The sequence below is a fragment of the Cupressus sempervirens genome, chromosome 6 (assembly GCF_028749045.1).
Source record: "Cupressus sempervirens isolate cs-2001-9-10 chromosome 6, ASM2874904v1, whole genome shotgun sequence".
NCBI lineage: Eukaryota > Viridiplantae > Streptophyta > Pinopsida > Cupressales > Cupressaceae > Cupressus > Cupressus sempervirens.
This window is the reverse complement of record NC_143123.1, coordinates 511949078-512021166: the sequence shown is the minus strand read 5'-3', so window position 1 is coordinate 512021166 and position 72089 is coordinate 511949078. Positions and strand designations below refer to the sequence as shown.

The following is a 72089-nucleotide window of genomic DNA, read 5'->3' as shown; positions in this document are numbered from 1 at the left end:
ACTGCACTTGCATATTAGTGCATTGTAATATCATTTGCAAACATTCTAAATTTCTTAGCATTGAAAGTTAGAAATACAAGTGTTTGACAATATGCCTTGAGCTAAAATCAGTCAATTTGGGCAAGGGATATTACAAAATCTTTGCATTGGATGACTTATGTTTCCATACTTACTGGTGCTAATCCAATCATCACAATCAAATTTTTTGGGGTTGTCTCCGCACTTGATGTGGTTATTGGTTTGCTTGGAAAGTGAGGAAGTGAGGTAATGATTGTTGTAGCTATCTTAACTGGATCAGTCTCCTCATCATCTTGCTTTGCTTCCTAGATAGCCTCTTGTCCTGGATCCTCTTCATCTTTTTCATTGTCAAAATGAGTTACTTCTTCAACATTCTCTTCTTCATCTTTCTTCTTATCTTCTTCATCATCATCATTTTTGACATTAACTAGAAAATCACTTGGTTTATGTACTAGATAAATGTTCTTCCAAGTGTTTGTTGTGTTCCTTACAACATGCTCAATGTCCTTAATCAAAACTAGACAAGTATTCAACTTTAGAGTCAATTTTTCTTCATTTTTCTTCAATGACTCTTTTACCTCAGCATTTTATGTGCTCAGTAATAGCTGCCTCAAGGTTTGACCATATATGTCTTTGATAGTTTGCATGGAAAAATCCCATCTTGGCTTTATCTTTTCCAACAACTCATTAGGAATTTGAGAAGCAAGCTGGTCTGGTGAGTATTTCCATTTACCCATCTTATCCATTACCAGATTTTCAATCTACTTTTGTTCCTCTGCTATCCTAATTTCATGTTTTAATGATTTAAAATTTGTTATCCCTACCCTTGATTCCAGATCTTTTAATTTTTCTTGGCAGGTAGGTGGAGGTTTCCGTGATTTAATATCTCCTCCTTCCTTGTCATATTTCTTCCTTGAAGATCTCCTAATGAAAACTACAATGGATGGCTTGGTTGGCTTGGTAACAATTACCTTGTCTTTCTTCTTTAATGTCTCTTCTTCCTTATATTCATCTTCCTCATCTTTACCTTTTCCCTTAGTTAACAAAAGGGTTGAACTAGATTTCAATTTTGCAATTCTCTTCTTCCCTTTGTTTACCACCTGAGGAAGTTTTGTTTCAAGTTCAATCCTAGTCTTTGCTTCATCATATGTTCCAAAGTATGCAGCCTTGGGATCAACTGGTTCATCGACAAGTGCCTCAATGATATCCTTTGTTTCATCAATATTGACCTCATAAGCAAGAGGTTTTACCCACACAATTCTAGGCTTAATTGCCAGAATGTACACTTTGTCACAATCCACCATGAAACATACATCATCCTTATAATATTCTACTAGTTTCTTAGGGATTTATAACCTATTGTTCATTTTCTCTTTGAATGCATCAAAATAATTATCCATAATGCTATTGTAATTTTCACCCATTTCTACAATATACTCATTTATCTGATAAAGCATAGGCAAATCTTTTGTGTAAATTGCACTGCCTTTAGAAGGGAAGAATTTCCAAATGTAGAAGAATAGACAAGTTAACAAGGAACTGAACTTACCTTGGTTATTCTTTGAAGTTCTTATGCTTTCCATATTTTTGTTGAACTGTTTCAACAATAGCTCGGCAAGGTCGAATGGAAAGTTGTTCTTTACCACCTTGTATGTCAAGTCTACAGCTTTACATGACACATTTTTCAACCTACTAGAGCTATAAATTTTATGTGAAATGATGTGAATACCTAACTTCAATTCCATATAAGAAACAATGCTGATTTTCATTCCTTTGTCATCCCATTCTGCTAGGGTTTTCTTTTCCAATTCTGCCTGACTTAGGGTATTTGTTGTTTTGAGCTTGGCTAGCATTAGGAGGCTAGTGATTCGATGAATCATCTTCTTTTTTATTAAAACTAGTTGTTCCAACCACAAGTGACCATTATGCACTTAGCTTAGGATAAACCTAATCCATTTAACTTAAAATTCATAGGGCATGTGAGGGATATAAGTTAACCCTTTGGTTTCTAGGTGTTGGTGCTCGAGTTTCAAAACTCCATTAACACAGAGTTGGCCTAGGGCATCATCCATTTCCAATGTATCAATTTGTTGAATAACACATTTGAAATGAGTGTGAATATTGTTAATCAGAAGTACCTTTGAATGGATTTGAGATTGAGCTCCACTCAGATCTAGGGTTTCGGTGATCGTAGGAGTGAGCTTGAAGTCTGGTGCTTTCCATTCCACTCCATGAACCAACATGTTAGATCCTTGCTTAACCTTGTTGCTAATGGATTCCATCTTCAATTGGTGGGGTTTGAGGGAATTCAAAAAGTTTCATTAGAAATTCACTCAAATCACTTGGAAGCTATAAAGATCGCACTTTTGCAATAGCACTCAAAATTTCACAGTAAGAAATGACTTTGATTTCATTTTTTTTGTAATTTTTTTTTCCATAAATGCTTAGTACAAAGGTAGATTGACTAACATCATATCAGTAGACTATCATCCACTACACTTGTATAGAACACTCGACAAAGTCTTCATGACTCGATAATCGTAAGCATCTTTATCACTCTCGACCTTGCTCGGTAAAGTCTGTGACCCAACCTCACTCAGTAGAGAAGGTAATTAAGTAGAAACTTGTACTCAATGATCCCTTTGTATCCTAAGTACTAATTTGGACCATTCTACTCTGTCAATCTGGAACTATTTTGGATGTCTTCTTTGATAGCATAGTTCTAGTTTCTCCTTTGAGAACTCAAGTAGAAATGATAGAGTCACCCAATTCTTGAGTGACTTGATCATTACTTGGACTTGTATCCTTGATAGATTTAGGAACCCATTGTTGTCTCATCTATTTTTGGATGTTATCAGCTTTTTCCTTTTTCTCATCTTCAATTCTACCCATACTCATGCAGTTCTTAACAAGATGACCAAGTTTTGTACAAATGAAACATCTTTTAGTAGTGTCTCTTTTCCTCAAATTATGTTTTACACAATTTATTCCAATGTGTCCAAATTATCCACAATAATGACATCTACACCAAGCGTTGTAGTCCCAACCAAACATTGCTTTCACAATTTGCACTACTGGATTCAATACCTTGGTTTTGCATTCTGATGACTTGTGTCCATGTTTCTTGCATTTGTGACATTTGCTTTCAAATCTTGGTTTCTCTTTGCATTCATTAGCCTTATGACCATGTTGATTGCAATTGTAGCATTTTCCATTGAATTTTTCTTTTCCATTGCACCAACATTTGTTTGATGTATGACCTATCTTACCACAGTGATTACAAGTAGGTCTTTGATTCTTTTGAGCTCCTTGCTTAGATGATTCTCCTTCTTCTGTATATCCAATTCCTGCTTTTCCTTTTTGCCTATAGAAGGTTTTTCTTATTCAATTGATTCATGTCTACTTGGGATTTCATCATTATTTCATTGATTTGCTTCTCAGAGTTTAGATCATTCTGTAATCTTTCATTGATTTGATTTTCAGAATTTAGATCATTCCCCATTATTTCATTTATTTGCCTTTCAAATTTTAGATCATTTCTCATTCTTTCATTTTCAAATCTTAGGCTCATGATTTCCTTATTTGCATTGGAGAGTTGATCAATAAGGTTTACTTGCTGAAGGGATAGGTGTTGGATTTCATTATTCTTTCCTTCTATCTCTTCTTTTATCTTTTTCTTTTCTTCCATGACTTCACATAGCCTTACTGACTAAATTTCATGCTCTCTTCTTAGTTTTCTTACTTCCTCTTGCAGGGAACCATTCTTTTCCAAAAGTTATTTAATTGCATTATTGGCTTCATCTGAGCTACTCACAGGATGAAGTTCTTCAATTCTTTCTTCAATGTAGAGATGATCATTCATTTGAATTGCAAGTTCTTTTCTTCTTTTTAGGGATTGAGAGAGTTACTCCTTTGCTTTCTTGAGTTGGGCAATGGCCATTTCTAAATCTAGCTTCTCATTATCAATACCTTTGTCAAGTCTAAATATTTCCATAGCTTTGATCTTTTCTCAAGTTGTTAAGCTTTCTCCTAAGAACCCCAAAGCTCTGATACCAATTTTTGGAAATATTCAAGACTATGCTAAGTTACTAAGAGGGGAGGGGTGAATTAGTAACTTCTAAAACTTCAACAATTTCAACTTTTAATTCAACAATCCAATTATCATTTAATCCATCATGTATACTCTAAACTACTTGCATGCATAAGAAACTTAAAACATGAAAGCGTTCATAACATTGTGACACAAAGATTTGGTGACCTAGAAACCTTCCAAATAGAAAGCAAAATTCGGGTGGATATTGTAGACACCTAAATTTGATTACACCACTTTGGTAATCTAATTTAGCCATCTCTAAAGGCATCATTAATTGAATTCCTATTTAATTAATCATTTGCCATCCCCTAGCTAATTAATTTAATTAATCATCTATAGTCCTAATTGATAAATCAAATAACCTATTATTAATCAATTAAATCCTATTCTCCTATCTAATTCCAAAAATCCCCATTTATTAAATAAATCTATTTGATAAATAAAATCCTCAAATCTAAAAACCCCTAACCTATCTCTAATCCTCCATTTAGCCTAATCTACCCCATCCACCCATACTAACCTAGCTTAGCCACTAACTCACCCACCCTCATTAATGCCATCCACTTGCACATCTCTAACATCCCTAATCTAATTCTAAACCCAAGCCTAATCCACCCCCTAATGTTGTCACATTCCCTAAGCAAGTTTAAGACTTTCCTAAACCAAATCAAAGTCTCCCCTCAAAAATCCCAACCACCAAGTCATGAGTGTTCTTACAAACCATAAAAGACTCTTACAAGCCCACTCATGACTCTTACACCCATCTTTCACACTCTTCCCTCTTCCACACGCATTCCTCTTACATCTCTCTTACATACTCAACCCCACTCATCATGCTTTTAACCAACCCCTTACCCTACCCTCTCACACTCATCCTCCTTGTGACAAGTGTCACCTTCCCATTTGTGCTAAACAAGCACAATCCATGTGCTCTCCTTTGAGTGCATCCTAGCCCTCCTTAAGCCTTCATCTCTCCTTGCATCTTAGCCCTCCATCCATCAAGCCCTTAGCCTATAAATTGAATCCCCTCCCAAGCCATTCAACAACAACCATTTGAGTAAAGTTATCATGCCCTTTTGAGAGCCAACAGTCATACCCATACCCTTATAATGCCAAATTGAGAGCTCACAAAGCTACCAATTTTCCATTTACCCATCTCCACCATTGAAGCAACTTTGAGCATCTTGAGCATACATCCACATCAAAAGACACATCTACAAAATCAAGAAAGCAATGAAGTGCTTCATCTTTTGAGGTTTGCATCTCTTGTTTGTTTTCTTTTTCTAAGCATATATGTGAACTTAGTTTTGGTTTGTGAATGCTTTCTTTAATGTTAATGTTCCTTGCACACCAAGATCTTGTTCTACAGGTATGATACCCACAACTTTAGTACTACAGTATAAAGGTAGCCTATAAAAGTTTACATTGATCACTTCTAATGATCTGTCCTATTAAGAGCAATAAGGACTACTAGGTCTACCTTGTGAAAGGATTTACAAACATACAATGAAGTATGCACTCGATAAAGAGATTTACAAAAGACTGTTAGGTCTACCTTGTGAAAGGAATTGATTGATCCACCTATTAGAATGAAACAATAGATGATCTCTAATCTACAACTTGGTTTGTTGAATGAGATTCCTTTAAGTATTAATCACCTTGTTGCGATAGATATGTCTTTTCTGCTCCTTATACTATTGTAGCCTTTTCAATTTTCTCTTTCTACTCTTCTCTAATAATTACATTGATTTCTTGCTCATACTCATCCTTTTGATATGATACAATACATTACATATATATCAATCTAAATATACAATGTATAAAGTTGGCCACAATACAAGTTAATACAAATATTACAAAGTCGGCCCACATGAAGACACTCAGATTCTGGAGACTGATTTGGTGAGGTTCTAATACTTGGTATCCATTAGAAGCTCAGTCCATAGTGATCACTTCCAAGTAGTCCTGAACTCAGTCTGCACTGGTGACTCAGTAGATACTGTGAAACTTGTAATATAAACTAAATCACTTATTTACCATGACATGACCCAGTAAACATTCTCATCTTGAGCTCAGTAAAAATTGAGATACTTGGTTAACATTGAATAGCTCGGTTAACTCTGGACTCACGTGACATACACTGTGAACTTGATGAATACTACATAGCTTGGCTTGCATTGGTAAACTCAGCATACACTAAGATGTATGGTATACACTATTGATCTTCATTGTAACTGTGACTACTCAATAACCATTGAGATATGTCCAAAGGACTCGGTAGCAACTAAAGAACTCGATGACAATTGAAATACTTGGCAAACACTAATAGTTGTACAATAAGCTCAGTAGCTATATACAATCTAAATAAGTGTGTTTCACTGATAACAAAATTTACTGATATGTCAATAGCTTTATCATATAAGCCCATTTGAGCTTATTGACAGATATATTAGAGGATTGGAGACACTTGATCCTTACAGAGTATGCAAAGGATGCATGGATAGTTGGATTCATAGATGGAACTATTTAGGATAGTAGATACACCCTTGTGAATGAGCTCATCATTTACAAAGGGTGAATATTTTTGGTTCTAGGCTCAACAATGAGGAGGATGGTTCTGAAATCTTTTCATGATTCACCTATGGCAGGACATCCTGGTTTCTACAAGACATACCAATAGATTAGAGAGTGTTTCACATCGAAAGGGCTCAAAGTAGAGGTACTTTTGTATTTTAGGGAGTGTCCCACCTACCAGCAGAATAAGCAAGAACACTCCTATCTAGCTGGTTTACTTTAACCACTTCTAATTCCTAATAGGAAGTGGGAGTATTTATCTATGGACTTCATCATAGGATTGCTTAGAGCTCGAGGCAAGGACTGCATATATGTGATTATGGATTGCATCACAAAGTTTTCACACTTATTTATGATCAAAGCTACATACACTGTGACACAGGTGGCAGAGTTTTTCTTCAAGGAGATATTCAGATTACATGGCTTACCTTGAAGCATTGTGAGTGACAGAGACAATAGGTTTTTGAGTCACTTTTGGCAGGAGCTATTCAGGTTGTGTGCAACAAAGATCACTCTGATTACTAGCTACTACCCTTAGACAAATGGTCAGAGGTAGATAGTGAATAAATGGGTAGAGGGATATCTTAGAAATTATATAGCTGGGCAATAGAAGGCATGGGTAAAGTGGATTTATCTCTGTGAGTATTACTACAATACCACTTTCACATGTCTATTCAGATGTCACCCTTTATGGCCCTATATGGGTATAAGGCACCTAATTTTATGGATCTACTTTAGAGTGATAGTAGAGTGCCCAATGTAGGTGATTTGTTATAGAAGAGTTAAGACATTGTTAAGACTCTCAAGGATAATATAACCAAGGCAAAAAATTAGCAGAAGTAGTATGCAAACCAGAAGAGGACTGAGTGAACTTTTGAGGTAGGAGATATGGTGTATCTTATGTTGCAGCCTTACTGTCAATCCACTCTCAAGAAGAGTGGTGCTGGGAAACTTAAGCCACGATACTATGGTCCATTCAGGATTATCAAGAAAGTGGGAGAGGTGGCTTATGAGTTAGATTTGTCGGTGGAGTGCAAGGTGTACAATGTTTTTCATGTGTCATGCCTCAAGAAGGTGCTAGGACATCATATTGTTCCTTCTACAATGCTTCCACCCTTGGATGATGAGGGAAAATTGGTATTGGTGCTAGAGGCTATCATTGATTTTAGGGAAAGAAACTTGAGGCGACCTATTATAAGGGAGCATTTAGTGAAATGGAAATACTTGCCAGTAGAGGATGAGACATGGGAGAATGAGGAGATTTTGCAGTATCTGGACTTGAACTTGCTTGAGGACAAGCAATTTTAGGGAGGGCAAACTGTAATGTCCCCATCTTTTTAGCAACTCAATGGAGTTCTTAGCCTTTACATTCTCCAAAGGCTAAGTGAAGAAATAAGGAGAAATTGATTAAATTAATTTCTTATAAAGTCATTTAAAAAAAATTAAAATTAAAAAGTGACTTTATATTTAATTAATTTAATTTTCTAGAAGCACAATTAATTATTGTATTGCAAGGGAGAAGCTTCTAGAGAGTGCATTATATAGAAATACAATTAATTATTGGAAGTGGGGAAGCTTCTAGAGAATGTAATTAAATAATATTTTATTTCCTCCTAGAAGGGTGAAGGAAAAGACTAAATAGAGGTGAGAGCTTCATTGCTAATCATCTAATTATTGTGAATTGCATTTGATATAAAATTGGGAGAAGAAATTAAGGTTTTTGATTTCAATCAGCCATTGGAGAATGCCAACTCTTCAGTGATGCAACCATTTGAGGTGGTGAAATATCCACTGAATTTGGTATTCAGGAGAGCTTCAATTCAGGAGTTATATTTGTGCTTAAATTGGAGCATACATTTAATGTTGGTTGCTATAGTACAGAAGAACGATGTCACACTACAATACTTATGCTTGATTCATCTCCATCCTTGGGCATCACTATTATCAGGTTCCTCTTGCAACTATTAGTAGTTAACATTGTAATTTTTGGGGGGGCATATGATTTTGTTGTGATAATTCAGAATTGGATTTTGGCATTACTATAGTCATTATTGTAAGCCATTTGTCTTGGCAAACTCATAGCAACATTATACACAAGAATGAATTCAATAAAGGAGATACATGTTGCATACCATTTGTTTGACGAAATGTCCATCTAATAGCATATATGATCAACATAATAGTTGTATGTCAATTATCTGTCAAAATGTCAGTTGGTTGTAGGTATGCATTTCATATCTAGTTTCCATGTTTATGCATTGAAAATATCAAAAGAACTGCACTTGCATACTAGTTCATTGTAAGAGGCATTGTAATATCATTTGTGAACATTCTAAATTTGTTAGCATTGAAAGGAAGCAATACAAGTGTTTGAAAATATTCCTTGAACTAAAATCAATCAGTTTGGGCAAGGGATATAACAAAATCTCTGCATTGGATGACTTATGTCTCCATACTTACTGGTCCTTCCTTCTCCATTTTGCCTTCTCCCCTCACCCTGAAGCTCCACTTTTTTCCAAACATTCTTTTGATTATATCTTCCCTCCACCTACCATCTTCCATTTCTATTACCCCAATAGTTCAAACTTGCATGCCTTTAGAAAGGTTCAAACCATTAGGGTTGCTGAAAATTTTTGCCTTACTTGTTGAAACTACCTTCCCTCCTACTCGAAAACCCTACTCTCCACCACTCTGCCATTCTTAGTTTTGTCAACAACCTTTTTTCTCTTAGACTAGTATCTAGGTGTTCTCTTTCTTTGATCCTTTTGTTGGCATGAATCTTGATGATATTTCTATGGAGAATTATTCTAGCATCATTGGTGACATGATTCAATGGTTATGTGTTACATTCATGACAATGTTTTTCATTGATGTCAACATAGTGGTTATTCTCTGGAGATTGGCAAAGTTACAGAGGAAGAAGTATTTGACACATTTTAATGATTAAATATCAGCTTATGTGCACTTGAGGTTATGGTCCACATTATGTCTACATTCTATAGATAAGAATGTATGGAAAAATATGAAGATTGGACTAAGTTGTGAGGATTTTAGTGAAGACAACTTTTAGAGAGAGTTTCTAGAAAGTGGGTACTGTTGTTTTGATTCTATCTCCTCACAAGGATGGACTTGGATTAAGAAGACTAAGCTAGAGGTTGAACTCATGTTAGAGATGTCTTGGTTAAGAGGGCATAATATGAAGATCATCATGTGGAAAGTTATGAAGATTGCAAGTTGACAATTTGTTTGTAATCTTGGGAATATGTAACATTATAATATAACATGTATTATCTTAAGATTGTCCTATATTATCATTGTAAATTAGGAAAGCCTCAAGGTCATCTCAATATTTATTCTTTAGGACTTTGTATATGTTAATTATTTAACATGATAATCTACAGATCTTGAAGTGTAGGACGCACTTAAATCTTCTTAGTCTAGATATCTATGATGGCTTTATACGTCTACTCTCCTTCCTATGTTAGGCGATGACTTTTCAAGAAAAATTTGCATTTAATCCTAAACTAATATAATGTGTTAGTGTTAATTCTAACTTGTCTTGAAGACACTGATCTATGAGAAAGGGTATCAAAGCCGACCAAGGATAAGGACATGCCCTTTGATGGTGATGTCCCTTGGTTTACATATTTAGAGGGATGATGATGCAGACTTATAGGACACACAACACAAAAAGTTGAGTCTCTTCCTCCAAGCATCATTGTTCAGTATTTAACAACATTAAGATATTCTCCAATATCATATCAAACAATTGATTCTTCCTTCTTGTGTCTGAAATAAAAGAAATTAAGTGTTCTTAAAGTCTTCAAATCTAAGGCTATTTTTCTTAAGAAGATTATCATATTGTTCTACCTATAGTTACATACAAAGATCGGATTTACAAGTATAGACTTCATCAATATTCAGATCTTAGTAATAATAATCAATATTCAAGGAAGTAGGAATTAGAAGTTTGATGTAAAGTTGTAGAATCTTTACATGGTATTAGAGCCAAGTTATCAAATCTAGGGCTCTGCAAAATTTAGTTATCAGAATTCACATATATTTAGTAAAATTTCTCCTATCTTCAATGGCATACACAATTAGACCTGAGGATAGGTTTGATGGGAAAGGACACTTTGAAGCCTGAAAATTTAGAATCATGATGATTCTTGAAGAGAACAATGTGAAATAATTCATTGATGGAGCATCCAAACAACCCTTAGTTGAACATCAAAAATCTATATGGAGCAAAGGAAATAGAAAAGCTATTCAAATCATCTTGGATGGAGTTTAAAATGATATTGTACCTACGCTTACAAAACACCAAACTGCCTTTGATATGATGAATGCATTACGAAATGCATATGAAGTAAACAATGCAAGTAGGGTTCTTGCACTAAAAAGGCAACTGAATCACATTCAGATAAAGAAAGGAGAATCAATAAATTCTTATTTCCTAAGAGTTGTCAGTAATAGAGATGAACTATCAAGCATAGGAACCATCATTAATGACACAAAATTAACACTTATGTCTATAGATTGATTTCCAAATTCATGGGAAACATTCACACAAGGAATAAGTGTCAGAGATCAGCTTTCAAACTTTAACAGACTCAAGAATGATTTTCTTCAAGAGGAATCTAGAAAACTAAAGAAAGGAGGAAAACCAAAAGTAGAAGATGAATAACATCACATTCTTAATACCAACTCCTATAGGCAAGAAGAAGCATTTCAAGAAGAAAAAGGGAAATCAAAAGAATGGAAAACCCAAGAAAGACCTATCTAAATAAAGTGTTTTAAATGTGAAAAATTTAGACACTACAAATCTAATTGTCTTGAAAATTCCAAACATCAAGCAAACTATACCAATGTTATTGGAGAAGAAGATACTTATGATCTTGAAAACCATGTTTTGTATTCCTCTCTATCAAATGAAATTTCAAATAAAGCATGGGTAATTGATAGTGGATCTTCTAGACATATAACGAGATACAAAGAAACCCTAGACTCTTTATCAGAGAAGGTTAATGGTGAAGTTACAATCAGTGATAATTCAACACACTCCGTTGAAGGAATTGGAAATTGTACTTTGAAACTAAAATCAGGAAATACTCTTCTGCTTAAGGGTGTACTCTATGTACCAAGAATTAAAAGAAACCTAATCTCTATCACAACACTTGAAGATGATGGGAACAATGTTGCATTTGTGGATGACAAAGTTTTAACTTGGGCCAAGAACTCCTCCATCAAGAAAGCAAAGTTTATTGGTCAAAGAAAAAGATATTTATATGAATTGAATACAGATTCTAGTCAATCTAGTCAGGCCCTAGTTCATGAAGCTATAGATATAAATGAAATTTGACATAGAAGATTAGGGCATCTAAATTTCAAAACTTTATCAACTATGGAGAAGATGGTTATTGGATTACCCAAACTAAATAAAGATCACCCAAAGATTTGCAAAGGGTGTGATCTGGGTAAGAACACCAGAAGTCCCTTTCATGATAGTACTGGGAAAAATAATAATGTACTTGAACCAATTCATTCAGATTTATGTGGACCTATGTCTATTCCTTTGCTTGGAGGATTCTAGTATTATATCTTGTTCATAGATGACTTCTCTAGGAAAACATGGATTTATTTCTTAAAATGCAAAGAATTAGAAGAAATCCTACAAAGATTTTAAGAATTCAAAACATTAATTGAAAATTTTTCAAGGCAAAAAATTAAAACCCTTAGAACTAATAATAGAGGAGAATATACCTCAAATTTGTTTAAAAAGTTTTGTAAAAAATCAGAGAATTAAGAGGGAGTACACTATTCCTTATAATCTAGAACAAAATGGGGTGGTAGAAAGAAAGAATAGGACAATTATAGAAGCTACTAGAGCTATGATTTTTGACCAAAATCTAGAATATTATCTTTGGGCAAAAGCCTCTTGTACTACTATATATATTCAAAATAGAAGCCCTTACTCCTATCTTAAAGATAAAACCCTTAAAGAAGTATTCACTAAAGTTAAACCCAATATAAGTCATCTTAGAATTTTTGGATGTCCTGTATATATCCATGTTCCAAAAGAAAAAAGAACCAAGTTAGAACCCTCTGGGAGGAAAGATATTTTTTTAGGGTATAGTGAAACTTCTAAAGCATATAGGATTTTCATACCTGGACAGAAAACTATTGAACTTAGTAGAGATGTAATCTTTGAAGAAGATCTTGCATTCAAAAGAGCCATAAGTTCTAATGAACCTTCTCCCTTATCTAATTCTGAAAGAAATAGTGAATCTGGGTCCAAAGGGAGAACATAGAAGAAATCAAAGATGAAATTTAAAATATGAATCTTGAAGAAAATTCAAAGAAAAGACCACTTGGGCCATTAAAATAGTTGAAGCAGCCCAAGACTTTGTTGCACCTTCTGAAATAGTTAGAGAAAGCAAAAGACCTAAAAGATTCTCTGGTTATATAGCCAACATGAGTGATTTATCCAAAATAGAGCCAACCAATCCTTCTAATGCTATTAAACATACAACTTGGAAAGAAACTATGACAGAAGAATACCAATCTATCATGAAAAATGATGTTTGGGAAATTGTTCCAAGACCTAAATAAAAATCTGTTGTTTCTTCCAAGTGGATATTTAAAATAAAACATGCTACTGATGGTAGTATTGAGAATTATAAAGCCAGATTTGTAGCCAAAGGATTTTCTCAGAAAGAAGGGATTGATTATGAAGAAACCTTTGCTTCTGTTGCCAGATATACCTCTATAAGAGCAGTCTTAGCAATTGTCTCATTAAAGGGATGGAAGGTACATTAGATGGAAGTGAAAACAACATTCCTAAGTGGAAAGATTTCAAAAGAAGTATATCTAGATCAACTTGAAGAATTTGAAACTCATGATCCTAACGCTTTTGTTTGCAAGCTCAAGAAAGCTCTCTATGGGCTTAAACAGGCTCCCAAGGCCTAGTATGAAATAGTTGATAAGTATCTCACCAGTTTAGGATTCTCCAAGAATGAAGCTAATCTAAGTTTATATTATAAAAGAGATAAAGATGATATGGTAATTCTAATACTGTATGTTGATGATCTACTAATAATAGGTGTTGATCATCTCATAGATTAGTGCAAGAAAGATCTAACTAGAGAATTTGAGATGAAAGATTTGGGACTCCTTCATTACTTCCTAGAACTGGAAGTACGATAGAATTCTAACAATATCATACTAAATCAAGGGAAGTATACATCAGATATTTTAAAGAGATTTGGAATGTGGAATCACAAACCTATGCCTTCTCCAATGGAGACTAATCTACATAAACTTAAGGAAGCAGCTACAGAATCACCATTCATAGATTCTACTCTCTATAGACAGATGATTGGATCTCTTATGTACTTAGTAAATACAAAACTGGATATTTTCTATGCAGTTAATGCCTTAAGTCAGTTTATGTGTGAACTAAAGGAGATTCACCTAGTCGCAATTAAACACATTATGAGATACTTACAAGGCACTCTTAATCTCAGACTCAAATATGAGAAAGTTGCTTTAGACTTAAATGGATTCACTAATTCAGATTGGGGTGGAAGTGTTAAAGATAGAAAAAGTACTTTAAGATGATGTTTCAGTTTGGGATCAGTAATGATATCTTGGATATGTAGAAAGCAGTCTTCAGTAGCACAAAGTTTCACAGGAGTCAAATACATTGTAGCAACAATGGCCTCCTGAGAAGTAGTATGGCTGAGGAAGTTACTTGTGGGATTATTTGGGCAAGCTATGAATCCCACAATTATTCATTGTGATAATCAGAGTTCCATCAAGCTCTCAGTGCATCTACTTTTTCATGACAAGTCCAAGCATATTGAAATTCCTTACCATTATGTAAGAGCTATGGTAGATAGGAATTCTGTAAAATTGGAATACATTTCCACTGCAGATCAGATAGTAGACATACTCACCAAACCTCTATTTAGAGTGAAGATAGAACACTTTAGGAGGAGACTTGGTATGATTGAGTTGTAATCCATTTGTACTCTCTTGATTATTAATAAAATAATTTTATTTGTTAGGTTATTGACTGTTATGGGCTCCACCATCTATATTCATTATTTTAAGAGGTGACAATCTCTGAAAAATAATGAACACTTGTATAAAACATTATGAGAGGTGACGATCTCTTAGATAATGTGCTAAATAGTAGAGTTCTACTATAAGATCTAGATGAGCTCAAGATCATACTGTGATGTAGACATTGCTATGTTTATGAGTCACAAGTTGGATAAAGGGAGAATTTTAGTATTCTTCAGGGTTATCCTATTTTCTGGTAGATCTTAAACTCAGAATCTCATTGTGATATAGAAATACCAGTTTCTATGAGTCACAACTTGTGTTTTTATCACTAGTATCAGTGATTTGTCATATCATAGGTTTAGTAATATGACAGTGTATTATGTGTTCTATAATACCACATACTAAGAAGATTTAGACAGATATAAAGTATTAATTCTTGCTTATTCATTTGTATTGATGTTGCTAGATATAATATCTCTCTGTATGATTATCAAGTTAAGAGGGAGTATTAAATATTTAACATGATAATCTATAGATTTTGAAGTGTAGGACACACTTCAATCTTCTTAGTCTAGATATCTACAATGGATTCATATGTCTACTATCCTTCCTATGTTAGGTGGTGACTTTTCAAGAATAAATTGCATTTAGTCCTAAACTAATATAATGTGTTAGTTAGTGTTAATTCTAACTTGTCTTGAAGACACTAATCCATGAGAAAGGGTATCAAAGATGACCAAGGATAGGGACATGCCCTTTGATGGTGATGTCCCTTAGTTTAGATATTGAGAGGGATAATGATGTAGACTTGTAGGAAACACAACATAAAAAGTTCAGTTTGTTCCTCCAAGCATCATTGTTCAGTATTTAACAGCATTAAGATATTCTCCAATATCAGATCAAACAATTGATTCTTCCTTCTTGTGTCTAAAATAAAAGAAATTAAGTGTTCTTCAAGTCTTCAAATCTAAGGCTATTTTTCTTAAGAAGATTATCATATTGTTCTACCTATAGTTACATACAAAGATCAAATTTACAAGTACAAACTTCATGAATATTTAGATCTTAGTAATAATAATCAACATTCAAGGAAATAGGAATTAGAAGTCTAATATAAAGTTGCAGAATCTTTACAGTATAAAGGAAAGGTTATTTCCTTGTGGTAGAATGTGGTTTTGTGATCAATGAGACCATTTTTTGGTTATGCAAACTTGAAAGTGAGATCTACAATGTATGGTTATTGTGTGAGTGAACTTGAATCTGAATATCTTTTGATTAGAGAAGATTTTTTTGTGGTTGATACATAGTGAGCTTAAAAGGAGCTGATTTGGCAAGATAAGTTGTTGGTTGGACTATTGTTACTTCAAATTTGTATTATTCAATGAGAATAATATCGAGGCTATTTGGACAATGAGTTTAGTTGTCCTCTATTAAACTCTTAATAGGGTTGGAACAACTCCTAATAGGGTAGGAATCTCCTAACAAGGTTTCAAAGTATTCTAACATGGATTCATGTGTACTAATTGTATTTCATTGCTCCTAAGAAGGTCTATCCTTTTACGAGGATCTTTTATATCAGTACACCATCTTGTGGGAATCATTTCCACCAGGGTTTTTCCTCTGATCAAGAGTGTCCCTGGTTAACATATCTAGTGTTATTGTGCATGGTTATCTTTCTATGGTTGTTGCATCTACTATTTACATGTTTCAAGATTAACAATGATATTGAGAGTTGTTTTAAATGCATAATTGATTCACCCCTTCCTCCCCCAGTTAGCTTGATGGACTTGAATTTCTAATGATTGGTAATAGAGCTTCAGGTTCTTGAAGGAAAAGATTAGCAACTTAAGGAGATCTATGATGCATTTCAAAAAAGAAAGTTTGAAGTTTGATGGAGTTAACTATGATAGTTGGGAAGAAAAGATGAGGACACATATACTATGCATGGGTCTAGAATTTTGGTTGGATAAAATAGATAAGAAAATTATAATTTAAGAAGATAAGCTCGTTGGTTGTGAAGAAACCAAAAAAGATCTATTCACACTGAATATGCTTGCTAGAAAAGTACTATTGACAACCCTTCTTGAGGTAGAATATGGTTAGGTAAAATCTTTAAGACTTGCTAATGAGATTCAACTTGTTTTACAAAAAATATTTGAAGGTGATGGCCATGCAAGAAAGGCTAGATTACAAAGTTGGATATGTTTATTTCAAGATGCCAAGATGTTGGAAGATGAACTTGTAAGAGGTTATTTTTCTAGAATATTAGAGAGCATTACATGAATTAGGGGTTGTGGGGGTTCAAAGACAAAAGATGAAGTTGTATGGAAAATATTGAAGACTTTGACACCTGCTTACAAAATAACATCACAAATGATTGAACACGTTATTCCTTGCACACCTAACTTTACAACCAAGAGTCTTCTTATGAGATTACCAACATTTGAGATGTGGATGAAATAGATTGGAGAATTTCCTAGAGTTGAGACTACTTTTAACATACAAAGAGACATACCTACAATCACAAGGAGTGCAAGTACAAGTGGATATTATGCTAATAACAACTAAGAAAAAGAAGAAGAAGACAAGAAGATTGAAGAAGGTCTTGTCTTTCTTGTAAAGAGAGAACCTAAAGGTAGCAAAATTCTTGTTTGTTTGATATGAAAAGAACTTGGTCATTATTCTCTTAAGTGTCTTAAGAAAATAAATAAGTTTAAGCCTAAAAAGCCTTACAATTCAAAAGTATCTAAAGATTATTTCTACATTGACAAGGATGGTGAAGTTTATTTGAAGATGATAAATTTCTTAGAAGATAGTAATGACGAGGATGATGAGATTGGATTTGTTACTATTGAGGAAGAAAGCCCTAAAAAAGAAGAAGTACGAGAAGAAAAATCACTACTATCACAAATTGAAAATAAAAAGTCTGATTGGATTATAGATAGTGGTTGTTCCCATCATATGACTAGAGATCTGAATAATTTTTTTGAATTCAATAGTTATGATGGTGAAGTAGTTAGAGTTGAAAATAATGCAACATGTCACATAAAAGGAAAAGGATCTATTACACTTGATGGAAGGACTAACACAAAAGATGTTTACTTGGTAGATGGTTTGAAACATAATCTTTTGAGTGTTGGAAAACTTGTTGACAAGAGATATCAGTTCCAATTTGCAAAGAAGACTTGCATTATCAAGGATAAAGATGGTAAGTTAATTGGTACTAGTACAAGAACAAGAGGTAATGTATTTCAGTTGGATCCTTCTAAAATGACATGTTTAGGTGCTAAAGTGCATGACAGTTGGTCATGGCATAAGAGATTTTGTCATATGAAATTTGATAACATTGTGAAGGTCAATATTATATTTGTAGTAAATTTGCTTAAGATTGTGAAACCTACTAACATTTTGTGCAAAGAATGTATATTGGAAAAACAAAACAAAAGTTCATTTCCAAGAAAGACATTTACCACTTTAGTGAAATTGGAGATTGTGCATACAGATTTGAGTGGTCTTACAATAGAAGATCATTCTATGGTGAAAGGTATTCCATGCTTCTTATTGACAATTTCACTAGAATGACATGGGTTGCAACTCTAAGAGATAAATCTGAAGCTTTTGAGAAGTTTAAGAGATTCAAGAGTATAGTTGGGAATGGATTTGGTTTGAAAATTAAATGCTTGAGATCTAATAGAGGAGAGTTTATTTCAAATGAGTATAACAACCTTTTGTGAAGATAATGGTATAAAGAGACAACTTTAAGCTCCTAAGACACCACAATAGAATGAAGTAGAAGAAATAAGGAACACATCAATAATAGAGGCATCAAGAGAAATGATGTTTGAGAAGAATGTATCAAATGTATTTCAAAGAGAAGTAATGAACACAATAGTATACACTATAAATAGAGTGCAGATTAGACAAGGTATTGGTAAGATATCTTATGAACTTTGGTTTGGATATGCATCTTATGTGAAGTACTTTAGAATCTTTAGAAGTAAATCTTATTTTAAAAGAGATGATGATATTAGAAAGTTTGATTCAAGAAGTGATGAAGGAATGCTTCTTGGGTATTCATTAAATATCAAAGCATACATATGTTTTAATCAAAGATCAAAGACTATTGTTGAAAGTGCTAATGTAAGAGTTGATGAAAAAGTTTAGAATTTAGGATAGGATACTTGATTATGATTCTAATGGAAAGAATAATTAGAGAACTAACATTCGAAAAACCAAGAAGGAACTATTTTATGAAACTGACATTGACTTGTAGACTAAACTACAAAGATAGACAGAGAGAGGAACCTATATATGAGCCTAGAGCATAAATAAGAATTGAACATGTCACACCTAACAAAAATATGGTGAAGAATCACCCTGTTGAACATATAATTGGAAGTAAGGACAAAGGAGTTATGGCAAGGAATGAGGTAAGTGAACAATTGTGTTTGATTTCTCAAGTTGAGCCTAAGAATGTCGATGAATCTTGCAAAGATGATTATTGGATTAAAGCTATGAAAGAATAACTAGAGCATATTGAGAATAACAAAACTTGGGAATTGGTTCCTAGACCTAAAGATAAGATTGTTGTTGGAACTAAATAGGTGTTTAGAAACAAAATGAATGAACAAGGTGAGGTTGTGAGAAACAGAGCAAGATTGGTATGTAAAGGTTATTCACAACAAGAAGAAATTGATTTTGAAGAAAATTTTGAACCTTTTGCTAGATTAGAAGTAATGGGAATGTTTTTGGCATATGCAGTTAACAAGAACTTTAAAGTTTATCAAATGGATGTCAAATCAAATTTTTTAAATGGAGAACTTGAAGAAGAGGTATACATTGAATAATCTGATGGCTTTCCTTTAATAGATAAAAATGATATGGTTTGCGGATTGAAAAAGGCACTGTATGGATTGAAAAAAGCACCTAGAGCTCAATATGAAAAAATTGAACAAATATTTGACAAGTTTGGGATTTTTGAAAGGTGATGCTGACATTAACTTATATCTGAGAAAGAATGATAATGGCTTACTGATTGTTGACGTATTTGTGAATGACATTATTTTTGGAGGTAATGATGAAGCAAGTAGGATATTTTTAGAAGAAATGAAGAAGGAATTTGAGACGAGTATGATTGGAGAGATGAAATATTTCTTAGGATTATAGATTGTATAGAACATATCACAAACTATCTTAAAGATTTGTTGATAAGATTTGGATTGGAAAATTATAAACTTGTTGGAACACCTATGGTAACTGGTTGTAAATTATCTAACAAAGATGAATTCCCTAGTGTTGAACAAAAAAAGTATAGATCTATGATTGGTGTATTATAGTATTTAACACATACTAAACCTGATATAACTAATGCACTTGGAATTGTGGTTAGATTTCAGACAAATCCTAAAGAGACACACTATATAACAGTTAAAAGAATTTTTATATATTTGAAAGGCACACCTAATTATGGTTTATGGTATGATAATTCACATGATTTTACATTATGTGCATACACTGATGTTGATTTGGCAAGAAGTGTAGATGGTAGAAAGAGCACTAGTGGTGGAGCATTCTTCTTGGGAGGAAGATTGGTTTCTTGGCTGAGCAAGAATCAAGATTGCATTTTACATAGCATAGTAGAAGTAGGGTATGTAGCAACAACAAATAATTATAATTAGATTATTTGGATGAACTAGATGTTGAAGGATATTGGAATTGAGTTTATTGAACTCATTATCATACATTGTAATAATACAAGTACAATGAGTCTATCAAAGAATCCAATTTACATTCAAAGACAAAGCATATATGTATTAAGTATCACTTTTTGAGAGAGAAAGTTGCAGAGAAAGAAATCATATTGGAAGACGTTAGCACAAAAGCGAGTAGCAGAGAAACATTCTTATCTAGAATGGATGCTTGATGCTGCTCATATGAGGGAGTATCTGTGTTTTGAGTTGAGTCATCAAGGATTCTTGGTATTGGTATTTAATACTGTCTTTAGACATTGGATACTTGAACATATTATTTTGGAAATGATTGAACTTCATGAATTGACATAATGATACCTTTGTTATTGATGTCAATTGGGGAGAGATATATACATGAAAAACATCCTTCGAGGAAGAGTGACATTTTTTGGGGGAGAGTGTTGATTGAAGACATGTTGGAGATGTTGATGTATGTGGAAGATTAACACCTTCCTTATGCATGTTGATTACTATACGGTTGTGATATGAACATTAAAAACTCTTTACAACCTATCTAAGATTGGGATGTATGTTTACATTCATGAGCAACATGAGTGGGTGAGCAAAGGCAAACAAGGAAGGAGTATATTTGGTATTCTTGGAACTTAGATGTTTTTCATCTATGTTGCTATCAATGCCAAAGGGGGAGACTATTAGCATGAATGATGATGATATTCCTATGGGAGAGTATACTAGCATTTTTAGTGACATGATTAAATGGTCATGTGTTGCATTCATGACAGTGTTTGTCATTGATGTCAACGTACTAGTTATTTTGTGAAAACTAATAAAGTTACAATACACTAATCATTTGTCATGGTTCAAGGATTAAAGATTACCTTATGCACACTTGACGTTATGTTCTACAATATGTCTAGATGCTGCAATTACATGTGTGTGCAGAAATATGACAATTGGACAAAGTTATAAAGATTTTAGTGAAGACAACTTTCAAATAGCATTCTGGAAAGTGGTAACTATTATTTTGATTCTATTTCCACACATAGATGAAATTGGCTTAAGTAGTCTAAGGCAGAGGTTGAACACATGTTAGAGATTCCTTGGTTAAGAGGACACAATCAGAAGATCATCATGTGGAAAGTAATGAAGACTATGAGCCAATAATTTGTTCATAATCTTGAAAAGATGTAAATTATAATGTAACGTGTATGATCTTAAGATTGTCCTATAGTATTATTGTAAATTGGGAAAGCCTCAAGACTGACTCAATACTTGTTCTTTAAAACTTGCTATAAACGAAAGATTATTTCCTTGAGGTAGAGTTGTTGGAAGCATGAATGCTAATGATACTTCTATGGGGGAGTATTGTAGAAACATGATTAGATCATTATCATGATGATATGTTACATTCATGATTGTATTTGTCATTGATGTCAACATAGTGATTTTATGTGGTATTTGACATAAGAACAATGAAAAGATCAAGTTGGTATAGACACATTGTTGAGTACTTTCACTAAGCAAGGTTAAAAGGGAGATACTAATAAGTGTCTAGTATATGAAGCTAACCTCATAAGCATAAGATATTAAGTCTAGAAGAAGTTATGCAAGGTCCATAGAAGATTGTTCTGAAATAGAGTTTACAGAGGCATGTTCTGGTAAACTTGTTATATCTCTTAGCAGATTTGTTATTCTGAGAAGCTGAAGTTAAAGATGTGAAGAAGACATTCTGGAGATGATGTAGCTAAGCTCGCTCGTCATAGTATTACATGTATGAAAAGTTGTTCAAGTTACAAGGAAAAAGACTAATGTTATCGCTAAGTGTAATGTGTTCTTGATGAGATCCTATAATAATTAATTGAGAAAGTGTAATAGCCAACTCAAGGAATTGTTTTATGGATTCGATATAAAGGATGGACATTTTCCTTTATAATGTATGGATGCAAGTGAATGATTGTAAGTAACATGAAGAGTAGAATGCGAAGATAAGAAGAGCAAAGCAAAGGTGAAGGAAACTTTGTTGCTAAGGCTTTATTGTGTGATCCAAAGTTTGATACATGGATCCAAGGTTCGTGACTTGGTCTACAAGGTCTAACAATGATTGGTCTAGTTGGTAGGAGAGAGGAAAGAAGTTAAAGAATAGTACAAAAAATTATTTTGCAAGGAATAGTTGAGAGATTAGTTGTACAATGAGTTTAATGGTCTTGACTTAGAAGCTATTTGGACAGTGGGTCCTTCTGTCTTCTACAACTCCTAATAGGATTGGCACAACTCTTAACAGGGTTGGAATCTTCTAAAAAGGAGTCAAAGTCTCTTAACAGGGACTCATATGTACTAAATGTTTTAATTAACTCATAACATGGTCCATCCTCTAAAAAGGAATATTTATATTAGTACATCATCTTGTGGGTATCATTTCCATCGGGGTTTTCCCACTGATAATGGGTTTCCCTAGTTAACATATATGGTATAATTGTGTATGTACATCTTGCTATGGTTGTTGTTTACTTTGGTTGAATGGTTAAAATTATTTAAGGTGGATAAATGTTTTAATTATTGGATAACTGATTGACCCCCCCTCAGTTATCTTGGTGGACTATTGTTTCTAACAATTGGTATCAAAGCATTAGGTCCTTGAAGATAAACTTTAACAATTTTGGGAGATCCATGGTGAAAATATTCAGAAAGGATAGTCTTAAGTCAGATAGAGGAAATTTTGATACCTAGATGATGGAAATTCTTGGTGAGTTATTAGGTCAGTGCAAAGAATAAAGCATTGAGTGTCTAGATCTAGAGTCCTTCTGTTATATACAAAAGAATAAAAGCACAAGCAAAGATACGTCCAGATTCGAAGAAGACATAAAGATAAAGGAAGGTATTGATCTACTTACGAAAAGGGAGCCAAAAGGTATGAAAATTTTTGTTTGTTGGACATGTAAAGAATTTGGTCATTTTTTAACTAGATGTCCTAAGAGAATAAGAAAAACTAGAGAGAGTTTACTTTTTGATAAAGTTGAAGAATTTAAAGCAAGTATGGAAAAATTCTTGAATAACTGTGATAATGAACCTAGATTGATTAAAAAAGAGGAAGTAATAGAAGAGAAAACTTTGGTAACCATTTTTGAAAGTGAAAATGTAAGAGTTGATGAGAAATTATGTAGTGCCTGCCCCTAGTTTACATTTTCGAGCTATATTTCTGATATCATTGCCAAACTCTTTTAGGCCAATTTATGTTTGATGATTAGTATTATTATTTTAGAGATTATCAGATGATGTTTACACTCAGTTTATTAAATGATGAGATTACTTGGTACTCTATATTTCATGCATGTATGATGATTATTCAATGGTTTCAGATATCGATGATGATTAGTTAGATGGTTTATTATTCCATGTGCTTCTTATGGATACTTACCCCATACTGCATGTGTATGGTGTGCGTGTTGTTTTATTTATGTATGGTGTTTCTGATATGGTTAAGGAAGGGAGTCGTAGTCACCTACTAGTCGGGATCTACACGATGCACCACTTCCTACCATTGTCTGTTTAGCTTAGAATATTGTGTTTGTACATGCGTGGATTTTATGCAGGTTGCAGGTACCGGGTATCGACTTCCCTAAATTGTCAGGATGAGCGTACCCTATCGTACTGTCTAAATGGTAAGAGAGGGGAGATAAACTCTTAAGTCCAAATCATAAACCCTTTAGCCAATTGTCCTAATTGATAATTAGGACAAGTATCTGAGTTAAGTACCCTCTGAATGCATCAAATGATGTAATTTCGTGATTATAACCCTTTTTGTTTGATACGGTATGTATTTTTCTATGATGGGTTTTCGTATGTTGCTTTATGAGTCCTTGGTGTATTTTCTATTAATTAAGTCTAATTAAAAAGATTAATTAATAATTTAATTTAATAGAGAATTATTATGATATCTTTATATTTAATTAATTAATTAATTAATTAAAGAATTAAATTTGGAGATTAAAGTTCAAAGATAAATTTAGAACAGGATAATATTTATTTAATTTAATAATAATATATATATTTGGAGTTCATTTTTAAATAAATGCTAAATATTATTGTTATTTAAATTAATTAAATATGTTATCAATTAAGTTCTAAAATAAATTAAAAGTTGAAAGATATTAAATTATTAAGAATTTTAGATCGCATGATCTAAACATGAGTTTAAATATGAGAATTAAATTAAAAGATTAAATTATAGAAATTAATAATGTTATTTTAATTTCTTAAAAGTGCACATAAGATTTAAAGTAATAAATTAATTAAGAATAGAAGTCAAGTGGAATTTTAAATAAAGTTATTTAATAAATCAACTTAATGTGCATGAAAGTTGAATGCAAAAAGATAAGAAAAGATAATAAAGGTTAATTTGGAGTTAACTGAGTTGTGCAAAGAGTCTTCTCGGGTAAACGCACAATTAGTGCCCCAATTGGAGGAGAAATTGCTTATCACAACTTTGGGGGTTCATTTTTGGGGAATAGACGAATTTGGATGGGAATTTTTGGGAGACAATTTTTGGTAGCAAATTTCAGAAGGCTGATACCAAGAAAGTTTTCCAGAGAAGGTTATTGAGAGAAGCGAATTCGCATACAGTTCCTGGAGATTGCATAATAGCATCAGGATCAGGTAGGGTCTTGTGTTTTTGATTATCCATTAAATATGCAATTATCCCTTCCTATCTTCTTCGTGTCTGGGGTTTGTAGATCTGAATTCTCTGTGATGAAAGTTTTAACTGTTCAATATTGTGAATTTTATTAATTGCTGTATCCATGGAGACTGGATGAATTATTAGAACCCTTGTTTTCTTGATTTAGAAATTAAGATTTAATTTAGTAAGGGTTTTGTTTTTTTTGAAATTGAAAGTTCTAGATAAAAAAAAATTTATATATATATATATCATATATATATCCTTTAAAAAAAAATTGTTTTATTGAAAATTAAACAAAACTAATTTTTAAAATAAAACTGGATTTATTTTATTTATATTAAAATAAAATAAAATATATATAAAAAAAATATAATAATAGTTATAAGGTACTTAGTGGGGGGGGGAGGGAATCACCCCGTACCCGCCCCCCACTATCGGCGGGCCGACAGTACCTGCGTCGTAGGTACTGCGACGGCAGGTACAAAGTACCTGCCGCCACAGGCCCTGTGACTGCAGGCCTGTGGCCAAGCCGACGGGCTATAAACGTTTATTTATTTTAAAAAAAACAATTTGTTTATTTTGCTTTTTTTTTATATAATTTTAATTTTGTTTTTAAAACAAATTTTATTATTTAAAATTTTTTATTAATAAAATTATAATATATTTTAAATTAATAATAGTTTTAACTTTATTAATATTTAATAAATAAATATTAAATGCACAAACATAGTTTGTAAATATTAATTTATTAATAATTTTGGTATAAAATTAATAAATTAACAATTAGTGAATAGATTAAGATAAGTAGGTAGAACAGGCAATTATTGATTAATTTAATTAAAATTAGTTTAATTAAGTTAATTAATAATGAATATTATTTGACTAAATAGTAGATTTGGAAGATTGACTTAATGGAAGTTATTATAGAAATGAGTTAATCGTAAAGGGGTTGATATGAAAACTTTGTTACTTGAAATTCGACATTAAACTGAAACATAAACCTTACCTTAACTCAAATAATATACTTTCAGATCCTATCTCTGAGACTTTGATGTTTTCTTTGTGCTTTGAGTGTTATGGGGTGGTTTAGCGTTGACCAGTTTAGGTTGTTACCAGAGGCTCGGGGTTGTGAATGTGATGTCATGATGATTTGGTCTCGATCTTTCTTAACCCGACCATGGTAATGTGATGAAGTGCTCTATGACATGATTGTGTTTACTGTTTGTTATTGCTTTCCAGTTTCCTTGTGTGAAGCTGAGATGTATGTATTTGAGATACCTAACTTAACCATTTTTGAGTCTCGATCAGTTATATTTGATAACCATTTTTGAGTCTCGATCAGTTATACTTGTATTACTTTCTGGTTGCTCATTGGAGAACCATTGGATTTTGTGACTTATCATTGATGCCTTCAGTTGCTGATAGAGAACTGTCGTGATTACATGATTACTATTTGATATTATCTGTTGCTCATGAAGAACTGATGTAATTTTGTGGATTATCTTTTATGATGTTTTTCAGTTGCTTGTATAGGACTGAGGTGGTTTTATTATGATTCTTTGATTTATGAGTTCATGAGCTAGGGTAGGTTATCTATGTGTAAGAGTCGGGAAGTGGCTTGCAATGGGGGTCGGAGCCCTAAGAGGCTGCCTTGAGAAACCCATTGTAAGTCATTTTTAATAAGTGAAAACATTTACACTAAATGAGAGAAAATGAACCTAACAAGATAATTGTATGTTCTCTCCCATGCCTTGAGTGCTAGTACAGACTAGGATGGGGTAGAGAGAACGCTTGGTTATGACCTTGCATTCCATGGTAGGCCTCGTCAGTACGAGAGGATACTAGTGGCCGCAGGATCAGTAGGGACCCGAGATTCCTAAGGGATTGCTCGGGTAACTTCTACGCGACTTTTGCGATGACACTTTCTCGCTTGCATATTAGGTTTCCTACGTGTCTTGTGGTACCTCTGGGCTTTAGATGTCGATCTTTTTAGGAACCCTTGAGTTAGCATACTTATAGGATTTCCTGGACTTAGAGAGTACTTATGATTATAGGTTTTGTTATCCTATTTGGGACTTGAGACTATCTCCTCAGCGTGGTGGGAGTGGACCATTTAGGTTCCACGCGGTCGGGTGGTAGTGCTTTTACTCTTACCATTGAGATCCGTTCTGTGGTCACCGTGGCTGGAGTTTTCGTGATTGGCATTTACCTTCACTATGTTCTTGGATTATTATGATGGATGGTTAGATTTTATGATAGATGTTTTATCATTATGGATTTATCATGTATGGTGAATAGTTTCATATATTTTACTTTACTTTGTAACATGGATTGGAGGACGTTGTATCTTGATCTTTACATATGTATATTCTTTTAAGCCTTTCAGACCCTGTGACTTGTACAGTGGATGATTGAGCATTCCGAGTTAATTTGCCGAGAGGCATTCGGAACAAATGTATATTATGGACATGGGACTTTCTGATTATTCTTTCATATGTATGTGATAGTTGTTAGACTTAGATTTAATTAAATTTAAACGTGACTCAACGTCTTGGGATCTTTAAGAAATGTAACTTGCAATGTATGTTTGTCGATGATTACATGTTATTTCTTCCGCTACTATGTGTTTGATGTGTATGTTATACTTTCTTACTTTAAAGAAAAAAAATGTTTAGCAAACTTAGTGAAACTTTAGGTTAATTCTTTTGGATCCCTTGGCGGGGTGTTACAAATTCAGGATACAAGAAAGAATAGCTAACTATAATTTAGATGATGAGAATGTTGTTATTAAACCAAGGAATGATGAAGTATTCTTTGAGACTAACAATGATTTGTAGAATGAAGGAGAGCTTACGCAAGAACAAAGCTCAGAACCTTCAATAGAGCTAAGAGTTGAGATAACAACTCCTACTTCTGGTAAAAATATGACAAAAAATCATCCACCCGAGTAGATCATCAGAAGCAGACATAAGGGTGGGATGACAAGAAGCAAAATCAATGAAGAACTATGTTTGATATCTCAAGCTGAACCAAAGAATGTAGATGAAGCATGTAAAGATGACTATTGGAAGAAAGTATGAAGGAATAATTGAATTAGATAGTGACGAATGAGACATGGGAATTGGTCCCCAGATCAATAGACAAGAATGCGATAGGAACAAAATGGGTATTCAAGAACAAGATGAATGAACAAGGTGAAGTTGTAAGGAACAAAACAAGATTGGTATGTAAAGTTTACGCACAACAAGAAGGAATGGACTATGATGAAACCTATGCTCTTGTGGAAAGAATAGAAGCTATAGGGTTATTCTTAGCATATACAACATATAAGAAATTCAAAGTGTATCAGATGGATGTCAAGTTAGCATTTCTGAATGGAGAAGTTGAAGAAGAGGAATGCATAGAACATCTTGAAGGTTGTCCTTTAACAAGTGACAAGGACATAGTATGCAGATTGAAGAAGGCATTGTATTGCTTGAAGTAAGCACCTAGAACTTGGTATGCAAGGTTGGACAAGCATTTGACAAAGCTTGGACATAGCAAAGGTATGACAGATAGTAATCTATATTGGAAAGAAATTGATGATGGATTGATGTTTTGGTAATATTTGTTGATTATATCATATTTGGAGGAAATGATGATGAAAGTGACAAGTTTGCAGAAGAAATGAAGAAGGAATTTGAAATGAGCATGATAGGAGAAATGAAATATTTTATAGGATTAAAGATTGTGCAAGACAAAGAAGGAATCTTTATTTCTTAGACTAAGTATTTAAAAGATCTACTAAAAAGGTTTGGTTTGGAAACATGTAAACCCATTGGAATACCTATGGTAACTAGACACAAGTTATCTAGAAAGGATGAGACACACATTCTTGAGTAGAAGAAGTATAGATCTATGATTGGAGGATTGCAATATCTAACTCATACAAGGCAGGATATAGTAAATGCAGTTGGAATTGTCGCAAGATTTCAAGCTGACCCTAGAGAAGCACATTATACAGTAGTCAAAAGGATATTTAGATACCTGAAAGGAACACTAGAGTATAGATTGTGGTATGACAAATCTAATGATTTCACTTTATATGCTTATATTGATGTTGATTAGGCAAGCAATATGGAGGACAGAAAGATCACTAGTGGTGGAGCCTTCTTTCTTGGAGGAAAATTGGTTTCTTAGCTAAGAAAGAAGTAGGACTGTGCCTCACAAAGTACAACAAAAGCATAATTTGTTGTAGTAGCAAACAATTGTAATCACATTATTTGGATAAAGTAGATGCTGAAGGATATAAGGATATAATTCAATGAACCTGTTGTCATACATTGTGACAACACAAGCACAATGAATATGTCAAAGAATCCAATGTTGTATTCTAAGACTAAGCACATTTCTATCAAGTATCACATGTTGAGAAAGAAAGTTGCACAAAAGGAAATTAGATTGGAGTTTGTAAGCACCAAAAAGTAGATTGTGAATATTTTCACTAAGCCTCTTTCGAAAGAGACTTTTGAGTATTTGCGAGGTATGCTAGGGGTTATGCCCCTTCCTACATCAGAGCAGATGATGCAAGAGTGCATCAGTCTAGTGTAACAAAGCACTATTGTTTGTATGGACTGAATGTTGATGCTTCTTGTATGGGGGAGTATCTGTGATGGACAAAGTCATCTAGGACTCTTGTTGGATGTTATTTTTTAACAGTGTCTTTGGACACTTGAGCAGGTGAGAGACAATTGTTACAAAGATTGATGGTTGTTGAAACCTTTGATATTGATGTCAATGAGGGGGAAGTACAACATGAAAAATAGTTTGAGAGAAGTACAACATGAAAAAAAATTTGGGAGAAGTATAGCATGAAAAATAGTTTGGGAGAAGAATAATAGTTTGGGAAAGTACAACATGGAAAAATAGTTTGAGCACATTGAGGTATATCAATGGGGAAGAATGATTGATGAAGAGGATCTAAAAAGAAAGGTTAAAAATCTTTTATAGCTGGTATTTTTGAAACTAGATGTTTTTCATCTATGTTGCCATCAATGTCAAAGGGGGAGATTATTGGAAGCATGAATGTTGATGATACTTCTATGGGGGAGTATTGCAGAAACATGATTAGATCATTATCATGATGATATGTTACATTCATGACTGTGTTTGTCATTAATGTCAACACAGCAATTTTTTGTGGTATTTGACAGAAGAAGAGCGAAAAGATCAAGTTGGTATAGACAGATCATTGAGTACTTTCACTAAGCGAGGTTAAAGGGAGATACTACTAAGTGTCTAGCATATGCAGTTAACCTCAAAAGCATAAGATATTAAGTATGGAAAAAGTTATGCAAGGTTCAACGAAGACTATTCTGAGATAGAGTTTACAGAGGCATGTTCTGGTAAACTCATTATATCTCTTAATAAAGTTGTTATTCTGAGAAGCCGAAGTTAAAGATGTGAAGAAGACATTTTGGAGATGACGTAGCTAAGCTCGCTCATCATAATATTACATGTCTAGAAAGTTATTCAAGTTACGAGGTGAAAGATTAATGTTATCACTAAGTGTAATATGTTCTTAATGAGGTCCTATAATAATTAATTCAGAAAGTGTAATAGCTGACTCAGGAAATTGTTTTATGGATTCGCTATAAAGGAAGGACATTTTCCTTTATCATGTATGGATGCAAGTGAATAATTGTAAGCATCATGAAGAGTAAAATGCGAAGATAAGTAGAGCAAAGAAAAGGTGAAGGAAACTTCGTTGTCAAGGTTTTATTGAGTGATCTGAAGTTTGATACTTGGATTTGAGGCTCGTGACCTGGTCTATAAGGTTTGACAGTGATTGGTTTGGTTGACAAGATAGAGGATAGAAGTTAAAGAATAGTATAAGCAATTATTCTGCAAGGAATAGTTGAGAGATTAGTTGGACAGTGAGCTCAGTGGTCTTGCCCCAGAAGTTGTTTGGACAATGGGTCCTTCTATCTTCTACAACTCCTAACAGGGTTGGAATATTCTAACAAGGATTCAAAGTCTCCTAACAGGGACTCATATGTACTAAATGTTGTAATTGACTCCTAACAAGGTCCATCCTCTAACAATAAATATTTATATTAGTACATCATCTTGTGGGCATCATTCCCACTAGGGTTTTCCTTCTAATCAAGGGTTTCCCTAGTTAACATATCCGGTGTAATTGTGTATGTGCATCTTGTTATGGTTGTTGTTTACTTTTGTTGAATGGTGAAGATTATTTAAGGTGGACAAATGTTTTAATTATTGGGTAACTAATTCACCCCCCAGTTATCTTCGTGGACTATTGTTTCTAACAAGAGTTTGGTCTTGTGATAAGTGAGATTATTTGTTGGTTATGCGAACTTGAAAGTGAGATCTAGTGCAGATGGTTATTGTGTGAGTGAACTTGAATCTGAATATCCTTTGATCAAAGAAGAGTTTGGCACGATTGATAAATAATGAAATTAAAAGGAACTGATTTGGCAAGATAAGTTGTTGGTTGGACAATTGTTTCTTCACATCTATATTATTAAGTGCAAATAATACTGAGGCTATTTGGACAGTGGGTTTAATTGTCCTCCTTTAAACTCCTAACAAGTTTGGCATAACTCCTAACAAGGTTGGAATCTCCTAACAGGGATCCAAAGTCTCCTAACAGAGACTCATATGTATTGATTGCATTTCATTGACTCCTAACAAGGTATATCCTTTCATGATGAACGTTTATATTAGTAAATCATCTTGTGGGCATCATTCACACCAAGATTTTCCCTCTAATCAAGGGTTTCCTTAGTTAACATATCTGGTGTATTGTGCATGGTTATCTTTCTATGGTTGTTGCATCTACTATTTACATGCTTAACAAAGATATTGCTTCAAGAGTTGTTTTAAATGCATAACTGATTCACCCCCCCACCCCCCGCCCCCTCTCAATTATCTCAGAAAACTTTACTTTCTAACACCTTTATTGTCTCAACATGTGTACCCTTATTATATATCATCTAGTTGGTCTGCAACAACTCATTTTTCTCCTCCAGCTATTCTCATCCCGATGATGGATCACCGAGTGTGATTTAAAGTGTTGATGCAAAATATTAACACACAATCTAATCTAGAAATGCATCTCAATAATATGATAGATTGTGGAAACTTCTTCATGTTAACTTGAAACTAGTGAATTTTGACCCTCAAATTGATGATACCCTCTTTTTGAATGCTAATGGAATAAGTTAGAGGCCATTAAAATGACTAATGGTAACACACTCTATAATAATTTCAATTTGAAAGAGCTATGTATTCATTAGGAACCTCTACTAGGGATATACAATTGATTCTGAACACAAAAGTGTTTGAGGTCACCATTATTTGCTAATCATAGGAGCCTGAAGATGACTTGTTAAATGAGAGGGAGTGTTTTCCAAAGATCTTTAGTTCCCAACATAAAGTTGATGTGTGAGAAGAAAAAAAGGGGAGGTAGGTGACAAGGATGATGCCCTACTCAACACTTCACACAAGAGTAACCTATGTGTAATTCTTGCCCTATTAGAGATTTACCAATATTTTAGTTCAAAGGTTGACAAAAAAGCTAGCAACTCATGAAGAAGAATTCTCTAAAGTGCAACCAATCTTATCAACAAAAAACTAGACATAAGTTAGATTAGAGGCAAAAGATGATCATTAACCCCAAATGAAGACTTGCAATAGTTGGTTGAGATGATTGAAAAGCAAAACAAAACACATTAGATCACTACTTCTAAAACCATAATACCATCTTAATGTCATTGCTCTCTTGATAATTCTAATTGATAAAAAACTATATTATATTTTGTAGGTTCTAAGAATGCACTTCGATTTGCCTCATGAACAAGATGAAATTTTTAAACAAATATTTCTCAAAACATTTGCTTCATGCAATAATAATAAATAATAAATTAAACTTTTAAACTCTACTGAAACATATTTTTAACAAACTTAAGATTATTCTACCTTACAAGTCCTTGTCGACATGTTCATTATATTTTATAATGATAAATATTTTAATATTTTATTATGGAATTGTTAGTTTAAATTTCTTTTTTATCTTCTTTAGTATTTTTTTTAAAAATTAAAATTTTCCCCTATGGTGATGGACCCTTTTAACATTTCTAATGCATGCTTGCGTAGAAGTTTTATAAAATCTATTTCGGTGGGCTTGGCATGACATCTTTAAGCCTGGAACCACATTAAAAATGAAAATGAAAAAGTAAAAGATTATATTTTACAAGGTCATAGTCAAAGTATGTTTAGGTTTGGATAATTCTGCAACCTTTATTAATGGGGAAAGGCCGGTCACAGTGCTTTATTGATCGGACAAGGACCCACAAGCCCGTTGGGCTGCATACCGTGAGTGTTGATGAAGCCTCCCATCCACCAAGAGGCCAAGGAAAGGGATATAAAATTTAGAGGAGAAGCAGAAAGCAGAAGCAAACACAGTAGCTGACCTACAATATTTAAAACGTTGGAAAAAGATTGAGACTAAGATTACATGACTTTTTCATCCATACATTAGAAAGCAATACTGAAGAAGGGATTAAAAAATAATAAAAAAACATTAGAGGTGGGTAGTCAGGAATAGGAGCCACGATATATCCAGTTCCGCAACAACATTGATAAACTCAGTTTCAACAGAAGGTTAGATTTAGAGAAGATTCTAGAGGGGACCGAAATTAACAGGAGAGAGTGGAAGTGATAGAAAGGAAATATCGCAATATTGCCTTTCTGAGATTGGGTAATTTCCATTATTTCTTGTAGTGGGTCACTGTTCCGTCATTGAAAAGTTGATTGGGTTTCTTTGTTTTTTTGCACATTTTGGGGACCTGAGATTTCCCTTTATTGCTGAATGTTATGTTAGAGGTTGTGAACCTTCACTTCCAACTACCCATTTGATTACAAACCTCCATTTTCAATTGCCCATTTGCTTAAAAACCTCCATTTTTAAGTGCCCAATAACTGTCACTGAGCTAGGAGACGGAAAGGCCTGCCGGAGGGAATAGAAAGAGCAGGATAGGAGCTGTCTTGCTTTTGTATAGCCTTATTTATTCTTATAAGATTTTTGCCCTTTTCTTTCTCTTGGTTTGGCAATGCGGACTTTGTATGTATTCAGCAGGCCTGCCAGGGCATGGGCTTGTGCTGTTTCTCTATGATTGATTGCAAAAGAAGAGATCCAAACTTGTTTATGAGTGGGAGAAGCAAAACGGACAGTGGGTTTGTGATTAGGGGCAGGTGCAGGTGGGGAAAATGTGGTTGAGGCCCAGACCTTGCTGAAATAGTGCTTCTTATTAAGTTTGTCTATCTTGTTTCAAGGCTGCCCTTGTTAAAAAGACCGGCCATTGTTGACACCGAGGGGCTGAAAATAGGTAGAGAAAGTTGAATTCCTTGTGAGGCACAAACGTTGAAGGAGATAGTGTGGATCTGGAAGAGGACACACGAAAAGGAACTATGCAGCAAGAACAGAGAAGAAAGGTATGACTGATCTGGATTTGGCTTGGCTTCTTGATATTTTTGTTCTATGTTGCATAAAAATGTTGTTTTTGTTATATGCCACGTACGGTCACCTCCATGTGTGCTGTAAACTGTGACCTACATGATAATGATTTATTATGATCAGTTCCGGGTAAGCTTAATGTAATGGGTTAGCTATACCTTTTCTAGATGAGTTCTGTTCTCGTTTGCATATCTTATCTAGTCTGGTTCAGCATGCTTTAGTTATGTCTGGTAAGCTTGAGTTGCATTTGGTCTAGAGTCATCACGCTTCTTCTTGGTCAGTTAAGGGACTTGATCATAGTATTCTGAACTGCACTTTAGCAATTGCCAATTTCTAAAATGGATCCACTGGGTTTCTTCAATTGACCAACATGTTTCCCGTTCAATTTGTTCTAGACAGACAATAAGAAGATAACGTTTGACAGTTAATTGCCCTTGTTCGGCAAACAAAACTCTGCTGGTGTTCATTTGAGGCCTTTTTAGTTTCATGTCCACTTCAGTCTTTGAATAGCCATCTTGTCTAAACCTTTCAAGGTTTTCGGTGATAGTAGTATTATGAAAACGAATTTTCTGCTCATGATTTTTTGTTTTACCAAACATTAAAGCATTTCCATGTAGGATTTCTCTTCTTTGCCTATAATGAGAATATTTATACATTCAACGAGGATGGTCAAAACTCCAATCAACTTCAATTACATTTTTCCAAGCTTGACACCTCTGATGATTTCCTGAGACCATACTGCCTCGTCACTGTATGTACTACATTCCTCAACTCACGGTTCTTCTTTGTATATTTTTAATTATATTCTATTCTAATGTTCGTTATAAATGTCTGATTCTTTTCTTTATCACTCATGGATAATAGCAGGAAATCCTCTATTTTATAGTGAGGGAAACAATATTTTTTAATAATATAACATTTTGCATTTTTATTTTTATCCATGTTTGGATAATGGCAATGGACATCTAAGATTTTGTATGGGGCTTCCATTTTTTCCATCATTACAAAGTATATGTTCCCTGTCAAGTCAGTTTTTTAGTAAAAAGTGTTTGGAAGCCGAATATGAACAACAATTAGTAGAGCAGACCAAGGATTATAGCTTGCACAGTTCAAATATTAAAATGCTTCACATAAATAAAAAACATTGTTGCAAGTTTTTGCAAGCTAGTAAGTTGAACAGACACTGTTTTTGTTTGCTATGAAATTTATACTTGCAATTCTCAAGTATACCCATTTGCTGGGTAATTTCCTGCATCACTTTTAATCCAATTCTGTCTCTATCTTATTCTTGGTTTGATCTGTTGACAAGACTGATATGTAAAGTTTGGACCTACACTGGTAACACACTTCATTTCTCTACATTGTCTCTTAATTATTTTCATGCCATTAATGCTAGCATCTTATGTAAATATTATATGGTTACTGAGTTCAGAAAGCCACGATTGAATGAGAGGGTTAGGAGAAGTTTGGTCCTTGGGGACATCCTTCAACACTTGTTTTGGTTTGGAAGGAAAAAGCCAAGAGTACATTTTAAGCTATATTTATAGATTTGCAGATTATATTTGTGAAAATAAGTTCAGACTCTAAGTTTAATGTGATTTGTGAGAATACAGAACCCTACCGAGGCAGAATTTTTCACTGAGTATGGTGAAGCTAGCCGCTACAAGATCCAGGAGGTTATAGGTAAAGGGAGCTATGGAGTTGTTTGTTCTGCGATTGATACTCATACTGGAGAAAAAGTTGCAATCAAGAAGATAAATGACATATTTGAACATATATCTGATGCTACTCGAATCTTACGTGAAATTAAGCTTCTGAGACTTCTGCGGCATCCTGATATTGTTGAAATCAAGCATATTATGTTGCCACCTTCACGGCGAGAATTCAAAGATATTTATGTTGTTTTTGAACTTATGGAGTCAGATCTACACCAGGTTATTAAGGCAAATGATGACTTGACCCCTGAACATTATCAGTTTTTTCTGTACCAGCTTCTTCGAGCTTTAAAGTACATACATACAGGTAAATTTTTTGTAGCACAGTTATTGCCAAGTAATCTCAGTTAAAGATTGAAACACTGCAATCGCAATGTGGACTTGCAGACTGTATTCACTAGATCATAGATAAAGGTTTTTTATTCTAATTATGAGTGTATAGCCACTCTTTTGCTCTGGAAATTGTAGTTAATGCAATTTATTGCATGTATGGTTGTGTGATTAGGGCTTTTGTATTCTTTGATAGTTAAATGAATTTCAGTGTTGACAAAAACTTAAATGTTTTTTTATCAATTTATACATTTGTATGATGTAAATGAGTTTGTAATTAAAGGGCTAAAAATAGGCTAAATAAAGCTTCTTTCCGTAGTTTTTTATATACTTTATTTAACTAGATTGCCCAGTGTAACAAAAAGGGAAAAAGGAATGAGAAGGACAGCTAACTCACTCTATTAGATAGCCACACTTTGTTTTGTTAGGAAACTAACTATAATGCAAACGGATCACTGGGGGTGCTAATGAGTCTGTCCAAATGGCCATTCTGAAAAATGCTTGACAGATTTTAATCTACCAACCCTAAATGATTTTATTCATTGACCCATGAAATTTTCCTAACAAAGTGTTTCAAAGAAAATTGTTGGAATTATTACAATAGTCTACAAATAATGGTTCCACGTGCAGGATTATCAAAGTTTAATCTTCACCGTTATCCCAAAACCTGTGTTTATGAAATATTGATAATGCCTGCAGGTCGGAATTATGTTTGATTTACATGTACTAGCGAAACACTTGAGTTGTTCTACTGAAAATGGCTTCTTGTGTGCCTAGGCATCGTTAATTAAAGAAATATATTTCTGTTTTTAGTACCACTTGCAATTTCATGTTCAGTGATCAGTATGAATCTGATGAATATATACATTGTTTGTCAATTGATTTGAAGATCTGCCTTAGATCATGTTCTGAAGTATCATCTTATTGTTTATGTAGCAAATGTTTACCATCGGGATTTAAAACCAAAGAATGTTTTGGCCAATGCTGATTGTAAGCTAAAAATATGCGACTTTGGTTTAGCAAGAGTTGCCTTCAATGACATGCCTACGACAATCTTCTGGACGGTATTACTTTCTCTTCTAGACTTATCTATATTGTGAGCATTTTTTATTCTCATTCACATTTGTTTTAGTTAGCATAATAGTGCAGTCACAGGTTTTTTAGCTTTGTTTCTCAAAGAGACATAATTTTTTCTTCACAGGATTATGTTGCTACACGATGGTATAGGGCTCCAGAGCTATGTGGATCTTTTTTCTCTAAGGTATTTGCTACTTTGTCTGGTCATATTCATTAATTAATATTTTCACAGTAAAGCTATTAGAATATTTTCATTGCAAGTAAATGATTACTTGGTGTGCAAAAGATTTTACGTATAATAATTTAGGCTCACTTGATGCTCTCTCGTTGCCTCCCTGGATGTTTTTCAATCTCCATGACTGGTAATTGCCAGGATTAATTGGCATTATTCAGAATTCTTTTGTGGCATGCGTTACTCATTTAATGTGATCATGATATATATATGGGCTATATGATCTGATGGAATACTAGTCCTAATGAAGATTGCCTAAAGACACTTGTTGCAAAATGTAAACATAGAGATGGTGTCTTTGATAGACTGATATTGCTGTTGGACATATGAAAGACAGTATAATCTGAGACATATGTAAGACTGTATGATCTGATTTGAGAAATAAATGTAAGAGATCCTAGGCATGTCTTTTTAGTTGCAATGTGTAAAATTAGATATTGAATTTTGATGGCAATTTCAATATTTGTTGTTCAGTGAACTTGTGACACAAAATGATTTCAAGTTTGTTGTAGAATTCTTAGTGTTCTTTTAAGTCAAGTATTGGAAGGGTTAAAATCTACACTATGAATGTTCTTTTCTGAACGGTTTGTTGGCCTAGGTTGGATTGAATCATAAATGAATGGATGCTCTAGTTAGGATGTGACAATTGTTGAAATATGAACACCCCTACTTGATGCAGGGGTATCTGTGGCACACATCCTCTCACATTTGACAGGTGATGAGGAGGTAAGATCAACATGGATTATTGGCAGTGAAGAATTTATAGAAAATAGGTGTTGTGTGCATTCTGATGTAAGGGATTATATATAATCTTTCTTGATGTCATTCAGTTATAAATGAATTATCAATGTGATTTATGCTTGCTCAGTATGACTCGTCTGGAGAAGGCTGCATGAATGGTTCCAAAAGTAGGTATTGGCCAGCACGGTTGCGGTTTCTATTTTCAGATAAGTCTGTTTTATGCATTTAACTTTTGAATCATGGCATGAATTTCTTATTTGAAAGCTTTAGGCATAATTTTGTCTTTGAATGGTCTGTTCATTGTGAGGGAATGCTAAAGCTTTTAAGAGCTGCCATGATTCAATCTAACATCAAGAAGATGTGTCATGTATGTGCCATTGGTGCACTATACTGTTGACTTTTACAGCTGTCATAATTATGTTCATCTCATTTTGCTCGTTTTCCTATTGAGTACCTTGTTTTCTTTAGTTTTATCTTGGAATCTTGTTGGGTGCAAGGACAAAAGCCAAACGTAAGTATTTTACTGGTGTCAACAAGAGTAGAAGTTTTTTCTATTTTTTACTGTATGGCATCTATCTGCACAAACTAATGTGTATGGGTTTCATCTCCTTTTCCTATCTTTCCTTTTACATGCAAGCACATTCATGTAGCCTACCGTAAACTTGTAAATTTTTTTTATGTGAGGTTTTGCCAGGAAGTTTATTATTTTTTGGTTATCTGGTACACCCTGTAACACGCGTACCTGTACTCTGTTTGTGCCTTGGCTCTGTAAATCCTGGGTATAGTTCCGAGTTTTGGGTCTAGCCCAGGTATATATCTGAAAAAAATTAAAAGATTAAAAACCAGAAAAAAGGAAGTTAAAGCTAAAAGCCAAAACTTACGCTAGAAATATTCTAGCTAACCAGTCATCAAGTATTCATGTCTTATGAATATTTATAAACCATTTTGATTAATCTTTAAATATGATATTGTTTTATCAGTTAGTAGTTGCGTTCTGGCTGTAGTTTTGCAATTTTTTTTGCAAATTGTGGCTGTTTTTGATATTTAATATTGTTTGTGTGAGTGGACACATGCGCATGTACCTAGCCTTACTGATGTGAACTAAGTTAAATACCCTGTCTATTTCAGTTATTTTCATTATGAACTTGGGAAGTTGAATTTTGCGTGCTTGATCAGTAGTTTTGGTGGTTGTGCTCATTTTCACTTTTTGATGATTACTATATAGTTGGCATTCTTTAATACTCATTTTCAACCTCTGAAAACATGATGATACTAGAAAACTAATTATTTGGCTGCATGACAAGCAAGGTTGCATGGGTACTTGTACCCACATACCCAATTACCGGCTATGTGTATCCAAAGTACCGGGTACTCATGGAGAGCATCATAGCTAATGACCTTGATTAAGATTTCTGTTTTTTTTTTCTTTTTTTTTCGGTTTTTTGTTTGCGTATCAGCTTGTTTATCAAACTTAATTCAATACCTAATTAGTTTGAAACTTTGATACACTATTGATTAACAATAAACTTTATCACCATTCAAGTCAGAAGTTTATCATTTGCAATATGTTATTGTCATATGATTTATGACCACCTTGTCATGTTTAAAGTCTGCCTTCTCTGTTATGTATCTAATCATTTATCATATATTATTATTACAAACATATAGCAAATCTGAAACTGAAAACAATACATTATATTTGCAAACTTTATCACAGTTCTTGTTTTGAAAAACCATTGTTATGACTCACAATTTCAGATATCTATAAATATAAAAGTATAATTAAAAGTTAAGTTCAACATACCCGAGTACCCCTGGTTCCCTATTATGAAAAATAGTCGTACCCGTAACTGTACTGGTACCGGTACCCTAAGTACCCCCGTCCCCGTGCAACCTTGATGACAAGGGACTGAGAAAACTATTCATGGTCCTAGATGCAATGATTGTGAAAGCTACTGAATCTTGGATAAAGAAACATAGTATTTGATGTTTTCAATATTGAAGTTTAAGCTTTTAAGTGATAAAACGCTGAGAGCCTCTTTTTTTTATATTATAATTTATATTTGGCAAAATACATTTCTCGGTACTATGTTTAATGATCATGTGTGCTTTACAATTACAGACTTCCATCCTGAATTATGTATTCTACACGGTTCTTTTAGAGGCCAGTGATTTTGGACTAGCACTCATGCCTCAGTAGAGAAACTTGTATATTATAATCTCTAAGCACTGTAACATTTTCATCTGGTTCATTTATTTCTGATAAAATGTTTAATTGCATCCTTTGTCATTGAAGTCTTTTTTAACTTACATCCTTTAGCTGTCTGTTCGGGGGCATTCTATTGAAGTTCCTTTCCATGCCCCTTGGGTCTGATTGTCTTGTGGCCTATTCATTAGCTTTCTTATTATTGGGACAGCAAAGGTACCAGAAGTGTTCTTGGCTGGTATCAAATGCCTGGAACTTCCTTTTATGATAATATTGTACTAGTGTGCGAGTGGGCTTCAGACTATTTTATTATTGTATGCGTATTACTCTAGTTTACAGTCTGTGTATAAATCCACTATGAGTTAAATGTGACTCTATCCTTTTGCTCTTCTCGCCTGAAATGGCCAAAGTTCCCGCTTCATTACCAGTCATCTTGTTACAGGTCAAACTTCAAACTTTCTCAATATCTAATTAAAAGTAGGTTGGATAGAGTGCTGCCGTACAGTAATTGCAGTCTGGCACAGATATGAGAGTCTTGTGTAGGGTGAAACAGCTCCTAGGTGATAAAGCTGGTGTGTATTGAACTGGACAAAACATGGTGCGAAACAACAAATTTTCTATCATTTCATTCTTTTTGTCTGCTTTTAACATCAACACTTATCAACTTTACACAATTGTCTATGTATTGTGTTGTGTGAATTTGGATTTCATAATGGTTCAGGTAAACTTGCATCTATCAACTTATGGTATGTTTCTGCCATGGCAGGATTTCATTTTCTCAGAATTTTCCTTTTTGATATGCTGTGCAGTACACCCCCGCCATTGATATCTGGAGCATTGGTTGTATCTTTGCTGAAGTTTTGACTGGGAAACCTTTGTTCCCTGGTAAAAATGTAGTTCATCAGCTCGATTTGATGACTGACCTGTTTGGAACTCCATCAATGGAAGCCATCTCGAGGGTGAATATTCTTTCTTTAGATTTTTCTTTTTAATGAAACAAGCTATTTTAATTTTTGTGAAACAATGATCATGGTTACAAACTAGTTGTGGAAGTACAATTTTATTTGTGCACACTTTGACATGTCTTTCTGGTTAAGCTTTCCAAGAAAGTCAAAATATTAAGTGATCTATGCAGGTTCGCAATGATAAGGCTAGAAGATACCTGAGTAGCATGCGCAAAAAGCAACCTATACCGTTCTCACAGAAATTTCAAAATGCAGATCCCCTTGCACTCAAACTTCTGGAGAAATTGTTAGCTTTTGACCCAAAAGATCGTCCAACAGCAGAAGAGGTATTGACTCAATGAAATACTAGCTGTTCTACTATAATATATTTCTGACTTATGTTGTTTAAGTATGCATATAGACTTTGTCTGACTAGTGAGTACTGGTCTGAATCACAATATACCAGGCTTTGGCTGATCCTTATTTTAAAGGGTTAGCAAAAGTGGAGCGTGAACCTTCTGCTCAACCAATAAGTAAGATGGAGTTTGAGTTTGAGAGGCGTAGGGTAACAAAAGAAGATGTGAGGGAACTTATTTTCCGAGAAATTCTTGAGTATCATCCACAGATGCTGAAAGAGTACCTGAATGGAACAGATAGGACTAATTTTATGTACCCTAGGTATTTTTCAATTGTAAACCACCTTTTGAGTGATGATTTTATTGTTGTTGGCATATGGTATATTTTGAGATTCATGGATGAAATATATAGTTCTATCATTCTAACTACTTTCTGTTGGTGTTGCAGTGCTGTTGATCAATTCAAGAGACAGTTTGCTCACCTTGAAGAACATTATGGAAAAGGTGGACCTGTGGTTCCTTTAGATAGGCAGCATGCATCTCTCCCAAGGTATATCCTCATCATTTGTACCACTTGTAGCTTGACACAATTGAATTCTAGAATTGTCCGGCAGTTTTTGCGTAATATGAATGAAAAAAACACAATGTGCAGATCATCTGTTGTCTTCTCAAGTACCACGCCTCCCTTGCCAGAGAAAACAGGTTCCTCTAGGGAGCGGCCTATAGAAGCTTGTGATGAAGGTTCTAGGTGTATTAGGGAAACAGAGAAACAGCACCAAGGTTCTGGAAATGCACCAAAGCCTCCATTGCAACCATCTCAGAGGATCTTGCAAGGTAAGAGTTTTCCTCCGTTAATAGCATTTAGGATCTTGCAAGGTAAGAGTTTTTCTTCCATTAATAGCAAATTTGGAATTTCATGCCAAGTTAATATAAATTTCTTGTCCATTTTCTTCTTTAGTTATTACTGTCTATGTTTTTTGGTGAGTTACATTTCAAAGTTGGTCCTTCCATTTATCAATGGCAGGGGGGTCTGCAAAACCAGGGAAAGTAATTGGCCCTGTATTACCGTATGAAAATGGTAAAGAAACATATGATTCTAGAAGGCTGATTAGAAATGCAGTTCTTCCCACTTCTCAGTATGCTGCTCCTATATACTCGTATCCAAGGAGAACCTCGACAACAAAAGTTGAGCAAGATAACATCAGTGATTCAACTCTGATGCAACCCAAGGCTCAATATGTTGGAATGACTGCGACAAGGAAAGTAGCTGCAGTTCAGAGTGGTTCGTCTCGTTTATACTGAGTGAAGTTTGCTTCCTAGTACCACAAATTGTAACTCATTATGCAGTGTTGACTGACTTCATTCTTTAGTGATTGGTGGGCTTCTAAAACTGAAGCATCTGAAGAACATACCAAATGCTGCATGTGAAGCAGATGTTCATGTACAGTGTTACCTTTTGGTGATTACTGAAAATGGTTCACTTTCAAGCCCCCAAAGCCCTCAAAGGGATGCCAAATTTATCAATTTATTCCCCTTGTGCCATGGTATCTGATGAACTCATGAAACCAAGAATTTAATCGAACTTGTAAATGATTTGACTGTATTCTCTAAATAAAAATTATTCAATTGTTCATGAACACACAGTTATGCAAAGAAAGCAGATTTCGCTCACATAATGCCAAATTTCTTAAGATGCATTCGTTCTCTTTGTACAAATAGCAGTAGGAATCAACTATCATGCTAATAACTGGTGATATGAAGCATAATTTGAAGATATGCAGGATACGAGAAAAAATGCATCTCGCATCCTAATAGACCATTTAATTCTTATGCTGTTTCATGAGGACATCCTGTACACTACTGTTCACCAGATTTCTGTGATAAAATAAAAACTGGTTTTTTCTTAAGGGGAGTTTGATTGGGTTTACACTTCAATTTTAAGTCACCATGTATTTGTTCACCGAACTGCATAAAAATGTGCCTACGGGCTGCAGGGCATCTGACATATAAATACAGTTTGACCATATTGAATCATTTCAGTACTTTTTGCTGTAAATATACGTTGTTTTTGTGAAGCACAATAAGTAAGTTGGCAAACTTGATTTAAAGCTGAAATGTATTTTGCGTACACTCGTATATGTTGTCTGCAAAAAAACTAATGAAAACTACAAAAACTATCATTTTTCATTTCTCTTCTCCTTACGCACTCTTTGTGCGGAGTGTGATCCAACACAAAGCATTATATATCACACTATCAAATTTAGAACCAATTACAGTCAGCAATTTCGTAGTTCATTACACTACACCAAAAATGAAAGCGTTTGCATGGAAGAACTATGTTTCATCGTTTCTGAAAGACTCATCTGATCAACTAAGGTTTTTTTCTAATGAGAATTTTGAGTGAAAAATTGTGATGCCTACAATTTGTTAATGTGCATGATATATGAAGCGTTCTCGAGGAGGAACTGGTCTGGAGGAGTAAATTGTGATTTGCTGCTTACCTCCTTCAAATTGTGATTTGCTGCTTACCTCCTTCCTAACTGTTTCAAAATCACTTTCATTTCCAAAGAAAAAGAATTCATTAACAAATGAATTATCATATATTGAAGTTATGACTGGTTTTTATATATTGTCGGTGCTAGACTGTGTTTATCATCTTTAATCCATGAAGCAGCAAGTTAGAAATGCAACTCATATTGGCGCGCAATGACCAGAGGAGATTACATTCATGTTCCTAAGTGCCAGTGCAGTAATTTGTTTGAGTCAATGACAATCTTTGTAATGCCAATTTGGCCTAATTAAATATTATGTTCGAAATAAATGCCAATCACGATGCCTACTAGATGTAATGTTTAATGGACAAACGATATAAATGTGCGCGCTTCTTCTGAATTTGTTGAACTCTACCTATCAAAATTGTGTATGGTTACAATAAATGTTAAACATGTGAGGACATTCCAACCACTGTTATTTAGACTTTCAATATTTTAAAAGACATTATTAGAAGAGATTTAGTATGGTATTTAAAGACATTAGTAGAAGATATTTAGTATGGTATTTAAAGACATTATTAGAAGAGATTTAGCATGGTATTCACATCTAAGGGAAATGATCCAATATTTGCACACCTTAACTTCATACATCTGTAGAGCCTAAATGGTTTGTTGGATTTAGACAATTTTTTTTTGGCATATCTTGAATGCGAGTTAACCACTTAAAACTAAGGTTTCAGCTTCTGGATGTTCTTGTATCTCTCTGCAGAGACCATCATGTATAGAGATGGAAAAAAATGATGAAATCATAGTGTTGTTTGATGTTTGCTATGTTCTTGCACCAATAGTTATTCACTAAAAAATGTCAGCACTAGTGGCCAAATGTTCCGAGAGTTGTTACGAAATGTCCCAATAGTGGTGCACAAATGGGCCAATTATTATTAAAAAAGATGAAAAACGGTCAGCTCTTAAATGGGCCAATTACTAATAAAAAAGATAAAAAATGATCAACTCTTAGTACATGTGTGACTGACTATTGATACATGCTTTTTTGTTTTTGGGACCACTTTCATATTAGTAATTGAGGGGTCAACATGACAAAAAACTCATGGTTATTGGACCCCCTAATGATTATTGGGTCCTTTCCCCTATATATACAAGATGCCTTATGATTGGAGGGTGGTTATTTTTGTTATAACACATTGAGATGACAAATATGAAAGATCAATATGTTCTCTATCTAGCTTGCTTATGATGATGGATCATGAAGAATGACCCAACATGTCAAGGAAATAAACTTACATAACTATTACTAGAAGAAAAATACTCCACAGGATGGATGATGAAGATTGGAGCTCATTGTTTGAACTTTGAGCATCATTTGACGATTTTTCATTTAGAGTTAATATGGATATTTTTTTAATGTTTAAATTTGATTTTCATTACTGGAAATCATGCATATTAAAAAGGAAACACAGAAGGATGCACACATGCACACACCCACACACACACCCACACACACACACACAATGAAACATTGCAAATAATTTAATTATTAATTTAAAAATCATTATCATAGATAATTGAAGTTTACTTGATATTTTAAATACATTTTTCTTTAAATACTAATAAACAATATAATTTTATAGATTATGGCAAGTTTCTAAAATCATTCTAAACATATTTAAGTCAACCTCTCAAACAGTTATAAGAATTAAATTAACCAAGCTTTCTCAATTCAAATTGGAAATTATTTTAAAGATCCATATTAAAAGTTTAACAAATTATATTCTAGGTTTAAAATATTCTAAATAAATTTCTAATTTTTCAATAAAAATTATAACATAATAGATATTAATACTACAAATTAGAATATTACACAAATTATACTCTAGGTTTAAAATATTCTAAATAAATTTCTAATTTTACAATAAAAATTATAACATAATATATATTAATACTATAAATTAGAATATTACATTAGATTTATCTATAATAAGTTTTTATAGACACCTATTCATATACACAATTTTACAAAAATATAGCATGTCAATCTATTAAGGTCTATTTAAAAATAAATAAATAATGGATATAGACCATCAAATTCTTGACTTCCCTAAGATTGTCTTGGACTTGTATCCCTTTAGTTGTTGACATGACCACCAAGATAGCCTAGAATGTAGAGTACATAATTATTACATCCTAAGGGGATGTACTAGTTCCCTCTTCAAGAATGAGGTAGTTGTCACAACACACATCATTTCACTTAAATATATCAAGCTAAGTGTGTCTAGAGTTGTGAGCGATGAGGCTATTTTTAGTATTTAGGGGTTTTTGTTTGAAGCATTGTTTTGTATCTCTCGATTAGGCTTCCTTAGGAGCTATCAGTTGCGACTTTTGACTATTAAATTCTAAATGACTCCACAACTTATATGCTACCACTTCTACCGGCTCACTAAACTTAGCTCTAAAACTACCCCCTAATTGCTTAGCTCACACTAAAAATATCTTCCTAAGAATAGTTAATGGAACCATCTATTGTACCACATATTGTAAAAATGAATTCTAATCTAATTTACACATGTTGAAAATAAACTTCTAATTCTATTTTGCAATAAATCAAACTAAATTATGCTTGCACTAATGAAAAGAACATTCAACTTAAAAACACACATTGCATAAAAGAAAATTGATTTGATGGATGAATTTAATAAAGCTTTTGCCTAATCTATTTACTTGAAATATTGTTGGAAACTAACTTTGAAACTTACGGTTAATCTTCTTATATTGAAATTGTTTAGAAATCTTGTGCTTGTTCAAGCAACAACATGAGAACGACAAACTTATTCAAGCTCCTTTCAAGCAACCACACTAGAAACAACATTTGGAAGACCAAGAGCCACAACTTAGAATCCACCTTTTACAATGAGACAAATACAACCAATAGAAGACCAAGAGTCACAACTTAGAATTCCACAAAGATGTCCCTCTTGGGACTTGAACCAGGGCCTCCATAATAAGAACTCTATGAGTATCTTATATGTCTTTCCAATGCAGAGTGAAATAAGTTGTTGCAACTACCATTCCTTCGAACAAAAGCTTTGAAACGAAATAGTAAAAGCTACAATGAAATGAGCACGAAAGAAATAACAAACTAAAATGTGATCACCTCCATTCACAAGAAAATACCTTGCTCTACTTCTAGAGGGATCTTATAACTCTAGAACAAAATCAAATTCTTCAAATTTGCATTGAAATGCCCCCTAGAGGGGAGTGCAGTAATGTTTTGATTAATAACTTGTTAAAAAATGAAAAACTAAGGATAAAAGACTAGCTTGACCAACCTCTAACTTGTTACAACTATCAAGTAGATATACCTTATTTAAAATTCAAATTCAAAGAGCACCAACTCATATAACTAACTGATGGATAGTGAGTAGAAAAATTAGAACTAGATGTTCTAATTAAAATCTTTCATTGAACAATAGGGGAATAAGAAGTTCCAACACAACCAACAAAGTTGACTGCAAAATGGATTGGGTAGTAAATGCGATGGACAACTTGGAGAATTAGGAGCTACATGTTGGCACAAACAAAGATAATGAATCACCAAATCATGAAACAACTATCTTACTTGAGCTAAAACATAATCCATTTGAATAGGCATACAAATATCATATCAAATGTCATGATTTCATTGCATTAATCATTATTTCAAATCATATAGAGTAAACATTCATGTTGAAATATCATTTCTAAACTAACTCCTCATTATCTATATATAATTATTACCAAAATGTTTTAAGCTTTTTATACAAAGTATAGTAAATATGATACCGAAACTGAGAAATCATCTTCCTCTTCATTTAACCATGTCCTAATGGTTATGGGTCTAGAAAGTCTTTGTTCATTTTCTCTCTCCATATCACTAAATCAAACTTCTGCCTCTTATACTCTACGCATCTCCTTGATGTTGTATATCAATTGAACTCCACAACCTTTCTTTGCCAAAGGGTCTACATATTTCCTGCCAATTGAATTGGCTCATCTGTTGATCTTAGATTGGTTTTGACAAGTGAGTGTCAACACACTTAAGCTATTTACTTAGTTCATGCTGAACTAGTAATACATGCCAAGCACAACATATAAATGTTAGAACATGCTGAGTTGCAATGAATGTCGAGTCACTCATATGCCGAGTCACTTGAGTGTTGAGTAGGTAGACCATGTCAAGTGATTCAAGTGCTAAGTAAATAGTGAATGCCGAGTAATTCAGGTGCCAAGTCAGAAGTAGAAATACAATGTATGTCGAGCATCAGAGACTTCATATGCCAAGTGACATAGTTTAGACATATTTGTTTGTAGTGGCACAAAAAAACTATGTGAACCATTTTCAAGCCGACTTAAGGATAGATCTCGATCTTTTAGAGATAAGGACGAATCTATATGCAGATTCTCTATGCAATTACATGTAGCCAATCAGAAAATGGAAAGGTTTAAGTCATGAAATGGATGAATCTCAGTCATAGATTCATACCTAACCCTAAGCCACTAGAGTCTTCTTAAGGAGGACGAAGCCCTAAACTCTTAACAATGATGAGAACAATGTACAAGGGGTGAATGATCGAATATAGGTTGCAGAGCATTCAAGGTGACTTAGTAGTGAGAGTGAATTGCAGAATCAATTAAGTGAAGAACAAAGGATAGAGAGGATACAAAATTGATACATCAGATTGTGAAGGATCAATAAGAGAATGTGCAGAGGTGATATGTTATTAGGCAAGCAAGTGCCAACCGTAGGATCTATGCTGAGACATTTTAATAGGTGATTTTAGTTAAATCTCTTAACAAAGTAGTCCTAATAGGTTGTATGAAATCCTTTAACATGGTGCTTACTTAATTGTAAGTTGAAGTCCTCTAACCAGACACACTTCTAACAGGGTGTTGAAATCCTCTAACAAGGTGGGACTTAATAGTCTTTGTAAGCCTTTAATAGGGCAGGCCTTTCATAGGGCAGATCATGATTCATAGTCAAACCATTGTAACCTTAATTGGATACACTTTATTGTTGCAGTAGTGAAGATTTGTGGGTGTCATCCCCACCCCAGTTTTACCTTCTCACTTGGAGGGTTTCTGAGTAATCATATCTGGTGTTATGTGTGTGTTTGATTACATGTTTACATGATTGATGCATATGCTTTATATGTTATTTCAGTATATTAATGCATGTGATGTATGAATCGTGAAAGTTTTATAGGTCCAAGTTTAAACTCCTGATTCATGCCCTCCCCCCCCCTCAGAAGTTTACTTTCTTCCCACTTGTAATTCCAACAATTGGTATCAGAGCCTAGTTCTCTGAAAGTGAAGCTTTGCAGCTTAGAGGAAAGATTTTGAAATGGAAGTCTACAAGCTAGGAAAGACTATTGAGAACCGGGAGGTTGAAGTACATCTCGTATTACATCAATGAATGAGGCAAGAGAGGAACTAAATAAATCCTTAAAGAGAAGGAAAGAGATTGCGATTGTAGAGAATGACACACCATACAAAGAGATAGACACCACCAAACTATTTGCAGCTAGTAACTCCAGCGAATTTGATGCAATAGTTGCAGATCTAATGGAAAAGAACATAATCCAAGCTGAGGAAATCAAAATTCTCAAGATAAAGCAAGAATCATAAGCTATACTACTATGTGAGGTGATTGAACAAAAGAAGAAAGCCATGGAAGACAAAGCCATGATTGAAGAAGACAAAAGAATTCTGGCAAACATATTGGAAAAAAAGTCAACATAACTAACCAAGATCTCCAACATGCAATTGGATACTCTAAGTTAAATGATGAATGCCAACTATGAATTGAATGCCAAGGACATTGAAATAACCACATTGAAGTTGTAGCATGAACAATTGTAGAATGGCCTGAAAAGAGAAAAATAATTTGCTGAAAGTCTCAACAAGCCAAATGAAGCCATCAAATACTTTGAGCAATTACTTAGATCCCCTAGATCCAACAAAGACACATTAGGATTGGGCTACACAAGCACTAAAGAAGGAAAACCATCCAGAGTCCCTGAAGAAAGGAATATCAAAGGTAAGAACTCCAAACCTACTTGTCATAATTGTGGTAAGAATTGACATACTACTAATGTGTGCAGGAGCAACAATACAAATTAGAATGTCAAGCCTAAGAACATGACTCATTGTCATAAGTGCAACAAGAAAGATCATCATACACATGAATGTAGAACCAAGACCATGCCAAAAAAAAAGATTTGAAGGATATTGCTACAACTGTCAGAATTATGGACATAGAGCCTTTGAATGTAGATCCAAATCCATGTGGCCATCAAACAAGCTTGCAAAGGTAAGAAGCTATGGGAAACCTTTATAATTGGGACTACAATACAAGATATAGCTATCACTACTGTCAAGAATATGGATATGTTCCTGAGAATTGTATTAGAACACACTTTAGTGGTAACTACGAAAGACGGTTGAGTCAAATTACATGTTTTAGCTGTTTGAAGATTGGTCACATTAGTAAGCATTGTCCAACTAGGTCAAAGGCACCAAGTTGTGGATTTGATAAAGGCAAAGGAAAGATAGATGTTGAACACATAAGAGATGAGATAAACAAGACATAGAAAAAGAAAGATGCTTGCAACACATCAAATCTAGAAGGGATCACTTCACCCAATGGGTCAAGTGATCACACCTCATCAAATTAAACAAACAAGAGGTATGTGGGACTGATAATCAAGTGTAATATCATACATCAGTTCCAAAGGGAGATAGTACTAAAAAGATTACATTAGCATGAATAAAGATGCAAGATGTTGTTGTAAATTCAAGTTAAATCTTTAAAGTTTTCATGTTGTTGCCGAGCATGAAATGTTTTCTATGTATGCCAAGTAGAATGGTAGTTGATGCCAAATTGCCAGCCTAGCTAGTTGATGCCGAGTCTATAGTAGCTACCGAGTGATGGTAATATCAATGGATGTCAAATAATTTTGAAATTGAGTTGATACCAAGTTTACAGCTGTACAAGCACCTAGCATTAAATGAAAGGGTTTTTGAAGGGTATATGATCATTTTTTACTCATTATTCATAATTTTGAATTCGAGAAAAGAGCAAGCAGAGTGAAAGGCGATTCAAAAACTTGTTCATGACATTTGTAGAGAATTTGACAGTGATCTCCCACCAGTTCTTTGGATTTCACAAGGTATTTATCACAAGCTGAGCTACACAGTTTTACTTTGCATAAACCCTAGTTTGACAAACGGTGTCCAGCTCAAAGAATGTAGAAGGGAAAGAGGTTTTAAATGTTTAGCTTATCAGTAATGAAGTCAAATAGCCTATATTTAAGGCCATTCCTATCATTGCCTACAAACAAGATCCTTTTGGCACTTTATCCATGATCCCACCGAATGTCATAATGGTACAAGATGTAAGATGTTATAATTGCAAAATTGATAGCACTAGGGACTTAGAAATAAGAGAAACATATGATAGGTTATGTGAAAATGGTGTTCTGAAAGAAGAGTATAAAATGGTTGAGAAGGGTTTGACGCATGCACTAGATTTTCCTAGTGTATTTAAAATTGAATGGATTAGAATTGTTTTGAGTCGAATACATGATGGATCTTTATGGCTAGAGGGTGGACCAATTAAAATTACCAAGAGAATAATTCACAGGGTTACCGGCCACCCAACTCTAGATCGGCCCAAGACTCTAAGGAGTGATTGTAAGGAAGTAATAGAGAAAAACACTGGAGCAAAATGGAATAAAAGAGGCATGACAATAGATCCATTATTATTGATCCATTGTTGAACTTTGCTATTAGGGTAATTTCTCATAAATTCTATCAATCTAGTAGATTGAATAGTGTACCCCATGTTGCTGTGGATGTTGGCTACAAGATTGTGAAGAAAGATCATGCTTATGATCTAACCGAGCTTCAAATACAACAATTGGTGGAGAATCTTGGAGCAATTAGAAAGACTAAGAGTGCTCATTGTAAATTTGGTTCAATACTTTGTCTGTATATTCTTTTATGTGCAAAATACATTTCCTTCCTTTGGTACTATAAGTTGAAAAAAAAACAAGTCAATAGCAATGCAGATCAGTGAGTTTATTGAACAGATGGGAGAAAATTTTGAATCATTAATGACAAGTTATTTTGAAGATTTTAAGAAATTAATGAAGGAAAGAATGAGGATACCTGTTTCATTGGTTGAGCAACATTACAATGATATATGCTTTCTAGTTGATGCTAATTACACCTTTATATAGGCTGCCACACCAAGGGTCAGATGGTTAAGGCCACTTGGGTATGAAATCAATGTTGATGAAGCTTCAACAACCATCACTGCACTCCTAGCAGAGGAAATTAACAAGACTACTAAAATCTTTGAGAATTATGATGTGATGAAATCAAAGATTGAAATGGAGTTGAAAACTACCTCTACACTTAAATATAAAGATAAGCTAGTAAAGAAACTAAAGGCTAAATTTGGTGAGGGTGTAGATGAGGAAGAAGAGGATGATGAGGAAGAACAAGAACAAACTCAAGAACCTCTTGCATTAACTGAAGGCATGGGAGAGGATAAGGGAGAGGAAGAAACAAAAGGTGTTGAGGGAGAAGAAGTTGAGGTAGCACCTGCACATCCAGAGCCAAAGAAGAGAAAGGCTAAGACACAGCTAGTGGCTAAGGAAAAGAAAACTATTAAACCAAGCCTAGCCAAGCCAACAACACTTACCACTAGAGAAAGCACACGAACCACAACACAGAAGGCCAAGGACAAATCCAAGCAAATAGAGCAAGGTGGCCAAGTGCAAAAGAAACAAAGAAGAAAATATGTTGCACAACATGATTTAGATAAAGAAAGGACTGAATCAAATGATATAAGCCAATTCAAAATGGTAAGTCACAAACCACACTCTGATATTGAAAACTTATGTGAAAATGTCAAGAGTAATGCAGATTTATCTAGTTTTAGACATGCAAATTTTGATGATTTGGGCAAAGAGGAGAAATAGCTAGTGGAAGAAGCCCTATATGCAATGATGTCTAAATTTAAAACAACGTCTTGAGAATTTGTAAACTCAGTATCCAAGAAACTATATGAATTAGTTGAGAAAAAATGACATTATTGTTTAAATTTGGAAAAACAAATAAGGGAAACTACTTTAGCCCAAGTAATACCAAAACTGACAAAAGGGAAAATTGCTAAGGCTACTAAGAAATATGGAGTTAGGTTTACACCTAAATATAGAGCCTTCAACATACTTCAAAATAATATTGAAGATGTGGTCAAGAAATCTACCCAAATATGAAAACTTATCTATGGGCTGACCACTGTAAATAAGGAGAAGCTGATCCTTTTGAGGATAAAGATGATGATAAGAATGAAGATGACAAGGAGGATGATGACAAACAAGAAGATGATACAGTGGGGGAGGAAACTGAAAAATAAACTGATGACATGGCAACAGTTGAACAACAACAAGATGAACAGAGTGTGCAAGACACACAAGTGCCGAGTGTCAGTCCCCCACATGGCATAGTCAAGTCTATTGAAACCATTATTGTAAAGGATACCTCTGATCTTTCAACTGAAAACATCAATCCCTTGACTGCAAAAGAATTGAAGAAGATACTAGACCAATCTACACTACAAGCCAAGCTATGTAAAAATCCAATTTTGGTCAGTATACATGAGCTCCAAAAGGTAGTAACTGATGTCACAAAGGACAAGGTGAATCCATGAGAACCACCTTCTTTCATCCCTTTAGTTACTCAAGTAAAACCTTTGACTCAAGCAACAGTAGATACATCCACTAAGGTTGATACATTTGTTAAAGTTGACATAGTTGAGAAGAGGTAGATTGGAGAAGAAGAAAAAGACATTACTATTGAATAGCAGGAAGTAGGATAGATAGATTCTTCTGTACCTGAAGCACAACGACTAGATGCTAGTCATGTCATTATATTAGACAAGAGAGAATCTGAAGAGAATGAGAAAACATATAAGGTAAAGGAGTAGGAAACCATCCAAGCATTGGTAACTCTACCAACATCTGGCACTTCTCCTACAAAAGTTCTTCAAAAGCCAAGCACATAAGCTATACCATTGCAAATCTCAATGCTAGGCTCTAGCTCTTCAAAAGTTGAAAGGTAATTCACTATGGAGATATCACTCTAGATGAAGAGATTGTTATTCTAAAATTTGATTATGATATAATGACATTAGATCAAATAGGCATTTTGCAACAAGCCTTAGAGAAGAAAAAGCATCAAGAAATGCTTAGGAGAGAACAAACAGGTAGAAGCAAGCACTTCAAGACATTAAAGACATCTTTCTGGATGCATTTAATTTTCCAACTCCTGAAGAGATCAAGCCATTACTAGAAAAACTATTAGATATAGTGGAAAAGGTCAATAATGAAGAAATTGATACTAATGCTAAACTCTTAGAACGGTCTAAAAAGAAATTCCAGAGCAAGGTAAATGAAAAGATATTTGGTGATATAACACTCAATCAAGTTGTATTGGCAACAAAGGTTGAGGATGTGAAGAAGGTACTTGAGAATATATTCTCATTGTACACCAAATTGTGTGATCCTACACTCTTCACCCAAAAGACTAGACATCATATTCTGAGCTTGGAGAGAAATCTTAACATATCAAGTAAAGGTTACCTCAAAACCCTACTCAGAGTAAAGCATTTTCATACATTGCTTCAGTCACAATGTCAATTAGCTGTGTTAATAATAGAAGAGGCTAGCATAAGAGCCAAATTGACATGTATACAGGCATTCCTCACCCCACACATGGAAATACTGCACAAGGAACTATGTTATGCAGAAACTGTACTGAAGAAAGAACCCAACCTTTCTACCTTAGATGGCCTAGTACACCTTGCTTCTAAGCTTGCAATCCAGATCAAATCATTGGATGTTGCATGTAACAACTGGGATGCAACTCTCAAAATCATAATAGAGGTCCATAAATCCTTTTTGGACAAACACACTATACATGTATATCCCATTTGACATAAGTGACAAAAAAGGGGGAGAGATAAACCATGTGGAGAGATAAAGCAAGAAGGAGAAATGTAACATAGGGAAGAATAAAGAAAAGGGGGAGCCAGATTCATAGAAATAAAGAAAGGGAGTATGAACAAAGGGGGAGCAATGAATAAAAGAAAGGAAGACAATAAAATAAGGTTATATCATTGAGGTGATATACATATACATTTTTGGAGAAACATTTTTTTGAGAAAAGTAGTAAACAGATACAAAATCAACATATTAGATGAAAGAATATCAGATACATCACATTGAAGTCAGAGAGAAGCACAAATTTTGGATACAAAATAGACACCTTAACTCAGGGGGAGTTATCAATTTTGAGGTATATAGGTTATTGCAAAATTTTGAAGTTTTGTATATAAGCCGAGTCATGGATATGTTATGCTCAAGAAGTTAATTAGAATATTGTATATTTAAGTATTTTTGACACTCATGTCAAAGGGGGAGATTGTTGATCTCAGATTGGTTTTGACAAGTGAGTGTTAACACACCTAAGCCATTTACTTAGTTCATGCCAAACTAGTAATGCACAACATATAAATGTTAGACCATGCCAAGTTGCAATGAGTGTTGAGTCACTCAAGTGCCAAGCATATAGACCATGCCGAGTGATTCAAGTGCCGAGTAAATAGTGGACGCCGAGCAGTTTAGGTGCCGAGTCAGAAGCATAAATATAATGTATGTCGAGCATCAGAGACTTCATATGCCAAGTGACACAGTTTGGACGTATTTATTTGTAATGGCACAAACAACTATATAAACCGTTTTCAAGCTGACTTAAGGATAGATCTTGATCTTTTGGAGATAAGGATGAATCCATATGTGTATTCCCTATGGAATTACATGTAGCCTATCAAAAAATGGGAAGGTTTAAGTGACAAAATGGATGAATCTCAGTCATAGATTCATACCTAACCCTAAGCCACCAAAGTCTTCTTAAGGAGGACAAAGCCCTAAACTCTTAACAATGATGAAAATAGTGTACAAGGGGTGAATGATCAAATATAGTTTGTAGAGCATTCAAGGTGACTTGACAGTAAGAGTGAATTGCAGAATTAGTAAGTGAGGAATAGAGGATAGAGAAGGATACAATAGTGATACATCAGATCATGAAGGATCAATGAGAGATTGTGCATAGGTGATATGTTATTAGGCAAATAAGTGCCAACCACAAGATCTATGCTGAGACATTTTAACAAGTGATTTTAGTTAAATCTCTTAACAGAGTAGTCCTAACAAGCTGTATGAAATCCTTTAATAGGGTGCTTACTTAATTGTAAGTTGAAGTCCTCTAACCAGGCACACTTCTAACAAGGTGTTAAAATCCTCTAACAAGGTGGGACTTAACAGTCTTTGTAAGCCTTTAATAGGGCAGACCTTTCATAGGGTAGATCATGATTCATGGTCAAACCATTGTAACCATAAGTGGATACACTTTATTGTTGCAATAGTGAAGATTTGTGGGTGTCATCCCCACCCCAGTTTTACCTTCTCACTTGAAGAGTTTCTGAGTAATCATATTTGGTGTTATTTGTGTGTTTGATTACATGTTTACATGATTGATGCATATGCTTTATATGTTATTTCAGTATATTAATGCATGTGATATATGAATGGTGAAATTTTTATGGGTCCAAGTTTAAACTCCTGATTCACCCCCCATCTCATAAGTTTACTCTCTTCACACTTGTAATTGCAACTTCATCCAATTGAGGTGAAGGCATAGTGATAAAGGGATGTATAAATTTATTTTGATCCAATTTTATTTATATTTCTCTTTTTGCGTAATAAAAGATATGATACTTGTCACACTTTGGACAATGCTAGTAGGTAATATAGGTTCCCTACTCCTTATTGGTATAAACATGCAACTCTATCTTTCTCTAGATTCTTGTAGGGATTTATATGAGAGTTGAATTTGAATATCCCTAAAACATCTAATGTCATATTCTATGATTTTGATAGACATGGGTCCTATAGCCTTTAGTGTAACAACTAAAAAGGATAGACCTATGAAGGTCATTGCATTTGGGATTTCATCTCTAATGGGCATGCCTATCCTAGATTAGGCTTCCACATAAATTTTAATCATACCTTCTCACTCCATTTGATTTTGTAGTACTGACATAAAGGACTTAATTTTTATTTCCTTACATAGAAAGTTAAGAATTGTGGGTAGTAACCCATGTGATAAATTTCCACATGGCTAGCATGGAAAATGCCAATTCCACAACTTGCTCTAGTCTCTAATTAGATTCTCCCTATTCTCTATTTGCCTCTCATGTTCCTTTTTAGCTAGTCATTTTTGTATTTTTACTTCATGCAAAATAATGACATGTATCTTGGGGGTGTTGGAAATAACAATGGGAAAGTAAGTTTTGAGAGGGGCAAGAGGAGGCGGGGGGGGGGGGTGCGTGAATCAACACTTAAAACTTTTGCCTCTAAAACATATCACCAACATCCATTTCATAACTTAACATGTAAACTGAAATAACATAACATGCATCACATCCATAGCATAAAGTAATTAACACATAACACAGTAAATTGGTTACCTAGAAACCCTCCAATGAGAAGGTCAAACTGGGGTGGGGATGACACCCACAAATCTTCACTATGATAGTTGTAAAGTGTGGCCTATTATGGTTACAATGTGTTTGATGATAATATATGATCTACCTTGTGAAAGGTCTGCCTTGTTAAAGGATTACAAAGACTGTTAGGTCTCACCTTGTTAGAGGATTTAAACTTACAATAAAGCAAGCACTCGATTAAGAAATTTACAAAAGTCTGTTAGGACTACTCGGTTAAGAGATTTTATCTGTATCACTTGTTAGAATGATTCAACAACGTGACCCTTTAGTTAGCACCTTTCTGCTTGATGTCAGATCATATCCTTATTGATTAAACCTTGATCCTCCTAATCAGATATGTTTCCTCTGTCCTTTCACTTCTATACTCTATTCTTCTCAAACTGATTCTACAATGCATAGCTCTGTCATAGCCATCTCAGCCACCATGAATTCTCTCGCAACTCTTACCATTCATCTCCTTGTACACATACAAACTCGCTAGGGTTTTCCTTGTTAAATAAGCATTGGTGGGGATGGATTAGGTTAGAATCAATGAATGTGGAACTGATCTATATTGTTGCCTTAAGCTTCCCATTTTATGATTGGTTGCATGTACTACATAGGGATTCACAATCTACCTCCATACTTATCTTTTAGAATCATAAAATATGATTGTTTCAGCCCAAAAATAATTTACATAGAAGTTTGTACCATTACAAACAACTATGCCAAAAAATATTCACTCGACATATAAAGGCTTTGGTGCTCAGCCTTCATTGTGCTCCTAATGCTACAAATTGACTTCTGAATAGCTTGACACTCTATGTTTACTTGACACATGAATAACTAGGCATGTATAGATTGCTCAACACTTGAGTGACTTGACACTAACTATCTATATTGCTCGGCATGTATTGGCTGGTAACTTATGCTCAACATGCTTTGATCACTCAACTCATACTAATTGCTCAACTCGGCCTCAATCACTCGGCATACACTATGTACTCGACATGCACTATAATTCTACTAGATTATGACTAAGTATTTTGTCATTGCGTTGTCAAAACTAATTTGAGATTAACAATATCCCCTTTTGACATGAGTGGCAAAAACATTTTGTCATTGCATATACATCCTTACATTATGCATAAGTCAAACAATATATTCTTCATTACTCAGCTCATATACAAAACTTCAAAATCTCAAAATTTGCAAAATTGTTGTTTCTCCCATACTTTATTACCCCCCCGAGTAAATGTTTCATTTCTATTTCTACTCTAATACTCTTGATGAGTAGATATCTACCTTGACAAACATTTTCCTTCAAAATTTCATAATCTCCCTTTTTTGACACTATGTCATTTAGGTTGTACACTAACTGCATGTTTGTCCAAAAATGGCTTGTGAAGCTCCATGATTATCTTCAATGTTGTCTCCCAATTGTTGCATGCTACCTCTAGATATTGAAACTATACATCTAGCTAGGAAGCAAGGTCAGCTAAGCCATCATATGTTGAAAGATGAGAATCTTTCTTCATCAAAGTTTCTACATAGTCTAGTTTCTTATGCAATACTTCCTCGTGAGGAGTTAGCATTGATTGGATACTGATCAAAGTAGATATATATTAGCATCTATTGCTTGCAACTCAACAAGCCTACTCTAAGTCAGCAGTAACCTCTGGAAGTGTAACTAACTTTGACTAGGAGATAGCTTTAAAATATTATTTGTGAACTATAGATCTCCCCGTAGTTGGTCAATAGCCCTTTGGGTCTCTTGTGTGAATAATTCAACATTTCATAACTTAGTGTATAGAGAGAAGATGTTCTCTAACACTATCTTCACACATTCCATCTTGGTTGCTAGATCATCCTGTCTAAGTGCAATAACACTGGATATCTTTTCCAAAGCCTTGGTATGAAACTTTCTTTTTGACCATTCTAATAATTTGACATTAGAATCTAGGTCTTCATCCTTTATCTTGTCCGCAATAGTAACAAGTTGCTCTATGATAGGCTTATTTTCATTTGGTTCTAGGAGGCTAAAAGCATCAATGAATATTTCTTTTATGTCATGTAAGACTTGCTTTTTCTTGTATTCCCTCATTATTTTTTATCTATTTTTCCTTTGAAGAGATTTTGATAGAATATTCATTTCTTCAATAGCGATTGTGTTTAAATCAAACTTTGGGAGCTGAATCACTTCATCTAAAATTACATCCTCAAATGATGCAACTTCAACACTCTTGGGTGTGTTAGAACTCTACCTTGATATTTGCAGTGGTGTATCTTGGGTACTCAACCTCTAAAGAGTTTGACTGCTAAGAGGAGATGCAAAAACTGGCAATGTGACTAGTGTCTATTTAGTAGTCTATTCCTCAAGCTTAGTAGTCAATTCCAACTCTTTAGTCCTGCCATCTTCCTTCTATATTACACCCCAAGATGGTGGATTAGGTATAGGATTTTCTTCCTAACCTATGTGTACTTTAGTTCCATCCTTCTTAATAGTTAGTACTATTGATAAACCTGAACTATTTAGGCTTGGCACTGATGTGTCTATAGGTTATGCTTCTACCTCTTTCATCTGGAATATAATTGTGGGTATTGCAAATGGTGTCAGTTGCATAGCCTCTTGCTATTCTTCGTTTATACTTTGATTTTTTGATAGATCCCGTGGCTCTTTTTCTTTCACCTCTATAGATGGTGGGGACACATTTGATGTGTCTTTTGGTTTCTTCCTTGCAGATACAAGTCTTGCCTTTTGAAATTCATTAACTCTTACCAATATAGGATTTGTGCATAGCATGGATGCATTGGTAGAGTCTTGTAGGATTTTCTTCAAGTCATCCACAGTCAAAGGATTCACATTATATGCTGAATTATCAAAAACATCCTTGATAATAACAACTAAGTCCCGTTGACTCTCTTTGTCATTATGTGGAGGACTATCACTCAACACTTGTACATCCTGCTACTCATCTTTAGTTGTGACCTCCTCTGTTGTTCCTTTAGTATCTTCGACATAAACTTCCTTGACTGGGTTTTCATCCTTATCTTTCTCTTCCTCATTCTTCTCAGGTTCTTGCCTTTCTTGCTCACATTTTTTTGTAATTGCTGGAGTGGATAACCCATAGATTGATTTCCAAATTGATGTACTTTTATTTGCTACATCTTCTATATTCTTCTTCATAATATGGAAATCTCTATATTTGGGGGCAAATTTACTTTTATGCTTTTCCATAGCTTTAGAAATCATCTTTTTGTCTAATTCAGGCATCACTTGGGCTAGTGTTGTTTCCCTTATTTGTCTCTTAGTTTGTAAGTTGAATTACCATTTCTGCTCAACTCTATCAAAAAGAATTTTGGGTAAAGAGTTGGTGATTTCTAGAGGAGTTGTCTTGAATGTAGCCATCATGTCATATATGGCCTCCTCAACTTTATTTTTTATCAACTTTTCCTAACTTATCAAAATCTACATGTATGAAACCAGATAAATTTGCATTTGTAGTAATATTTTCACACAAATTATCAATATCAGAAGAAGGATTGTAGCTTACCACCTTGTATTGACTCAAGTCATTTGACTCTATCTTCTCCTCATCTAAATCCTTTTGATTTGTGTACTTCTTCCTTAGTCTTTTGTAAGTTTTGAAGCAGGCTCACTTGGCTCTGCTATGTCAACTGCTCTTTTGCCTTTAGGCTTTATCACTTCTGTAGCCTAGATAGTGGTTGCCCTTGTGCTTGACCTAGTTATAGGTACAACTGACTTTTGTTGTGGCTTCTTTATAGGATTCTCATTTTTCTCCACTATTTACTTCTTAGCTTTTCTCTTCTTGGTCTTCTCCTTAGGTGCTTCCTCGACTTCTTCTCCCTCAACACCTTTTGCATCTTCACCTAGGCCTTGTGCTAATTCTAATGAGGCTTGGCCTTGTTTTTCCTCTTCATCATCATCTTCACCAAATCTCTCTTTTAATTTCTTAACCATTTTGTTCTTCTTCTTAAGAACTGTAGCTATTTTAAATAAATTGTTAGCCTGGATTTGGCTTCCTTATAGTTTTTAAATTAGGTTGCACTCTTGTCAATGTCTTATTCTAATAAAGTTGTTATTGCTATAGAGGCTTCATCCACATTGATCTCATATAGAAAGGGTTTTAGCCATTTGACCCTCGATATTGCTGATTGCACATATGTATGGTCTACATAAACTAGGAAACAAGCATCATTATAATGTTGTTCCACTAATGATACAAGAATCGTCAATCTCTACTTCATGGATTTCTTAAAATCCTCAAAATAAATAATCATCACTAACTCAAAGTTATCTCCAAGTTGCTCAATAAATTTTGAAATCTGCTGTGCAATTGACCTATTGGTCTTCCAAGCAACTTTTCCAAAGGTGGAGAATGTGTTTTGCACATAAAAGAATATGAAAACAAGTAAAGAATCAAAATTGCATGATGCACTTTTAGCTTTCCTAATGGCCTACAAGTTTTCTAATAGCTACAACAGTTGTAACTTGGCAAGGTCATAGTAATGGTCTCTCTTTACTATCTTATAACCTAAATCTATTGCCATAGATAAAACACTATTCAGTTGGCTAGACTTAAAGAACTTGTGAGCTATTACTTTCATTGCAAAGGAAACTAGGGGGTTTGAAATAGTATCAATAGACATCCCTCTCTTATTCATATGACATTTGTATTCTTTTCAATGGTTTCCTTTGCATCACTTCTCGTACTCTTAGGTCGATCTAAGGTATGGTACCCTGATACTTTTTTTATAATCCTCTTTATGGTCTTAATTGGTCTACCTTCCAACCACACATGGTTGTCATGTATATGACTTAAAACAGTCTGAATCCATTTAGTCTTAAACATTTGAGGAAAATCTAGGGCACATGTTAACCCTTTTCATTCAACAATTTTATTCTCTTCCCTCAAAATTCCATTATCAAATAGTTTACTATAGGCATCCCTTATCTCCATATCTCTTACCTCTCCAATCTTTCCAATATAGAAACATCTACCATCTTGGATCATGAGAACCTTTGGTAGTATCATAGACAACGTACCAGATGGATCTCCCTTGTATGCAATTTTAAGAATAGCTCAAAAGGGGGGTTTCCTAACATCGTTACTTATCAGTTAAAAATTGAAAACCTCTTCCCCCTCTTTTCTAATAGTTGCAGAAGAGCTATCTACCATTTTGATTACCTAGGGTTTGTGAGAAATAAAACAATGTAACTCAACAATAGCTAAATACCTTTCAAATCTGATGAACAATGTCAAGTAGCAGTTGAATCCAATTTGTAAACACTTGAATCTTCTTTTTCAATTTGCCTTTTTTCTCTTTCTGTGCTCTATAAACTCTAGTAAGTAAAAATGAGTAAAAAATAGACTATATAACCCTTCATATTCGACATTAAATGTTTGGTGCTTAGACAATTGTAAGCTTGGCTATCATAGGACTTTCAACACACTCGGTTAACATAGTGAGCTTGACACTTACTACCATGTCTCCTTAACTTGGCTATAACTACAATTCCTTTCCTTGCTCGACAACAACATTGAAATCTTCTATGCTTGGCATCAACATAGAAAACAATAGGACTATAGATTTTCTCTAGGTTCTAATCAATACATTGCATCTTAATTCATGCATATATAATCTTTTCAGATCTTAGATTCTTGAAACTGATGCATAATATAAATTTTCAAATATCAGTCCCACACATACTTTTTATTGCCTAGTTAGGGGTGATGTGATCACCTAATCCATTGGATGAAGTGACTTCATCTAAGCTTGATGTGCTCCATTCTTCCTTCTTTTTCCATGTCTTGTTCATCTCCACCTTACCTTCTCAACATTGACCTTTTCTTTACCTTTACTGGTTTCATTACTCAGTGTTGGTGACCTAGCTAGACAATTTCTGCTAACATGACTAGTCTTGAGAGAACTAAAGCATGTAAGCTCACTCAACCATCTATTGTAGTTAGCTCTAAAATTTTCCCTTATGCAATTTTTAGGAACATGTCTATATTCTTGACAATAGTGACAACTGTACCTTGTGTTGTAATCCCAATCATAGGAGTTTTCATTTTGGTGTACCTTTGTCTACTTGTTTGATGTATACTTGGTCTTAGATTTGCATTCATATGCTTTGTGTCCATACTTCTGACAATTGTAGTAGTATCCTTCAAATCTCTGAGTGCTCACAGTCTTGATCTTGCATTCATTTTTCTAATGTCCTTGTTTGTTGCAGCATCCTCTATATTTCTGCTTGGGGTTCTGGTTGACAATTTTTCTCCTGCAACCATTTACTATATGACCCAATTTTCCACAATTATGACAAGAAGGTTTGTAGTTCTTACCTTTGTTATTCCTTTTCCCACCATTTTTAGATGATTCTCCTTTCTCAGAATTAGTGTATCCCAATCCAATAGTATCATTGTTATGTCTTGGAGATTCTATCAAATTTTCAAAGCATTTGATGGCTTCACTTGGTTTGCAGAATCTTTCAATGAATTCATTTTTTAGTAGATCATTTTGTGACTTTAGGGTTGTGATCTCAATGTCATTTCCATTCTATTCATGGTTTGCAAGCATCAATAGATTCATTGTATCCAATTGCATATAATGTCTTCTCTTCAAGTCTGTTAGTCAGTTTTCTTTTTTCCTCTTCAATCATGACTTTTTCTTCCTCAACTTTCTTTTTCTTTTAAATCACCTCATATAGAAATACTAATTAGACTTCTTGTTCTATTTTGAGATTTTTGACCTCTTCAATTAGGACATTGTTCTTTTCCATCATATTTGCAACTACTACATCAAATTCACTTGAGTTTCCATCCTCAAACAATCTAGTAGTGTCTTCTTCTTGGTATTGAGTGCCATTTAGCTGAATAGCTAGTTCCTTTCTTCTCTTCAATGAATGCTATAATTCATCTCTTGCCTCCTTGAGTTGATATAGGGCAAGCTATATTTCAATCTTCTTGTTCTCAATGGTCTTTCCCAACTTGTAGACTTCCATTTTCAAGATCTTACCTCCAAATCTGTAAAACTTTCCTTTCTAGAGAACAAAGCTCTGATACCAATTGTTGGAAATAACAATGGGAAAGTAAGTTTTTTCACCGGGGGGGGGGGGGGGGGGGGTGCTGAATCAACATTTAAAATGTCTTCCTCTAAAACATATCACCAACATCCATCTCATAGCTTAACATGCAAATTGAAATAACATAAGATGCATCACATCCATAGAATAATGTAACTAACACGACATAGTAAATTGGTTACCTAGAAACCCTCCAATGAGAAGGTAAAATTTGGGTGGGGATGACACCCACAAATCTTCACTACTATAGTTGTAAAGTGTGGCCTATTATGGCTGCAATATGTTTGATTACAATCTATGGTCTACCCTATGAAAGGTCTAGCTTGCTAAAGGCTTACAAATATTGTTAGGTCTCACCTTGTTAAAGGATTTAAACTTACAATAAAGAAAGAACTTGGTGAAGAGATTTAAGTAAGACTACTTGGTTAAGAGATTTTCTCTATATCACCTTTTAGAATGATTCAACACCGTGATCCTTTGGTTAGCACCTTTCTATTTGATGTCAAATCTTCTCCTTATTGATTAAACCTTGATCCTCTTGATCAAATATGTCTCCTCTGTCCTTTCACTTCTGTACTCTATTCTTCTCAAACTGATCTTGCAATGCATAGCTCTATCATAGCCATCTCAGCCACCATGAATTCTCTCTCAACTCTTAGTAGTCATCTTCTTGCACACATACAAAATATCTAGGGTTTGCCTTGTTAAATACACATTGGTGGGGATGGATTACGTTAGAATCAAAAATTGTGGTTAATCCATATTTCTACCTTAAGCTCCCCTTTTTCTAATTGGTTGCATGTACTGTATAAGGATTCACAATATACCTCCATACTTATCTTTTAGAATTGTAAAATATGATTATGTTAGCCTAAAAATGGTTTACATAGAAGTTTGTGCCATTACAAATAACGATGCCAAAAATTGTTCACTCGACATCCAAAGGCTCTGATGCTCAACCTTTATTGTGCTCCTAATGCTGTAACTTGGTTTCTGAATATCTTGACACTCTATTTACTCAGCACTCAAATCATTCAACATGTATAGACTACTCAACACTTGAGTGACTCGACACTAACTATTCATATTGCTCGACATGTATTGGTTGGCAACTTATGCTTGACATGCTTTGATTACTCGGCTCGCTTTGATCACTACTCATACACTATGTACTCGACATGCACTATATTGCTACTAGATTATGACCAAGTATATTGTCAATTCCTTGTTAAAACCAATATTAGATTAATAGGGAGAATTATGATTATTGGTAATATGGTTAAGTAATATAACTTGATATAATGATGGAGTTATAATTTATGGTGACATATACCTTATGTGAAAAAGGCACTATGTACAGATGAAGATTCTATAGTTAAACATGGATATTGTCTAAGTATCAATGAATTATCCAACATAATAAAAATAGTTTTGATGTGTATGGAGGACAAAGAAATTACTGGCACATGCACGATTAGGTACAAATAGTATAGAGTGTCAGGATGATGTATGTAAGTGTGCAAGTCTATATAGATAGTACAAAATGAGTTATGGACTAAACACTAGTAAAGATAATGTATAGAGCAGAACATAACATATTAGTAATTAGGTAATTATGAGTTAAGAAATACATGCAAACTTATGTGAAGTCTATATTTATGATATCCGAACTATATGTGTTGCAAATTATGATGCATGATTAGAGGAATGTGGAGTACAACAAGCAGTAGGAAAGAGGTTCTTGTATCTATCTCTTTGTATAAGATAAGATAAGATAATTTATTAATGTCCAATAGGAGACCACAAATGAGTCTAATGAACTTTATTGTATATTGCATGTTTGGGTAGTGGGCTCATCTTGCATATATTTGTAATTGTATATGTAGACACCTAAATCTGATTACACCATTAGATAATATTATTTAGTCATATCCTAGGATATTATTGATTAAATATTTTATATTTAATTAATTAATCATCATGCCCTAGTTAATTAATTAATTAAATTAACTATAGTCCAATTGATAAAATCAAATGATAACCCAAAATCAATTTACCAATTAAATCCCTATTCCTCTATTAAATTAAATAAATGCCAAAATCTATTTAATTCAATTCCACATCCCCTTTTTACTAAATAAATCATTCAATAAATCATCCTAAACCCCTAAACCCTATCATTACCCCTAATCCAACCCATCCATCCATTAACCTCACTTAGGCAACTAACTAACCCATCCCATCAAAACCAAGCCACTTACCTCCTAACCCCTCCTAAGTCTGATCCCCCTCCTAAACATGTGCACAACTTTAAGCAAGGGTTAAGACTTTCTAACCAAAGCCAAAGTCAATGGTCTCCCTTGTCCTTTTCCATTCCTATCCAAGAGAATTAATGACTCCTACATGTCATAAATGCCTCTTACATCCCTCTTACACACTCCTCCTCCCTCATAATTCCCTTTGACCATCCATTTTTCTCATCCCCTCACACTCATCCTCCTTATGACAAATGTCACTCCCTAATTAGCTCCAAACAAGCACAATCCATGTGCTTCCCTTACAGAGCATCCTAGCCCTCCCTCACTAATCTCCTTCCCTCCCATCCTAACCCTCCACCTCACTACCCCTTGGCCTATAAATAAACCCTTTCCCTCTCACAATCTATATCATCTCCTAATGCAAACTTATAATGCTGTATTGACTACTATAGCATAGCCATGTTATACCATCTTCATGCTAAAATCCATCCACACCTCCATTATTGAATCCTTCATTTGCCTCCATGCTTGAATCCCATATCCACTTGAAGCTTTGAGCACACCATGAGCCCAAATCCATTTATATAAAGACATATCAAGACATATCAACATCACCATAGGATGAACACTTGATGAGCTTAATTTTTGTTCTGCTTTCCTCCATGGTATTCCCTTTGTCTTATCTTAAAGTTTTGCTTAAAATCTAGGTGTGAATGCTAATTTAATACTTTAATCTTCTTAGCATACTAGGTTTTGTAGCACTACAATATATACCAACTCCTAACAAGGTTGAAGCAACTCTTAATAGGGTTGAGGCTTTTAACAGGGCCCAGTCCTCTAACAAGGACTAAGACACTATATGTACTTAATAGACTTCTAACAGGGTCAACATCCTTAACTGGATTCCTTTTTTTAGTAAATCATTTTGTAGGTACCATCCCCATAGGGGTTTTCCCTTGGCTAGGGTTTCCCTTGTTAAGAAAATATGGTGTTATGAGTTCTCTTATTGTATGGTTATATTTACTTTTCAACATTATTAGTTTACTTTCATATGCAAGTTATAAGGAAATTAACAATATCCAATTTTGGGAAAAAGTTTATAGAATACTGATTCACCTCCTCTCAGTATTCCCTAATTCTAACAATTGGTATCAAAGCACAACTATTCATAAGAGACTTAACATCTTCAGTAAGATCCCCATGGATATGGAACAATTGCAAAATAATCTTGAAGAACTTCTTGAGAAGATTGATCTTCTTACTGAAGAAAGAGATAACTTGAAAGCAAGATATGAAGATGCAAAAGACTACACTGGTTCACCCCCTCTCAGTATTCCCTAATTCTAACAATTGGTATCATAGCACAACTATTCATAAGAGACTTAACATCTCGAGTAAGATCCCCATGGATATGGAACAATTGCAAAAGAATCTTGAAGAACTTCTTGAGAAGATTGATCTTCTTACTAAAGAAAGAGATAACTTGAAAGCAAGATATGAAGATGCAAAATACTACATTGGAAAATTAAAAGACAAGATTGATCATTTAAAATCTAAAAAGGAACCTAAAGAGTAGACAAAATATAGTGATGAGGTATCAATATTAAAGAAAGAAAATGAGACTCTAAAACATGAGTTGAAGATAATTAAACTAAAGTTAAGCTTAAAGAAAGACAATAGCAAGATTGAATCAGATTTGAAATCAAAAATTGCAGATCTAAGATTCCATCTTACAAAAGTGACATTTGAACTTGAGTCTATCAAAATAAAGCATGCAAAATACTATTGTAAAAGGAGAGTTAACCTAGACCAAGCAAAAATTAGAGAATTTATATTCCAATAATGAGAAAATTGATGAGCAACTATATTTTCAGAGACCTTCTTATGATAAGACTGGTCTTGGATATTTTATTAGAGAAAAGTCGCAAAGAAAACTGAATCAAGAAAGGAACCAGATTGATTTATTAGACATCCTTAATCTAAGAAGAATGATTAGAATGATATTGAACCTAGTCAATCTAAAGATCTACCTAAAGAAGTTGAACATGCAAGTCAATCTAAGAATCATGATGAACCTAAGAAAACATAAGAAGTTCAATCACCTAAAGAGATAAGGTATGAAATTAAATGTAGATGCTTTCTTTGTAATGAATTTGGTCATATGAAGAGAGACTATATAGGTAAGTCATTCAAACCTATTACTAATTTTTATTATTATAATTGTCATGGTTTTGGTCATAAAGCAATTGATTGTAAGAAACCTAGATTTGATAGTAATAATAGTAATAGTAGAATGTTTAGAGATACTAACCCTATATGTAATGAGATAAGGAGATCTAGTGAATGGACATCGTGCATAACTAATGAAGGAGAAAGCACTAATAGAACAAGAAGGAATATTTTGTGTTACAAATGTAACAACTTTGGACACATCACTAGAAATTGCAAAGCACTAGTTAACCAAAATGAACCTAATCAGAGAAGAAGTGCACTAGTATGTTAGCTATGCAACAATTTTGGCCATATAGAAAGATTTTTCAGAATGGATAAGAGGAACATAAATAGGAATCCAAATTTCAGAAGGAACATTAACATAAATGCCAGAAGGAATGATAGCAACAATAATAGTCAGAAAGATGAATTGAGAGAACATGTGAAAGAATTCAAAGATGTATTTGTCAAAGAAAAAGATACATCAAGTTCACATGTAGTATTAAAAGAATAATACTTTGATGCACCTGATAAAAGATTGAAGTCAACTATTGTATGTGAATCATCCTATTTGAATTAAACACTTTTCTACTTGAAGATTGAGTATTAGAAAAAATATAACTAAGGTTAGAGATCAAGTTAAAAGTTGTGAGGTTAATAGAAGGTAGCAAATGTCAAGAGGAAGCTCTGGTTAAGAGCACATGCTATTTGGAGATTGCACATATGAGAACAAGTTTACTAGTTATCAAAAACAACTTTAATGAGTTGCATACTTGCACAATTAATGTGGAGATTATTTTGGTAAGGTATAAGCCATGCAAGAAATATTGTGTGTATCGTTCAACCATGTGAAGAGTTAAGGAGCAGTTAAGAGTGATTTGACTATGAAATTGAAGGTTAATTAAAGTGTTTCAAGTGTGAAGATCAAAAAGCCCTAAATTATGCATCGAAGCAAGGTATTTCACTCCTAAGAAATGATTTAATTTGTGATTTTTTTTAAGAACTCAAATGTTGGAATGGATAAGTCTTTGGTACATAATGTAGAAGATGAAGTTAGAACTAAGCTGAAGATAAACCTTGTTAAACCTCTATTTGATGACCCTAACACCGCATTATAAAAAATGCTTGAAAATATTATTCACCTTTAGATGTGAGCAGTTATCTCAGAAGAAAGTTTGAAACTATAGGAGAATAACACATCTATGAGGAATTCAACAAGATTTACAACCAAGATATGAGTTATCAACAAGGATATGGATACTTGAAGGATAATGACCTAGTAAAGTTTTTATTTTACTACAAATTTGATAATGAAGAGTGGAATAAGGTGATATTAAGAAAAATTCATGATGGCAGATTTTTGGTTAGGAGATATTGTGATTGAAATCTTAGCTAACCTTATTCATGAGGTCACTAGATTATGTAATGAAGGCAACATACCAATAAATGAAAAGAGTGTCAAGAAGTTAGTAATTGATAACACTAAGTCTATTTACAATGGTAGAGGTATTATGATCAGTAAGATTAAATAATGTAAGATTATTAAGCATAATCATTGCATAAAGGATGTGCTACAACTCCAAAGAGGATGATATGGTAGCTGGGTTTATACAAGCAACCTACAAAATATGATCCTAAGAGCGTAGTTGATAGAGAACCTTGAAAAGGTCAAGAAATTCAAGAACATTTTGTTCAGATATCCTTGATCACACATATGTTATTTCATTTGATTAGAAGATTTCTATTCATGCAAGCATCACCATGGAAAATATTTTAGAAGTATACAACATACACCTTATTGAGAAGGTTTTTGACAATGCTAATTTGATTGTGAAGACATATTAGAATGAGATGAGATAAATATAAAAAATCCCATCCTCTATGAGAAAAAAGTCCAAAGAAGATATTTTTTTTATGGTGGACACAGACTTCACATACTTTGAGGGAGTAGAGCCAAAAAATTTGTATGCTAAACCATTGGGGTATGAAATCAATGAGGAAATAAAAGTAGAAAATGCTATTATTAGCCATATAATATTGTCTAATAAGAAATTTAAGGATGTTAAGGATGAAATTCCAAAAGACCTTT

General features: G+C 34.0%; 1 protein-coding gene across 1 annotated transcript; it reads left to right on the top strand.

Annotated features, from left to right (window-relative positions):
- Positions 1-33478: 33478 nt before the first annotated feature.
- On the top strand, positions 33479-43901 carry LOC149553270 (mitogen-activated protein kinase 15-like). The gene is made up of 10 exons (XM_089788740.1): positions 33479-34639; positions 36275-36683; positions 37643-37770; positions 37908-37967; positions 41772-41921; positions 42098-42253; positions 42373-42584; positions 42711-42812; positions 42915-43096; positions 43287-43901. Exons 1-10 carry the CDS (start codon positions 34616-34618, stop codon positions 43562-43564), a joined length of 1701 nt encoding a protein of 566 aa, XP_089644866.1. The 5' UTR covers positions 33479-34615; the 3' UTR covers positions 43565-43901.
- Positions 43902-72089: the final 28188 nt, after the last annotated feature.

Bases quoted from the DNA above. Each gene is read 5' to 3' on its own strand.
- LOC149553270 (XM_089788740.1), top strand. From the start codon at position 34,616: ATGCAGCAAGAACAGAGAAGAAAG. The intron at 37,771-37,907 runs GTATTACTTTCT...TTTTCTTCACAG, and splicing joins CTACGACAATCTTCTGGACG to GATTATGTTGCTACACGATG. The intron at 42,254-42,372 runs GTATTGACTCAA...ACAATATACCAG, and splicing joins ATCGTCCAACAGCAGAAGAG to GCTTTGGCTGATCCTTATTT.